Here is a 72,089-nt window from a genome sequence, read left to right as displayed (position 1 = left end):
CTGTAAAAGTAAAATGCTAGTTATGGATGTTTATTTTCCTTTTATGTTGAGGCAGGAGACAAGAGCTTAGAATAGGAATATATAAATTCTTGTGAAGGCTTTTAATAATGAATAATTAGCAGCAAATATATTTCTACTTTTATATCTACCTATCTAGCTATTTATCATCTATCTACATCAATATATACGTACACTATCATTGTGATGTCTGAATGTCAGAATAAAAAGTATTGTCTTATTCGGTAACTTGCTAGCTAGTTTATATGTTTCTTCACTGTTAAAGTTATGAATTAGCATGGTAAACATCAGCTTAGCTTATCAAGTTGCCCCTCTTTTATTGTTTTGTTACAGCCAGTGGGTTAAAGGGTACTTGTACTTTTAGTGCTTTTTGTATATATTTTCAAAAGGTCTTTTTGACAATTTATATTACTCTCAGTATATGTTGTTATTTGACTGAAACAAGTTTTGTTTTGCCTTTTATGCCTGTATTCTGTATTGCCACTGCTCCTCTTCTGGCTTTTTATTATTTATTTTCATATAAGGTTTAAGGATCTTCTTGCTTGTATTGTCTTTGAACCAAGTGTCTCAGATATCAAGCTGAGTAGCTCAGATTAGAGGTGTGAGTCACTACTACCGGCCTAGGAAGATTTCTTTTTAGTGAATTTTGAAAGACGTGTGTATGTGTGTGTGTGTGTGTGTGTGTGTGTGTGTGTGTGTGTGTGTGTGTGTGTGTGTGTGTGTGTGTGCGTGCGTGCATGTGTCCGTGTGCGCGTGTGTGTGTTGGCCCTAAGGGGTCTGGGCACTATTCTTGAGCTCTTTTTGCTTGGGGCTAGTGCTCTACCACTTGAGCCAGAACTCTTATTTCTGACATTTTGGTGATTGATTAGAGATGAAAATCTCATGGACTTTCCTGCCCAGGCTGGCTTCAGTACTCAAATCCTCCTATGTAGCCAGGGTTACAGTTGTAGACACTGGTACCCAGCTAATTTTTTTTTGTTTTTTATAATATTTTTATTATCTTCAAGTAGTTGTACAAAGGGTTTATCTGTCAAAATACCAGTTTATAAGTACAAAGTATCTTGCTCAATATCAATCCTATCATCATTCTACCACCTCCCTCCTACTAACCCAAGCCATTTCTTCAACTTTCCTAGTTTCATAGGATATGCATTGAATATTATGACTGCATACTGCCATTACCATCTACTCTTCATTCGTTTACACTCCTCCCCTTTACTTTCCCCTCTTATCTTTCAATTGCCAGCTTCATTTTGTTGGGCTACAACTCTGCATCTGAAAACTTAAAAATATCTTTATAACTTCTATTAACTAACAAATGTGTTCCAGATTATTTTTTATAAATAAGTTCTCCTAGTTTTTGTTGGTGATATATATTTTATGCCAAATTTAGTCCATCTTTTTTTTTCTTTTTTCTGATATTTACATTTTGCTTTAAAGTTCCTCCCTAACTCCACAGTTAGAAAACATAATCTCTGTTTCCTCCATATACATTCCTAATTTTATGTAAATAACATATCAATTGATTTATATTTAAGCTCTGAAATACTGATGTAATGGCACTACATTTCCTATTATTTTCATTGAGATAATAATTGTTTTATTTTTTTGTGCTAGTACTGGGGTTTGAACTCAGGACCTTGCTTTTCTTACTTGGCTTTTTGTTAAAGGCTTGAGGTCTACCTCTTGTCTCACACCTTCATTTGTGGCTATTTTCTGCCTAATTGGTGATGAGGTTCTCATGAACTTTTCTGCCATGAGATCGTCTTTTCTTTTCTGAGATCCTGTGACCACAGCTTCCTGGGTACTTGGAGCTAAAGTTGGGAGACACCAGTTTCTGCCTAGCAGCTACATATTATAAACATTATTTTTCCTTTACTTGAAAAGCCCATGTTTGTCAAACAGAAGATGTGATTCTGGGTTTTGTACTATTTCATTTGTTTTGTCTGATTTTGGCAGTAGTACTAGGTTGACTAATTTCTGTCCCCTTATGTGGTAAGGCGGGTTTTTTTTTTTAAATCTTCAATTCAAAAATCTCTCAGATAAATTTACTCTCAGTAAAGGTTAAAAACTTTTGTCAATTTTCTTCTACTTTTAAAAGTTTGATAGAAATTTCATTATACAGAAAAAATTAATTTCACAGCTTTTCATTTGGAATGTGGTCTTCTAGTTAGTAATATATTTTATAGCATTTGGGTATGTTTTATATATACAAACACACACACAAACATATATATGTTTTTCATTTTGCTATATAGAAAGAGAATTTTACCTTATTTTAGAGCTACCTACATACTCTCAATATAAATAAAGCAATAGATTTTTTTTTACATTTACTAAGTATTACTCATTTTCTCAACTTGCTTGTTAATGTGTTTTATGATTGGAAGGATCTTGGTTTATATTTGAAAGTATAAAGCACATGCCATGGGAACTAGAGAGGGAACAGTGGAGAAAATAAGTGGCTTCAAAGTGAAGCTTGAATCTTTAAACTTCAGAATCTGGGCTTTCACCAATTCTTCCACAAACGTAGACAAAATCACAGTAGTAGGAAACTAATGAGTGAACCAAAATGGTAACTTATTAGTATACCATGAAGGTAATTTATTTTTGTAGATAGGAAGGATTTTATGGCTCCATTAAAGGTGCATAAATTCTTGGGTTTGCTATATTTGGGAAACACTATTAATAACGAAAAATTTCCTTGATGAGCAGGCAGATGAATTGTTTGAGAATTTGTCAGTTGGAGTCATATTGCAATTGATAATTTTCTCATATATTACCTAAAGAACAAAAAATGATCATTGTACTACCTTCCTGTCAAGTATTGTAATGGTTATGTTATGCTTTAGCAATTTTCCTGTTCTGAGCTAGTACTGGATTTATATGCCCCAAATTGGTATTCTGGGCCAGTGGTTTCCTGCTAGATTATGATGTTTATCTTTTTCTGGTCATTTTTCTTTTTGTTTGAGGGAGAGAACAAGTTCTGAGGTGTGAACTCAGTGCCTGTACACCATCCTTGAGGTTTTTGAACTTTTATTTGCTTGACTAGTGCACTAACATTTGAGCCACAGCTACAATTCCAGGTTTTTGGTAATGAAATGGAAATAAAACTTTCACAGACTGTCTAACGTAGGTTGAGTTTGAACCATGGTCCTCACATCTCAGTTTCCTGAAAAGCTAAATTTGTATGCTTGAACCACCAGTGCCTTGTTTCATGATGTCTTTCTTTAGAAGTATTCTTGTTACTGAGAAAGTATTAATTTTTTGAACTTTAGAATGTATAAGAAAGTAAGAAAAACAGAATTGGTAACAAAGTTGAGGTCAGTCATTTTTTGGGAAAATTACGTTAGTGAATACAGAAACTGACGGATAATAGATAAACTTAGCAGTGGAGACAGGGATAACTTATAGAAGGGAAGGAATTATTTTTGCACGTGTATACTACTTCACTTCACCTTCCTTTTGCTGGCCACTACTAATACTGTGTTTTTGAGAAATCATTAATGACAGCCAGAGATATCTCTAGGTAATAAAAAAGTCCTAGACATTTTTTCATGATAAGTTGATTAAAGACAAAGAAATTTTCCCTATCTATGTCACATTAGAATATGTTGCTGTGTTCCTAAACCAAATTGGAGTTTAAGCCTTTCAATTAAAAATTTAAAGCATAACTGCTCACCAATTTAATAACCAAACATCATCTCATTACAGCTTTGCTTTATACATCATGTATTGTAAACATTTCCCAGAAATAGTCTTTAACTTGGTAGAACCTCTACAAGTGTACCATATTTAAGTTCTATACAAATCAAGAAAACAAGCAGATAGACAAGGTTGGCCCATATAATTTTGCATTATAAGTAAGCTTATAGGAGATACATAGTATAAATGGGATCATTTTTCTTGGTCTTGTTTGAATATTTTCAGTTCTTTATATAATACTTCATGGCTTACATCTTTGCTGTTTTTGTGTCATATTGAGGACTATTTATGTGCTGTTGCTATCTTTTGATGGCATTACTTGGACATTATGAATAGGAAGGAAGTTTAGAGGGTGCCTTCTTAGAATGAAAATATAAATGTAAGCCATCTTTCTAGAGATGGTGTTTTGCTTCCTTTTCTTAAATATCTTTAAAGCTTCTCCAATGCATTTGGTGTACAAATTTCACCAGGGAATAGCTGGCCAATTTTATCCAAGTGCAGAAGATGAGAGCCTCAAAAAATGATTACTGAGTTACTAAAAAGTCCAAAATATATGGCTAATTTTTATCTGAATTTGTAAGAATCAAAAATAAGAAAATCAAGAACTGATATGATCAAGAAGGGGATGAAGAAGAGGTGAAAGTGGGAAAAATCAGAGAAGGGAAAAATTGTGGAGGACTTCATTTCTCAATTGAGAAGTAAAGACCTGGAAAAAAAATCACTGAATTTTGGAATCAAGCATTTACAAATGGCCTGAATTCAAGGAACAGTTTCAGCAGAGCAAGTAAAACAGCAGACTGATGTCAGTCCATAAGAGTGTGAGGAGGGGAGGGACACTCTGTGAGGGACAGGTCCAGCTTATCTATTGTATAATATTTTTAGTTAGATAACCTGTGCCTAAATCCACATTTTAATATTTATTAACTTTGGTTCTGAAAAATAGATCTGCAACACTTTCCTTATATATACAGAAGAACTAATAACATTTACCATTTCAGGAGGATGTAAATGTTATAAAGCATATAGACAGCACAAACTGGGCCCTGGTAGCTCATGTCTGTAATCTTAGGAACGCATGCATTCTGAGGCTCACAGCTCAAAGCCAGCCTTTCTGAACAGTTTGTTGAGAATCTATCTCCAATTAACTAGAAATAACTAGGAAAAAAAGAAATAAGCAAAATAAGTAGATAAACAAAACTTGCTTGGAGGGTTAGCTCATGTGTTTGAGTGCTATTTTTAAGAAAAAAACAAAAGCCAAGTGAGAACTTGAAACTTCCCTTAAAGCTTTGGTAGCGACAACAAGAGTAAGGGAGAGAGAAACAGAGGAGATAGAAGATAAGAGAGAAAGGTAAAAGAAAGGAGAGTAAAAAAGAAGGAAAGAAGGAAAGAAACCCATAAAGCAGTGTTTTGACACAATATTTATTACTGTTTAAAAAGAAGTTGGAGGTGGTTAATATACATGTATACACACACACACATATATATGCATATATATATATATATATATATATATATATATATATATCCATGTATGTATGTGTAATGTCTTGAAGAGAAGGAAGTGGGTGAAGAAAAGAAAATATTCGATATAAGATAATATTGTAAGTAGAAAGGGCCATATGTTTGCAAGAAGAGAAAGAGTGGTTAATGATGAAAGAAAGAGGGTGTTTACCAGTTTGCTTTTTCAAGAAGAGTATTCCAGCACTTTCTAGATTGTTGTTCAGAGTAAATATTCAGAGGTACTTATTTGCTGAAGGAATTGGGAATGAGTCTTTAGAAATTGGAATTTCCATTAAGCAGGAAGCCAATTATAAACAGCCAAGTTCCATGGGTCAGACTGATAACAGTTCTTTACAGGGTAGATGTGTGTCCAGATGCTCATTGAAACAGCTCTTTGGTCAGAGAAAAGTTACAGATATCGCTGCAAGGAGGCTTTGTGAATTGAGACCAATAACATTGATTCAGGAATGAGGGTCTAGAGAAGAGGGGTCCAGGAGAACAGAGCTTAATGAGTGACATTGTAGCCCAGGTTAGAACTGATTCAAATAATGTCCCAAAAGAAATATGTTCAAAGAGACTAAGGAATAGATATAGCAGAAGTAATGGTTATTTAGGTTATTTATTGCATCTTCATAGAGTTCACACATGAACTTTCATCACTTGAGATACATTTGCTTCCTGACTATTTGCCAAACCTTTACTAAAAAAATAAATTTTGTATATTATCTCCTAATAAAAAACTGAAGTGGCCAGGTGCTGGTGGGTCACACCTATAATCCTAGCTACTCAGGAGGCTAAAATCTGAGGATCATGGTTCAAAGCCAGCCCAAGCAGGAAAGTCCCTGGGACTCTTATCTCTCGAAGACTGGAAGTGGCACTGTGGCTCAAGTGGTAGAGTGTTGAGGAGACAATGCCCAAGCCCAGACTTCAAGCCCCATGTTCAACAAAAAAAAATAAAATCTGAAGTGTAGCCTGGCACTAGTGGTGCACTCATGAAAAGTCCTCAAAACCTGGAAGTAGAGATGTGGCTCAAAGTGGTAGACCACTATCCTCGAACTAAAGAGCTTAGTGACAGCGGCAAGGCTGAGACCAATCTTCATGACATCAATGACAAAGACTAACAACAATCCAAAGACAAAACTAAAACCACAAACAAAAAAACCCACTAAGTGTACACAGAAGTCATTTTCCAAGCGACACAAATACATGAAGTTTCATGTGCTTTCGTTTAAAGTGTTGTGCTTTGTGAATAATGTTTAGATCTATGAGGTTTTTTTTAAACTTGGCATATTTAAAAAATATTTTGATAATTATGATTTACAGAATGGTTACCGTTTCATAAGGCAATTAATGAGTCCATTTCTTTAGGACAAGGTCACCCCTTCCTTTGCTCCCTCCCAATTTTCCCAAGCCACTTTTTAAAACTATATATTCCAACTCCTAGGACATCATTTATTGTAAAATTATTCACTGTGTCAAAATCCTCTGACAGAATTCTTCAGTGCAAAGAAAATCGGGTCTAGAAGTTTTTAGGAGGACTTAAAAACTTTTTAAAAAATTAATTATATATTGAAGATTTTTATACATACAAATATTTTTGGGGGTCCAGTCGAGGGGCCTGAACTCTGGGCCTATGCACTGTCCCTCAACTCTTCAGCTCAAGGCTAGTGCTCTACCACTTGAGCCACAGTGCCACATTTGGTTTTTTTCTGCGTATGTGGTGCTGAGGAATCGAACCCATGTCTCTGGATAGGAATTCCATTCATGTACTGAAAAGGAGTTGAGAGAATGAACATTCTTGTTTTGTTCTCAATTTTAGAGAAACTGGTTTTAGTTTTGTACCATTTAGTATAATGTTCATGGTAGTTTTGTCATAGATAGCTTGCTCTGTGTTCAGGTTTATTACTCCTATTCATAGCTTTTGCAGTGCTTTGATCATATAAAGTGGACATCCTTTTTTTCTTATTTTTAGAAAAAAATGGTTTTACATTTTCACTATTTAGTATAATGTTGGCTGTAGGTTGTCACAGACAGACGTTTTTATGTTCAGGTATGTATTTTCTTTTTCTAGCTTCAACAGAGCTTTTATCATAAAGAGGTGTATTGGATTTTGTTAAAGATTTTTTTGGCAAATATTGCGATATTCATGTGATTCTTGTCTTTAGTTCAGTGTGTATGCCTTGTGAAATTTATGAATTTCTTATAAGTTTTTCCAATTTATTTGGGTATAGGTTTTTGAAAACTCTAATATTTATATAGTCTTTAGTATTTCTTTGATATTTGTTGTCATTTCTTTTTTAATATCTCATTTTGTTCATTTGGGTCTCTAATTTTTTATAGTCATACTAGATTAAAGTTGGTAATCTTATTTTTTTCAAAGAGCCAGCAATTTTTAGCTTACTGAATGTCCTAGGATATATCTTTTGGAAAAAGTCCAATATGTATTGGGGTGTTACTAAAAGAAATGTTTTATATATTAAATGTTATACTAACATTTAGTTCTGAGATTTCCTTGCTTAAGTTTTATTTGGTTAACGCATCTTTTATAAAGAGTGCAGCATGAAATTATCTTTATTATGTATTATCTATCAGCACTTGTAAGTCCATGGGTGAGTGTTTAATGAATTTGGGTGTGGCACTGTTACATGCATATATGTAGACCACTCAAATTACTTCTTACTAATATGAGGCAACTTAATGATATTCAGTGGTAGAGTGCTTGCCTCGAATGCATAAGGCCCTGAGTTTGATTCTTTAGCACCACATAAGCAGAAAAAAGCCAGAAGTGGTGCTGCGGTTCAAGTGGTAGAGCACTAGCCTTGAGCTAAAGAGCTGAGGGATAGTGCCAAGGCCCAGAGTTCAGCTCCCAGGACTGACAAAATAAAAAGGATGATTTCTCCTACCTTTTCACAGGATGAGTTTGCTTCGAAGGTCTTTTTCTGCCCTTTCACTCTGAATTTGTGGTTATCTTGGATGGTGAGATGTTAATTATAATCACCAAACAGTGGAAAGAAAGTAATGTTTGTACACACAGATAAATTCGGGCCGTGTTATACTAATGTTCAAGGCAATAGAAGTTATGAAAAACAAAAAAAATAGGAACATATAAAAGAAACAGGTAAACACTCTAATAGGGCAAACAGCATAAAGAACAAAAAATATATCACCTATAAACAGCATAAAACAACAAAAAAATTGTGCTCATATTCTAGTTACTAGTATGTATTTGAGTATTCTTTATTTGTGGAAAGATTATTTTATTGATTTGGTCTTCTGGGTGTTTTTAAATTTTCTTGAAGTTCATGAGCTTCTATTTCTCATTGTTTGAGAAGAAACTTAAATATATTTACTATGCTTTTATTTATCTGTTCTTCTCCTTCCTTAAAATTGATTAGGGATTTTGGTCTTTGAATCCAGTCCTAAAGTTCTTGCAATAATTTTTTCACAACTCTTGGATTTGTGTGTGTGTGAGTGTGTGTGTGTGTAGGTGTGTGTGTTTACTATCTCTCTCTCTTTTATATCTACTCTATAGTCAAGCTCAGGAAGTTTGGTCTTTAATATCATCTGTTCTGCTGGTGAAATATTCTACATGTTTTTCTCTGTCTGTCTTCAGTTTGATTGCTTTTCAGGATTATGTTTAATGTCCCGTAATGACTTCTTAACTTAGTTTAGCTGTGGCTTTTTAAAATTTATTTTAGTTGCATGGTCCCGTTCCCTTTGAACTCACTTCTTTGTAATCACTTGGATTTCCTTTAGCAGTTTATCTGCTTTCTCAATGGAATTCTTTATTTCTCTCTTTGTATTTCCAGCTTTCTCATATTTCTTGTATTTCTTTGTTAGGTCTTTTTAAAATGTTTTTTTTTTAATTGTGAAAAGACTGTACAGAGGGGTTACAGTCCCATGAGTAAGGTAATGAGTACATTTCCTATCATTGTTAGCTCCTCCTATGTTTTGCCCATACCATCCCTTCCCTCCCACCTCCCCAACTCCTCCCCCACTGCTTCCCCATCCAACCCCTGACCCACCGAAGTTGTAAAGTTTGTTTTCAACATAGTGCCTTGTACATCTCATTGTTACAATGCGTCGACCTGTGTCCTTATTTCAGCATTTTATTATTTCCCTTCCCCTCCCCAAATTAGAAAAATGTATATACAAGATGCTGAGAACCGGAAACAAATACAGTGAAAACAGGGGTTATACCGTGGGGGAAGAACATACCAAAGAAACAAAAGAAAATCACATAGTACATTATAAATATGTGATATGTTATGTGGGGAACTGGGTTATAACTTTATTTGGCAGTGATAACTTCTGGGACCCACTAAGTCAGTGCAGTTTTGTGTTGTGTGAATTTTTAGCAGCCCTGTCTCTGGCTCTGTAGATCTTAGTGAGTGCTGTGGGTTGGGTAGGGGAGTGTGATTCACTTGCCTTGAATATTAGCATGGCTTTTTTCTTGGATATACCTGATGGTATAATTATTGTTGTAGCATGGAGATTCTCCTTGGGTACAGCATACAGTTCTTTTATTTACTGATCTTCTGTTGTTCTCAGTGAATGGCTGTTACTGTCTGTGCCATGGATTTTCTCATACCTCCAAATGCTGTTTTGCTGTTTTTGTTTGCTTTTGCAAATGTGGAAGATGTGTGGGACACACCAGGAGATTTAAAAGAAAAAAAAAAAAAACACTTGGGCTTGGAAGGTGGCTCAGTGGTAGAACGCTTGCCTTGCATGCATGAGGCCCTGGGTTTGATTCCTCAGCAACACATAAGCAGGGGGAAAAAAGCCAGAAGTGGTGTTGTGGCTCAAGTGGTAGAGTGCTAGTCTTGATCTCAAGAGCTGAGGGACAGTGCCCAGGCCCAGAGTTCAGGCCCCATGACCTAACCCCCCCCCCAAAAAAAAAACAAAACAAAAAAAACAAAAACAAAAAAAAACACCTGGATTTATGCAGGTGCAGCAGAACTCTAACCATGTCAGTATCTGTTTGTGTAAAGAGTTTTACTTGGATGGTTTTATTCTCCACTTTTTGGAAGCATAAAATTCAAATATTGATGTCTACTAGACTCTGTTTATCCTTTGTATGGAATCTTGGGTTAAACTGAACATCCCTGCTAAATTTCTGTACCTCCTCTTGTTTTAAGGAAACTCCTATTTTTTCCTTAATTGATTATTTCAAAAATTTTTATATTTCATATTTCACCCTCAATATTAGTGTTACATAGAATATGACTTTTGGAAGCTTTTCCTTCAGTTGAAACCTACATGACTATGAGGGTGAAAGAAAATTTAAAAGAAATATAAAATACTGGATTGTTATTGTGGAGGTTAGATAAGATATTGACTGAGAAAAGAGACATGTTTTATCATATAATGAAAGATTATAATATAAGAATAAAATAAATTGAAGAACATCAAGAGGATACACAAGTTTGGAGGAGGTGTGTATTCAGTTTACTGGCTATAAACAATGTGTTATAAGTGAAACCATCAACATATCCTTAGGTACCCATCCGGTAGTGTATTTTGGGAGATGCAGAAACTGATGCTGTATAGGGGAATGGATTTGTTTTCTCCACCTATTAAAGAATTAAAAGGCAAGATATAATTTAAGGTAAACAGAGTAAGTTTATTTGACAGTACAAGGAAAGGCATGAAATGAAAGTAAGGAGATTATCTGTCTGTAGGGGAGATTGCAGTAAAGTCCTCTCAGAGGACTTTTTTTTTCTACTATTTCCTTTTGTTATCTTTAAGTAATTGTACAAACGACTTGCCATTTAACATAGTAGTTTATGGATATAATATATCTTCCTCAGTTATCCCTTTCAACATTCTCATCCATTACTCCCCTATCCACCCCATTCTTCACTTTTCTTAATTGTGTAGAATATACATTGGATTCTTTTTTAAAAAAATTGGTTGTGTCCTAAATAGTTGTACAAAGAAGTTGTCAATCAGCAAACAGTTTGTGAATAAAGTATGTCTTGATCAGGGCCACCTCTTTCAACCATCACTTCCTCACTTTTAATTTTTTAGGATATATATTGATTTTTTTTGCAGAGAGTGGTTTTTATAATATTGAGTTCCTCCCTTTTCTCCACTCTCTGTATTTGGTAGATTGGTTAATGGCTTATACATGTGTGTTTTGTGTCTGCACTTGTTTAGTGGGAACACAGCATTTGAGCAGTAACTCACAGCTTTTATGGGAATAAGTATTTTATCAGGAGCTGGTAGAACTAGGGGAATAAAACTCCATGCTGGGACACATGGTATCTGTAACTATGTTATGGCCCTTACTTTCTATACTTACCTTCGTTTCTCAGTCCTTCTTTGATGGGAACCTGTAAGTGTCATTAAGAAACAGGCACAATGACTTTCTGCTGAGAGATGTCAGAGGGGTTAAGATAGTCTAGGATCTTCCAAGAAGTGTCTTTTAGGTAGACAGCATGTGGTTTGTGTGCTGTTCAAATGGACCACAGTAAAACTGCTAGACCAGTTTATATTTAACTATTTTTAATGGCTACTTGTAGGTTGACGGACTCCAATCTAGATGAAACAAACCCATGAAGTAGGTAAAGAATATAGGGACAAAGTCCTAGCAGAATTTTTATACTAAACAGGGATCCTAGGGAAGACAGCAATGGAGAGAATCAGAATCGGGTGTGTTCTCAAATATGCCATTCTTAATAGTTTACTCTCTAATTTGAGATGCCTTTTGAATTAATGTGGATATTAGATTAGACCTGTAACAATCTCTTACTCTTTAACAAAAGTGTTCCTTTAGTATGGAATAAACCTTTTCCCCATTGAATATATTAAAGGTATTCTATTTTGTGAAATCACAGTTATTAGGGAGTCAATCTGTCCTTATAAGTTTACAAACATTTGGGTTATGATTCTGGAACTAGGCCCGATGTATTTCAAATTAGATATCCTTCTAAAATGGTGCACATGTTCCTACATGTGCTGAAACCTAGCTTTAGATATAGGAGGTGAGGGATTGGGAAGGTGGCTCTGTGGTAGAGTGCTTGCCTTGCATGCATGAGGCCCTGGGTTCAATTCCTCAGCACGACATAAGCAGAAGAAACCAGAAGTGGCACTGTGGCTCAAGTGGTAGAGGAGTAGCCTTGAACTGAAATGCTGAGGGACAGTGCTCAGTCCTAGAGTTCAGGCCCCACAACCGACAAAATAAAAAAAAAGGAAATAGGAAGTGACATAAATGTAAAAGTGTGTATTTCCAGTCAGTTGGGGGGTTGACAGGCTTTAGCATCAGGTAATAATGCTTACTATCTTTTTTTTTGGTCATGGAGCTTGAAACTCTTGAGCTCTGCAGCTCAAGGCAAGCATTCTACCATGTGAGCCACAGTGCCACTTCCAGTTTTCTGGTGGTTTACTGGAGAAAGAGTCTCACGGATATTCCTTTCCAGGCTTGCTTTGAACTGCAATCTTCAGATCTCAGCCTCCTAAGTAGCTAGGATTACAGGTGTGAGCCACAAGCTCTCAGCTAGCATGCATTTTATTAAAGAGCAAGGACAAGCCAGTGCCTGGAACTTTTTTTTCACCTCTTGAGTTTAGTAGTTTCAAAGAGGCAATTAAGCTTGACTCCATTTGGAAATTAACAGCATCCATTCTTATTTGAGCATTTTTTTCCCATAATATCTTTGTACGGTCCCTTCTAAAATACGATAAACTTTGTCTTAGTAGATCTGTCCTTTTTGCTGGTGTGATGTTCCAGTTAGTGTTTTTTATATTGCTGAGATAAAATATTCCAGCTGATGTGATCCCATGTTGGATGTGAGAGACTGACAGGTCAAATGAGAGAGAGAGAGTTTGCCAAAAATCTATACTCATCAAATTTAAGCAAAGGAGGTATCAATAGAAATAGCATCCAAGCAGATCTTACCTAATACACTTTAAGTTAAAAATGTTAAGCTTTGACAAGTACTTGTGATATTGTGGGAAACCCAAAAAGAGAACTAGGACACCAGGGCTTTTCAAGAAGCAAGTTTTATTGGTGTTCCAGAGGCCCAAGCTGACTTGTGCCCAAATGCTGAGGCTTGGAACAAAGGATACTTGGCTAAATTAAATGCTTTTGTAAGCCAGTTACTGAAGAAAGACAGCATTATCTATTGTGATTATCAAAGAACAGAAGGGCTAGCAATGGAAAATTTCTAACTCACAAATGCAGCAAATAAGTCCTGACGGAGTGAGTTGGTAGTGTTAAGTGGTGGGTAGCTCTAGCAGGACAAAAGACAATTTATAATAGTGGCTAGTCTTGACAAGGTAAAACTTTTTCCCTGTCCCTTAGACTTTCTATACCCTATTACATTTCTTTCTTCGTGCCTCAACCTAACCAGTATCAAAGTTCATCATCCTGATTTAGAGGCTTGTATTTTCGTAGCTTCATTACATGGGTTATTGTCTTTTTAAAATGACCTTCATAATGGTTTTTGATAGATCACACTATCAAGAGAACTGAGCAGGGTAATAATATACCTGCTCCCAAGACAAGGATCTTTGCCTGTATCAGGTTATTTAATCTATCCAAGGCAGAGAACTACCCTCCATGCCGATAATTTGGATTACATACTTTCTGAATTGGGATGTATTCATGGGCAGTCTTCATCATCCTGTCTGTGATTTTTTATAACCTTTACCTTATTACTAATTTGTAAATAATAGTTACTTCAGTTGAATTTCTTACCTACACCTCCTCAAAGGCAAGTAAATAGTATAATGCTAAGGGGTTTTGATATACTACCTTGCCTGCTTTGTTTTGCTATTTTTTTTGCCTATGTGTTATGGGCTTGTAGTTATAATCACAGTTTCCATGTGGAGCCAAATAATGTGATTCAGCATACAAATCAGGGCATAATAGTCCCACAACTGTTCTGCCCAAGAGGCAGAACCATAATACTGAAAGATGTGCTCATTATATTTTGTTTTAATTTTATGGGAACCCCACTTTTGTTCTTTTACTCTTTGTTTATATATGAGAACTTCCAACTTCTTACACTGTCTGACGGAATCAAGTAGAAGGACAGCCTGATTGTGAATAGTATGCAAGAAATCAGCTGCTGAGTCACAGTATGTAAGAGTGCATCCCTTGGGTGTTCACCTGGGTGCCACCTGGAGGTTGGGGAAATTGACTAGAGGGTGAGATTGCGGTTTTCTGTGTGATTTGGAATTCTCCATAATTGAGTCTTTTGGGCAGTGTTATAAAACTTTTGTCTTACCCAATTAAACCTCACACTGAATTAGTGAACTTGCCTTTTGCGGAAGAGGTACAATAATTTCTGATAATAGAAGTTTTTAAATCAGACACTTTTTCCTGGTTGGGGCAAGTGATTATTAAAGGAGTGCTATGATCCAGCTCTTTTTCTGTCCATGGCCAATAGTCTTCCAGGTTGGTATCCTCACAAAAATAGCATATAGTGACCTTCAGTCTGGTTATAGACTTAGCTAGTTAGAAGAACAGTTCTTTAACCTTTATACAGATAAGAAACTCACACCACAATTTTTCATATAATGACAGAAAGATTTTGTATTAGGAATTCACATGGGTGATTGTGAGAAGTTTGAAATATAGTAAGGTCATTATACCTTTACGTGTGTGTGTGTGTGTGTGTGTGTGTGTGTGTGTGTGTGTGTGTGTGTGTGTGTGTGTGTGTGTGTGTGTTTGTGCTGGTCCTGAGGCTGGAACTCAGGGCCTGGGCACTGCCCCTGAGCTCTCAAGGCTAGCACTCTACCTGTTGAGCCACAGTTCTATTGCCAGCATTTTTTTGGTGGTTAATTGGAGATGAATCTCAAGGACTCTCAAAGCCCACATTGACTTTGACTTGAGATCTGAGGATCTCAGCCTTCTGAGTAGCTGTGATTACAGACCTGAGCTGCAGGCTCCTCATATTAGGTCTGTACCCCCCAACCTTAAAAAAAATCAGTTTGAATGCCAATTGAGTTTCCTGTCCCCTGCTTGGGTGAAATTTTCACGTGCTTAGTGTGCAGTCAGAAGTTCCTTTTTTTTTTTTTCTGGTAAAGGGCAGTAGTTTTGTTTTCCCTGGCAATTTGTCCATTTCCTATAATTTTAGTATGGGCAGAAGATACCTTCTTAGTATGCACAGCCGAGCTAAGAACTAGTATGCTCTTCATACATATATTTTCATCTAGCTTATAGGTAATTTTTCAGGTTAGGCATGTGAGAAGTCCCAAACAGCAATGTTTTTAGATATTGTACCCAGGCTTGTTTGGGTCACTAAAAGAATTATGGACATTTAATCATTGTTCTTGAGGTTGGTAGTTAGGGTTGAAACAGGTATGTTGATTATTGTGGGAGCATAGTGAATAGTTAGTACGGTTGTAGGTGAAGCCCTCTATGGACTGTGCTTGCAAAAAAAGTAGCAAAAAGGGAGAGTTGTTCCCTGTCATGTAGTCTTTCTTTTGCTACTACAGGAAGAGCCATCCCTCTGTGGTACTGACTGAAAATGCATCAGAGGATTAAATCTTCCATGGGAAATAACTTGAGTAACCATGGTTAAAGTTTGAAAGCAGCAAGAGACTAAACTATCAAGTTATATCTATTGCATACAGCATTTTAGTATATTAAGACTGACATCACTGTAGGTGCTGCTAAGCTTATGTCATTACAATTAGGAATGCATGGGTACATGTTTGCTTGCTGTAGTGTCATTAAATTAGGGAGTACCAGCTTGGTATACTGTCTTCTTCAGCATTGTATCTTAGAAGTCTTTAGCAGAACAGAAATACATGGACAGTCACAATTAGCATTATAGTGTTACATACTTAGTTATATAATGACCATTTAAAAGACCTTGAAATAGAAACTTAGATGAGTCCTGATTTAATTAATCCTCAATATTTTAAGTGGTCAAATGATTGACACTAGTCAACAAAAATATAGAATTACTTACCGGACAGATCACATTCTTTATTTTAATATATCAACATCTACATATAAAATTACAAATAAATAACTTCACATGGGGAGAAAAATAGGAATAAATGCTAGGTAACACAAAAGATAGCAAACCAAAAAGATTCATACACATACATAGCCTATGTCTTGAGGTTCAACATCCTTCCATAGATAGCTATAAAAATCAGAATATGAGAGGCCATTGTGATTTAGAAAAAGGTAAAATGCATTGTTGGAAAGGTTAGAAGATTTAGAATGAAGAAACAAGATTTAATTATGCAATAGAAGATAAATTATTATATTGGAGTAAGCATTCAAGAGAAGACAATAAAAAAACAAATTGGGAGCTGTGGATTCAGTTCACTAGCTTTAAACATAGTGTTATAGTTTTACTACAAAATGTCTACCAGAGATAGGTTCCTATCTGGTAGCATTATATTTTGAGATGTTATCTAAGGGAACAGATTATTCCCCTCCATATATTATAGAATTGAGATAAACTGAGTAAGTTTATTTGAAAATGAAAGGAAAGGTATGAATGGAAAATAGAGCCTTTTCATCCAAAGAGGGGACTCAGAGGAGGCCAGTGGAGTCCTCTCAGAGAGCGGCTTTTATATTACTGGGTTTCTCTTTTATTTCCTCTTCTTAGCTTTGTACAGATTTGTTGAAGGCTTGTAGATAGCCTGTCCCTACTTTGTCACTGGTTGTGTGTTCACCCAGGGCATCATGAGAAGCATTTAAGCAGGAGCTCACAGTATTATGGAAAAAAGAAATACTATGGGAATAAGAAGTACCATAACTGGATGCATTACCTGCCACTATGTTACACTCTTCACCTTTTATCCTTAAATTCCTGTTTCCCTTGGTCGCTAATCCTCCCTCTCTGATGGAAAACTTAACTTGCTCTTAAGGAATAGGGACAATGAATGACTGTTTCAGGCTACTTTCTGTTGTGAGGGGAGAGTGGAGTAAGGCAGTCTGAGACCTTCCAGGAAGAAGGGTCTTTTAGGCATATAGCATGCAGTATATGTGTTGTTCCTATGGACTAGAGTAAAATTGTGAAGGACAGTTTCTATGAAGCTACTTTTTTATGACAATTTGCCACTTGGTGGACTTCTGATCTAGAAGAATCAAATTTGACAATCAGATAGGTAATAGAGGTGACAAATGTTGTCAGAATTACTGAACAAAGCGAGGATGTCAAGAAAGGTAGTATTCAAGACAACCTGTACCAGGAATCTCCACTGAGAGCCATCCTTATGTAGCTTATTTAAGTTGACAGGCCTTGTGAATTATTGTTTATTGGTTTGAACTCCATCGGTTCTGACATCCCAAGCCTTTCCCCTGTGTTCCCCTTTCTATATTTAAAAACTTCTTTGTTTTGTGAATCACAACTGCTAGGGAGTCAATCTGTTCCAGTAGATTTATAATGGTTTAGAATAAGTCATTGGCTATCTAGCAACACATTGTAGGCTAGAGCCAAAGGAAAAAAAAATTTTTTACTAGAGGTTTGATGTTATTTCAAGTTGAAAGCATATATAGGGCAAGGAGAATCTGGGTTTTTCCTGGAGCTGTAGAAATAGTAAGTAACAGAAAGGCAAGGGCACAAGTTCCCTCTCCTGGGAGCATAGATAAGCATAAAGATCAGGTGGCAGTGCTTATGAATTCTTGTTCTTGACAATCAACCTTAGTTAACTCTGAAAGGGCTATTACAAGTGACTCCATGTAAAATCTTAGAGCATCCCTTCTTACCTGAACAGTTGTGTTTTCAGCTGACTCTGTGTGGTCGGTATATACCAGGACAAGTTTTATTTCTGAGGTACTGTCCGAGTTAGTGTTTTTGTTCATTGTTTTGATGAGATATTCCAGTTAGTGTAATCCATTGTTGGAGCAAGAATTCACACAGGTAAATTGCGAAGGAGTCTGTGTCAAGAAAATTGGCCAAATTTCAGTAACAGTGAGTTAATAGAATTAACTTTCAAGCCAAAATTACCTTGAACACATTAAGTTTGAAAAGCTAATTTTGACAAATAATTCCTTGTAAGAAACATTCCTATGTAGTCCTGACTGCAAATATGAATAAGACTTAATCTGCAATAGCAAAAGATACAAGAGTAGCTGTGGCTAAAATTTAAAAGAGCAAAAGAATACAAAGTTTAATTATTTTCATTGTATATAGTATTTTAGAATATTCATTCTGATTGACATCATTTTAGTTGCCAGTAAATATTTGGAGTACAATTAGGGATACATGCACAAAGTTTGATTTGTGTGGTATAATTTAAAGGGTATCTGCTTGGTATCCTGTCTTTGCCAGTTTTGTATCCTACAAAAGTTTCCTACTTGGAGAACTGAAATATAGAGACAGCAACAATTAACATTATAGTTTTATATACTTAGTTGTAAGCTGACAACTAAAAGGCCTCGAGATAGACAGACACTTGATTGAATTTTACATAAGACAGTTTTCAGGTTGTCAGTAGCTTGACACACTAATTAATAGTACAGAGGGAATTACTTTGATAAGTAATGTTTTCTGTCAGTTTTACAATATTCTTAAGACATACCACCATTATAGACAAGAATTGGTGGCTAGTTTAGCTTCATTATATTAACCTTGATTTATATATAATCATTTAAATTACAACCAATCTAATCACATGCAAAAATTTTGTAAGTTCTATCTAATCTCTATTTGGAAACATACTCAGACCTTCTATTATTATCTATTATTATCAGACCTTCTATTATTATTAACATTTGGATATATCTTTTAATTTTGTTAGATAACTAGTTAAGATAAATTTCTCTCTTTTCAAGTTTTTTCCTTATACAAAATTAGCAGTCCTTTTAAAAGCATATCCTCTATATGTACTCTTCACTGTCATGTCATGTTAGTAGTTTAAAATGTCTTTGAAACAACCTTTAAATTATACTATATTGCTATTGAAAATAAAATGCTCTGTATCTAGAAAGAAAAGTAATCTTATACTGGTATTTTTAATGCAAAAGTTATTGTTAAAATCTCTATACGCTGTCAAAAACCAAATCTCAAAACCTTGTTTGACACTTGAGTTTAAAATTGTACCCTTTATCCCCTATCTCCCCATTATTAATTTCTGAAAGACTGTACTTTGATTAAACCTGATTAAGATATGATGTCCAACTCTTCTAATAGCATTGTGTATTAAAAATAAGCCATTTAAAAATGCTTACATACATGTGTACTTGAATTATGCATAAATATTTGGCTCAAAAATGAAAAACGGTCAAAGTATTTGTTTTCTATTAATTCTAGTGACAAAGGCTTTACACACTGCTTGATTGGTGAAAACACAAAAATAAATGTGTGTAAATATTAGTTTAGGATATTATTAGAAAAACTCTTTAATCATAAAATAATTACTATTTAAAAAATTAAGGTCTGAGAATGGAATCAAGATAAGAGCCTCTCTAAAATTAGAGAGAAAACGCCTTTTGAGGAACAAGATTAGACAGATTTGTTTGTGCTTTAACTGGTATCACAAAGATGGAGTGAATACCTTTCTGGGAACATTGAACCACAAAGTTTGTCCAGAGTTAGAGAAAGAAAACATGGTTAATTTTTTTTAAAAAAGAGGATCCACTAGAGACTTAACCATCAAAAACCTCTCTCTAGGAAAAGATCTTAAGTCACTTTTTGAGTTTTGATTGACAGGCTAGTACCATAAGGTGGATGAGCGAAACCACATGTCCTGTGCTAAAAGGACAAAGGACAAGAAACTATATTTTACACCATAAAGGTTCAGAAAAGAGCTGGACATCATTGTACATCGTCTGGAAAAAGGTCATATGTAACTATGAGAGAAATCCTAAAAACAAATGCTGTTAACCATGAATAGAATATTATTAAAAGGACTGATTTGATAAAGAACTGAGCCTTTATATTAGAATATTAAATTGATCTTTGAGCATTCTCTAGGTGAGCCTTAATCTGCCTAAGATCTTGTCAAGAGTGTATGTGGTATACTCAAATCTGATTTTTGTGCTCATTCAGACTTTGTTTCCTCAGGATTGGAAGGGAAGTATATTCTAACTTAGGCCATGGCCTTTAAGAAGAGATTATTTTTCAAAGCAAGAAAGCCAGTGCTGCCAGGACCTTCCTTCTGGGGGGGTCTTCTTTTAATTTTTTTCAGGCTTTAAGGGATATTATGGCCAATCCTCAGCAAAAGGTTTTATTTTATGCTCTGGAAATCTTAACTTTCCCAGTGTTTCATGTTATATTTGCTTCTTTTTTTCTTTATTTGCCTAGCAAATGTTTTTCCTTCTCTCAAAATTTTTGGTATTGTGTCATAATTAGAAGAAGCAATTGACCAAGGGATATCTTCTTAAGGTATATCTTGCCTGACCCAATTCCTGTGTTCCCTTTTCTGTGATTCCTGGCCACTGTGATGTGAATTCCTTTAACTTACCATTTATTTCCCTGGTTGATTAATTAACATCTCCAAAATTAGGAACCAATATAATATTTTTCCATCTTAAGTGATTGTATGATGCATTTGGTCACAGTGAAGAGACAAGTAGTTAATATAGAAAATTGGTAGCAAAAGTGGGGTTGTTGCTGCAGGTCTAACTGATGATATGCTTCAGAAATCTTTGGAATTGTTTTGCAGAAGGTATTTTAAATAGTTTTGAGTGGTTAGCTAGAGTCTCCTCTATATTGCTGCCAGCCAAACTTAGTGGGTAAATCTGTTAGAATCTAAACAAATCAGACTACAGATAGAAATGTGGATAGTAAAAACTCATTTGTTTCATATGTAAAAAGGACACTATTAGAAATTGTATTTTAACATCATCTTAAACAATAGTTTCCTTTTTCCACCTGCCCAAACACTTACTGCCTACTGTATTGATAGTCAGGCAGATCTGGACACTATAAGATTATGATAAAGACCTTGGTGTTAATTTTAACAATAATCAAATTGATGAGATTCTGGGAAACTTTGAAAGTGTGGATGAAATACAGTTTGGGATGTGAAATGGCCAACAGATTTTGGGAGCAAAAATTTTGGGGTAGTGTATTACAATGAATATAAATGGTTAATCACATACTCATATGTTAAGAGTTTTGAAACCCTGAAATTCAGTCCCCCTAACTCAACAAAATTGTACTAGTAATGAGATCTGGGTTTCATAAATAAAAAAATAAATGTGTACTAATTATTTCCAGGCAAAATGTGGACCCATGGGCTGTCCCCAAGCACAGTCTAGTGGGTTGTGAGTTAAAGGACATTTTTAAAATAGAATATCCTTTTACTTTTGTGAACGTTTTAGAATTTTATTGATCATTTCACATTAATTTCAGTCCTCACACATTTGTACAACAAACTTCATTATTAACATGTTTATTTATGTGTAATTTTGATCATAGTGACCTTATTTTGTGATATGAAGGCTAAACAATCTTTATAGTTTAATTATTTGTTGTACCGAGTGTTCTTTTACTTCCAAGTTCAGTAAAATAAGGAGTTTTAAAGACAATCTTGAATTCTTTCATATGAAGGATGGGACAGGGAGATGAGGAAAATTATATTTTTAAGAATTAGGAAAGAACAATATAACAGTTTGCTAAAATTATAGCAGTGACCATATAAAGATGAATTTTACTGTATGATCTGTGAGTTAATATTAGCAATTAAGTTTGGGGAAATAAGAGCTTTGTATTGTCAATATCTTGACTATCATGTAACCTCAGTCATGCTTGGAAATTTAAGTTATTCCAAAGTTAATGGATGTAGCTTTTTTTTTTTTTTTTTTTTGGTCAATCGTGGGGCCTGAACGCAGGCCTGAGCACTGTACCTCAGCTCTTCAACTCAAGGCTACTACTCTACCACTTGAACCTCAATGCCACTTCCAGAATTTTTATTTTTGGGTCCGGTCGTGGGGCCTGAACTCTGGGCCTGGGCGCTGTCCCTCAGCTCTTTAGCTCAAGGCTAGCGCTCTACAACTTGAGCCACACTGCCACTTACAGCATTTTTCTTTTTGCTTATGTGGTGCTGAGGAATTGAACCCAGGCCCCCAGGCATGCAAGGCAAGTGCTCTACCACTGAGCCACCTTCCCAGCCCCACTTCCAGCATTTTCTGTGGTACTGTGGAATCAAACCCAGGGCCTCATGCATGCAAGCCAAGCACTCTACAACTGAACCACCTTCCCAGCCCCTGATACAGCTTTTGAATATGTTTGTTACCTGATAGGTTCTGACATTGTGGAAAGAGCCATTGATGTTTCTGACATCATTTGCTCAGAATAGATTGGTGAACTAAGAATTTTATCCATGTAGAATTAATTCAACTGTTCAAAAAAAATTAAAACAATTGGCCATGCCAGATGATTTATGATATATTACAAGCCTTTAAATTATTATCACAACTCTCTACACAACACCAGATCATATTTAGGAGAAACTTACACCCAAATCAGGTCCTATACTCTTCACATTTACTACTAAGTCTCAACAGAGAAAACACTATGAGGCACAACCTAAAACCAAGGCAAACTGGACCTTAAATAACTACATGTGAAATCAAATTCAGGAAAATAGAGATAATTTTCAGAGAAAAAGTTCCTTTCTTAGAGTAATCAACAAAGAAATATGCAAAATGAGAGCTATAGAAACATGAAAAAAATTTCAAAAGCCAAATGAGATGCAGTTCAGAAATAGCTTCATAATGTCAGTGAATAATAGGCCTGACATATAATTCGCAATAGAAATTCAGAAGAAAAAATAAGCACACACATATTTTTAGTGTACAGTATCCCTGATAAAAGCCATAGTATCACTAAGAAAATCCATAGTCCAACAAAAATAGGAAAATTTGCTGTAATAGTGACCCAATATCATCGAAGGTAGAAATATATATTAAATTTGTACTAATAGTATTACAAAAGATGGCCAATAAAATATGTAAAATTGTTTAATGTAGATTAGCAAAAATATAGTACCTATCACATTTCCTACTCCTGTGAAATTATTTATATATAGATTATGGGAGCCCTTGGAAAAATAAATACCTGGAAGTGTAACACATTAAAAAAAGTTTTGCAAACTAATAGATGATAAATATTAACAGAACAGTGGAGAAAACTAAACAAGGCAGTAAACTCCCATGTGTCTTTCTTCATATAGAATAATTCATTCATATTTTTTTTAATGCTAGAAAGTAATACTTAACACTGACATTGTAGAAAGATCCATCAATGCTTCTCACATGGTTTGTTCAGGATAGATTGGTATAATTAGAATTCCATTTTATTGTACAATAAGTTTAATTAAACAATTGTCAAAAAATTGGGAAGTGCTTTGTAATACTTATAGTGAATCAAATTTCCATATGATAAACAATATTACTTATAATACTCCCACTAGCTATTTAACAATAGCGTATTCAATAGTATTCTTCCAAAACTAATTCATCTTATCATAGATAGATAATATAATAATGAGCAAGACAGGGAAATATTAGCAGCATAAAAATGCACGTTATCGAGGAATTTAGAAAGTGAATGTGAATTATTGAGGGAATGAAAATCTGACAAGATACCACTTGCAAATTTTTAGTAGTTACATGGTCATCATATTTCAGAGACACACCAAAGACAGTGACTGACAAATCTATGGCAATAGAGGCACTATATCTAACCAGGAAACAAAAGCCAGACAAACTACTACATATAAAACTGCAAAGAAGTCACAGTACTTCACAGGGAGAGCAAAATAACAATATGCAGTAAGGACATATATCTTTTCCTTCCAAACAGAACTCTACATTATGCAACACTTGTGGCTCAATTGAAATTAGATATCATGATGACACAAGATTATGGCCCCAGGTCATTAAGGACCAAGAAAATAATTTCTTCCAGAAGGGTTACACAGAAGACAATTTCCACATACATCAAAACGTACATATTTTTGAAAAATATATTTGGCTAGCTTTGAGTTATTAAACAATATGGATGCTGAGTGTTGATGCTTCATGCTTATAGTCTTAGCAACTCAAGTTGATGAGATTTGAGGATCTAGGTTCAAAGCCACCCCAGGGCAGGAAGGACCATTAGACATGTATCTGCAATTAATTGCCTGAAAACTGGAAGTGTAGCTGTGGCTCAATGTGGTAGAGCCCTAGCCTTGGAAAATGCTCAAGGATAGTGCCCATGCCCTGAGCTGAAACCCCATGCTGATCAAGATAAAAACAACGAGACTTATTACCATATGATGTATGGTACCTTTGCTGCAGTACATAGAGCTGTGTCCTGAAGAGTTCGCTGGTATCCAGATTGATCAAAACCTGGTTAGCTAAAAAGCTGGGCACTAGTGGCTCATGCTTGTAATCCTAGCTACTGAGGAGGCTGAGATCTGAGAATCTTGGTTTGAAGCCAACATGGGCAGACAAATCCCAGAGACTCTTATCTCCAATTTACCAGCAAAATGTCAAAAGTAAAGGCATGATTCAAGTGGTAAAATGCCAAGTGTGAGTTCAAGCTCATATACTGACAAAGAAGTGTCTGCCTGGAAATGGTGGACACAAAGATGGGATGCTAGCTTGAAAGGGCCAGCCAGGGCTCCTCATAGAGGAGAAGATACACAAGATGAAGAGAGACTTGCCAGAAATTGTTCCGAGGGCAGAATATATCCACCCCAAAACTGGGAAATGGGGTCCTGCCTGGTCGAAGATCCCCCATCATGGCTGATTGAGCTGTATCAGCCAGGAGTGGGACTTGCCAGAATTCGTTCTGAGGGCAGAACAACTCCACCCCTAAACTGGGAAATGGGGTCCTGCCTGGTCAAATAACCTCCCTAATCCCTGTTTGAGATGGGTTAGCCCCCATGGCCCAAGGAAAGCAGCATGCCCCAAACCTCAGAACGGCACATGCCTCATGGAGTAAGGCACCTCACTGTCTGCACGACATGCAGAAATCATTGCTGTGGTACTTGCACTCAGTATGTAATTGAGCAACAGGCGGTATGTATTTACAGGCTGTCACAGATGGTGAAGCCTTGTGATCACACAAATGGACACATAATGTTTATGAAATCAGTGGCAAAGATCTTTAGAGTTAGAAGAATTTAGAATTAGAAGAAGCTCACAATATGTAGCATAATTATCAAATTCAAATTGGCCTAACAAATTTATAATTCAGAAAATAACTACAGCAACCAGTTAGTTATATTAACACAAAATATTAAGGTAGAGAGCCAAATATTAAAACCTACAGTGACACAAATAATCACAGATATACACTTTCATCTAGAACACACAAAAAGGGTAAGATGGCACAAGTAAAATTCCTAAGCTGCCAAGTATTAAAATACAAAGGAAAGAAAGCAAAGGGACAATGAATAAGGACCATAAGGTAAGATCACACCATAGGAGATTTCAACTATACATAGTACGTATGAGCACCTGTGGAGGACAGTAAGAATAAGAAGAGTAGCTGGCATAAGATCAGAAGTAAGGATGTGAGGAAGTCAAAATCTTACTGATAAAATTGAAATTTAAATAGAATAAAGTCATAAAAAACATAACATAATAGGTGTACACATCGAATTCAATAATAAAATAGTATAATAGATATAAAATATGTATGTCATATATAGAAAACATTGTATAGAATAAAATTTCAAAAGAAGAACTTTACATACAAATCAGGTACATTTAATTATTAGTAACATGTATAGAAAGCTTTAATATTTTATTTATAAGAGAATTAGAGTAATTATCAGAATTTCCAGCTTTACAGATAAACTTTCTTCAGGCCTATTTTAATCTGAATTAGAAATAATCATTAAAGGAAGCCCACACTACTTTTTTTTATTGTTGATCAAGGCAACATTTTACTTGATTAAACCTTTGAGGAGAAGTTTAAAACTGAATATTTTGTAGTTATATAAAAATATAATCCATTTTTTGAGTTTCTGGAAGTAAATTATGAATAAAAACAGATCGTGCCTACTCCTAATGGTCTCTCAGAAATTGCATCCTTTGCCTGGGAAGATACACAAACAGAAAGCTAACATTCACCTTCAAATACATTTTGTTTTCTCTAAGTCATGACTTTTTGAGGCATGAATCAAGCAGTACAATGCCAAGTGTGAGGTTCAAGCCCACGTACTGACAAAGAAATGTCTGTGTGGAAATAGTAGACACAAAGATGGGATGCTAGCTTGAAAGGGACAACCAGGGCTCCTCATAGAGATGATACAGAAGATGGAGAAAGACTTGTTGGAAATTGTTCTGAGGGCAGAACATATCCACCCCAAACAGGGAAATGGGGTCCTGCCTGATCAAAGAACCTCCATCATGACTGGTTGAGCTGAATCTGCCCCATGCTAGACTTGGCAGAATTTGTTAACAATTACTAGGTCATTGGGAACACACTTTTTAGTTTCCCATATAAGAATTTTATGGGCTGAGCTCTGGCGGCTCCTGTAATCCTAGCTACTTAGCAGCTGAGGATCATGGTTCAAAGCCACGCCAGGGAAGAAAGTCCATGAGATTCTTATCTCCAATTAACCACTAGAAAACTGGAAGTGGAGCTGTGGCTCAAAGTGGTAGAGTACTAGCCTTGAGCAAAAAGAGCTCAGAGACAGCACCTAGGCCTCATGTTCAAGCCCCACGACCGACCAAAAAAAGCAATTCGTGGAAGAAGTTATCTTCTTCAGAGTTGTATAAATATAAGAAAATGAAAAATCCACTTTTGGGTTTGTTTGTTTTGAACCCAGGGTCTTAGGCATGCTGGGTAAGGGATATATTACTGAGTTTCCCAGCCTCAGATTTAGTTGTAACTACAAGTGTTTGGTAACTGTCTCCTAATCATTATTGCAGGAGTAGGTCCAACATGAGTCCATATATAGCCCTTTTCTGGTCTGGTGGAGACAGTGGGAAATGGTGGTGACCTTGACTTGAAATACTCAGACGGTGCATGACAAACAAATTCCAAGTATTCCATCTTCCTGGGAAGGTCTTCCTCTGGCCATATGATATGAGACAAAGGATCAAACTGATCTGTGGGGTTAGAGAGAGTGGGAATGAGCTACATCAGTGCTGCGCTCTTCTCTCAATACTGGTCGTAGATAAAACCCCTGATCTGAGCATAGTAGAGCTTTCCATGTTGATTATCAATCACAGAAACATCATCACCATTTTGGTAATATACTCCGTTGTAGAACATTGATTTTGCAGTGATGATGGTGGAAACAGATTCAGGAGCTCTGATGGGATTTTTTAATTTAAAAATATGTCTTCAATCTTTACTAGCCATACAACCGACAAGGGTCTCATATCTAAAATATACTTGGAACTCAAAAAATTAAATCCCCAAACAACAAATTCTCAAATAAACAACTGCCCAATAACTAAGTGGGCTAAAGACATAAAGAGAAACTTCTCTGAACAAGAAAGAAGGATGGCCAATATACACATGAAGAAATGCTCAACATCACTAGCCATAAAAGAAATGCAAATCAAAACAACATTGAGATACCACCTCACTCCAGTTAGAATGGCAAAAATCAAGAACTCTAACAACAACAGATGCTGGAGGGGATGTGGACAGAAGGGAACCTTACTTCATTGTTGGTGGGAATGTAAACTTGTTCAACCACTTTGGAAAGCAGTATGGAGGTTCTTCAAAAGACTTCACATAGAGCTCCCCTATGACCAAGCAATCCCACTTTTGGGCATTTACCCAAATGTTTACAAACAAGACCACACTAAAGCTACCAGCACAACCATGTTTATTGCAGCATTATTTACCATAGTTAAGATATGGAACCAACCCAGATGCCCTTCAGTAGATGAATGGATCAAGAAAATGTGGTATATATACACAATGAATTCTATGCCTCCATCAGAAAGAATGGCATTGCCCCATTTGTTAGGAAATGGAAAAACTTGGAAAAAATTATATTAAGGGAAGTAAGCCAGGCCAAAAGAAACACAGGTCCCATGGTTTTCCTTATTTTCAATATCTAGTGTATGTATGAGTCAAGCCAAAAAGGTCAGATAATGTGATGGTAGGAAAATGAACCCTTAGATATGTATTTTAATGTTTTTTTCTTCTTTCATGCATGTGTTTCTAACGCATTTATAAGATTATTTCTTTTTTGCTTTGTATGTCCCTCCCCCACATTATTACCCCCACTTTCATTATATTATATTTGATGTCAGTATAACTTGTGGAGGAGATGGGGAAAAACAAGTCGTTTAAGGATTCAGGTGGACCTGTTGCAACAATGAGAAGTACAAATTTTCATGTCAATAACGAGCTTTACAATGTCCTTGGGGGATAATGGGGGAAGGATTGGGTGGGGGAGAGCGGGGAGGTTGGGAAAGGAAGTGAAGGGTAAACAAAGGAGGAGGCTGCAATGCTTGTTAAGAAATGTATGCATTATCCTGCCCATGTAATTGTAACCCCTCTGTACAGTATGTTCACAAATAAAATAAAATAAAATAAAAATAAAAATATGTCTTCACCCTTTTCCTTTAGTGGAAACTTTCTTTCTGGCAGCTTTTTAAATAAATGAATAAATAGAAATAATCAGAAACAAAATAATACAGTACCTTATATGGTGCTTCTCAATGAAAATAGATTAATTCAGTAAGTCTTGGTGGTCCAAGAGGTGAAAATAGCTATGGAGCAGCATTATCAAAATGAGCATTGAAACAAAAAATAGTCAATGATTTCAACCCAAATGACTAGATTCACAAATGAAGTAATCTTTGGCCATACTGAAATCCACTGCCCTCTGGATTACTGTAGCTATAATAGCAAGCAGCAGTGTCACATCCTGAACAGAATTCAGTAAGATTAGCATCTGCAGTTTTTAGTACAACTCTAGCATTCATGTTTGTCTGAACACTAAGCTGTGATAAAATTGTGATGAGCTATCAGCTTTGTGATGTCATATGCACACAAATTTATGCCAGTATAACTATCACATGTTAATAGTCTTATTCTCTAAGGCATCTTATTGCCCCACTGTTACTATTGAACCTGTACCTAAAATGCAGTCACTAACTCTTCAGTGACTAACAAAATGAAATGTAGCATAGATAGAAAGCACCTTTGCCATATGGTTCCCGCATGGATGGAATCTGGTAGATAAACCACATCACAGTTGGCAAAAATTTCTCCATAAAAGTTGAGTGTATGACATGTGATTCACATTGTGTTCAAAGTAGAAAAAATTACTTGACACCAGAAAACTTGGACGAAATTGGACAAAAGTCCAATTCATATAAATTAGAATGAAAAGAAATTGGCTTCTGTATAAACATACATATGTTTATACATATACAGTGAGAAATAGAAACATGGCAACCTCATACCCTAGGTCAGTTATTGCATGTGTGGCATACAAAATTTAATTGGCATATAAAGATATACAATCCATGGAGCCATAGCAGAAAAATGAGTTTGGAGAAATATATACAATTATAAGCAGTTTTGGTATCTTAGAGTAAATATGAGCTCATGGTGGAAAAATGTTATTTTTTCCATTCTAGTCCTCTTAAGGCATGAATAAAATAATTAAGAAATTTAAGATATTAAAAACATAGCAGCTAATAATGCTTGATATGAAATGTATTCATTACCATCTTCATGTAACTGTAACTCCTCTGTTCAGTATTTTTACAATCAAAAACCAAAAAAATGAACAAAGAAACAATAAAAGAAATTAGCATGCCATTGAAAATGTTGAATAAATACAGAGGATTTTATGTAAGGGGATTCAGTATCTAGGTACAGATGACAGGTAGCACCTAAGCTACCTATCTCCCTCATAATCCAGAAAATGTTGCTGGCTGGAATCTCAAAAATGAACTCTGTGCTCTTTGCAAAGAACTAATTCCCTGTCACATAATCTTCAGTGAGACTCAGGGAGGGAAGGGAGGATACAATTCTCAATCACTGTGATGATAACGAATTGATACCCTTCCATTCCTCGTTTTTCCAAAGTGCTTGTTATATTTATTCTTGAACTTGAGTCTTGATTTCTGAGTTCTAATCCTAGCTCTAGAAAATGTGTCCTGCTTTCATGCAGCAGGTATAGAGCAAATGGTAATGGAATAGATTAATTTATATATTCCATTAACAAATGCCTTGCTACCTCTTTAACTGAAGTTTTCTTTTGGTTAAGTCATGTGAGTCCAAGGATGTAATTGTGCTGTATCTTTACTGAGGTTGTTTATGAAGAAGATGACCATTTGGATTTTTAGTCACTAGAAGCAGGAAAGGGATTATATTTATAAAGGCAATAGGTGAATTGAAAGTGAATAGATGTACTTTGTGGTAGAAGATGAAGTGAACTTTTTGAGTGAGCTGTTGGAGGAGTTTATTTTCCTTCAGTCGCTGGAAAACTTCTTGCTAACCAGTAGATAATATTGGTTATTTAATAATATTAGTTTATTAATCTTATATGTTGAGGTAGGAAGCAAGAAATGAGAATGAGAAATACTGGCAGCAACTTTTAATATCTTAGAATAGTACTTTTAAGTTAAGATAAGTATTACTTTATCTTACCAAGCTGCCTTAATTTTAATGTTTGCTACACTGAGTAAAAGGCCAACTGATTAAAGAACATTTGTGCATTTAGTACTTTTTATACATATTTTCAATGGGCCTTCTAGAAAATTTATGACAATTTATATTACTCTCAGTAATACATGAATTTATTTCATTTGATTAAAAATATGTTTTATTTTGTCTTTTGTGCCAGTACTGGGGAGGAAACTCAGGGCCTTACTGGTGCTTTGTAGTTTATTGTCCTCTACAAATTGAGCTATAAACTCTACTTGTAGCTTTTTGGTGTATAATTAGAAATGAGAGTCTTAAGGACATTCTTGCTTGGGCTGTCTTTGAGCTAAGACCCTCAGCCTTCTGAGATGCTATGATTAAAAGTGTGAGCCACTACTGTAGAATAGAAAGATTTCATTTTAGCGAGTTTTGAAAAACAACTAAAAAAAGTTGTAGTATTCATTTTGCTGCCTGCACACTTGTATGTAAAGGCTTTAAAACCTTTTAAAAAGTTTATGATATTAACTATCAAATGTATTGCAAATTAATTTTTATAAACCATAAACATATCTGTTGGGTTTTTGTCCATCTCATGGAAGATGGACAGGGTCCGAGGAAAGGTAAGTGGGCCACTTGCCCATTCCCCAGCCTCCCTTAGCCTCAGAGACAGACAGATGCAGCAGGGAGTCAAGTCAAGCAGGAATTTATTATCACACAACAAACATTTTTAAAGCAAAAAATCCTGCATGGCATAAAAGGGGAGGAAAAGGAACTAACCAATCACTGTAGAGGTCACCCTATCATGCATATAAAAATGATTTTTTCAAATATTTTTTGGTATTTTCTTACTTTTTATTTTTGTGTTTTGCTTTTAGATTTTTCCCTGACACCACAGTTAGAAAACTTGATGTCTGTTTTCTTCAAATGTTTTCATGACTTCATTTAAACTATATATGAATTTATTTATATTTTAGCTATGAAATACAGATTTAAATGTAGTATCTTTCCTATCATTGCCAGCAACATACTAGTTATTTGTTGGGGTGTGCTTTATGTTAGAACTGGAGCTCAATGCAGGATCTCATTTCCTCTTTGTTCAAATCTGGAGTTCTACCACTTGCATCACAACTTCAGTTTTTTGCTGTGCAATTGGAGTAAGAGGTCTGATTGACCTTCTGACTGCCTTTGAACTGCAGTCCTCATATCTCTATCTCCTGAGTTATTAGGATTGCATGGGTGAACCTCCAGTAGCTGGCTAGCAGTTAGGTATTGTTATTAGCATTATTTTCTCTCTAGTTGAAACCACATATTTTAAAAAATAGGAAAATTGATTGAGGGCTTTGCCTCATTTCACTTATTTTCTCTTTATTTTGGTTTATTTTTCCTACCACTGAGTTTACGGATCCCTAGGTTGGATAACTTGTTAAAAATTGATAAAAATCAAAAGTCTTGCTGACTTCTTATTCCCTCTCCTGGTCCAGAGAACTGTTAGCATTCTTCCCCCTCTATGTACTTTTCTACTTTGACTTTCTTCTGTGTGGTTTCTTGGTTATATGCCAAATTTTATCTTCCCTTATTCCCCTTGAGAATCTGTTGCTATGTTATGTGTCCCTGAGTTATTACTTTTATTTTTTCTTTGAGTTGATCACATACAAACTTTTTTATTCTTATGTTTGTTTGGTTTTGTTTTCCCACAGAATTTTATTATTTTAGCACAGGCTGTCCATAAACACTCAATTGTTCTGCCTTAGCACCCAGCATGTTGAAAATAAGAAGCATTTGTCACCATGCATAGTGGTTTCTTATTTGTATTTTTTATTTTCATGCTTGTTGTGTACTTATTTACCAATTTTTGTACATATCATACTATTGTGTTGGAATCAAGGACTTTTTAAAATACAGGATATGACATTTTTAGAACTTTAGTGTTGTTTGAATTCATTTTATGTGTGTGTGTGTGTCATGGATCATCTCTTAAATATATGTACAACTCTTCTTACTTTTATTGTCATTACATCACTCAATATTCAATTTACTTTAACTCAAGTACATGAAATTTGTTCATGATTTCTCCTGTACCCTGTAACACTAATAGAATCTATCCTGTACCCTTGACTTTTGAAAAAAAATAAGTAATTAGTATAAATATATGAATTTTCCTGAGCGACTTCCTGTTCTAGAAGGTTATAATTCACAGAGTAGGAGTAATTCAGAGATGAAGGGGAAGTTCTGTTGGAATAATTGGAAGTATTTTACAATATTGGTTGGGAAGTATTGAGAGTAGGTATTTACAGCACAGGTTAGTGGGGAGATGAAATGAGTTATTCAGGGGAGGGGAAAGGTATCTAATGTGGTATTGACCCCGTATTGTGAAACTGTGGAGAAAAGAATAAATGCATACACAGATGTTTAGGTGCAAACTTCAGCAATAAGGAGTCTGAGGAATGACAAGGAAAAAAGCGAAAGGATAATAGAAGAAGAGAAAGAAGTACATTAGCCAATAGGACATTCAGAAACAGGAAATAGAAGGCTGAAATAAAAAACACAGCAAAGGAAATAGAACAGAAAAACAAATGATCATTATTTGAGCAGATTATTAGGAGGTAGTTTGTTATTGATAAAAATTAGGGAATGGAGGTGGGAGATACATGAGTAATATATATTACTGTATACAGGGATTGAAACTCAGATATGATAGCAATAATTGTTGGGAAATATGGTTCTGATAAGATGATTTCCATTAAAGAAGTGTGAAAAAGAAAAAAAAGGGGGAAAAGTTTGGTGATATGAAGCTCAAGGATTAAATGGAGAAGGTTGATTGGTAAGATTCTTATCTCTAAAACCACCAGAAAACCAGAAGTAGAGCTGTGGCTCAAAGTAGTAGAGCATCATCCATGAACAAAAGAGGTCAGAGACAGTGCCGAAGCCCAGAGTTTAAAACCTGTGACTGCAAAAAAAAAAAAAAAAAAAAAAAAAAAAAGAAAGAAACAAAAAGAAAGGAAGAAAGGAATAATTGGTGGCTATTATATTTCAGATACAATCATTTCCCTTAAGAAGAGCAAGGAAGAAAAAATGGGGAAAAGTGTGGTAAGATTGAAAGGTGAATCACCTCCTTCTGATTTACAACTTGGAGAAACCAGAGATAATCTTATACAGATTAATAGCTAATAGGCTTACAAAGAGTAATTTTAAGAATCTTTAGCTGTAGCTTTCCTTGTTAAACCAGACTCTAGAAGATAGTGTACTGTCGTTCTCCAAAATACTTTTCCTATAGTAGTTGCTGTCAGTGGTCTTTTCAGGCTGTTGTAAGATGGCTGCCCATTCTCCTCTTTAGGTTTCTGGGATCCCTTAACATTTTACACAGTTGGGATCTACAGCCCAATTTGAAAGAGGATTAACTTGTAGAAACTATGGTTCAGATGTGATGGTTTCCATTTTAAAAAGAAAAAGAGAAAGAAAACAGAGAGGGAGGGTGCAATATGGAAGTCAAGAATAATACATAGATGGTTGATTGGTGTGATTGATAAGTCTGGCAACGAACAAATAGACCACCCAATACGTTTGAACCAATAAAGTGTCAATGACTGATTGTCTTTCATACAGCAATTGTGAAGTCTTAGTTGATTTTATAATGTCTTCTCTGTACATTGCAACATGTTTAGTTTTGTTACCCTAAGAAGTCCTCTTAAGTGGACCGCTTAAAAATATTTGCTTTCTCAGAACCAATTGCCATGTTTTGAGACAAGCAGCTGTTTGTCATAGAACTTAAGGTTTTATTTTGGTTGATAATGAGGCCTCAACTGACATAGGAGAACAGGCGTGTGTATGAATACAGTTACCCAGTGCTTTACTCTCAGCTAAATCTGTTAACTAATGAATGAATAAATAGCACTCTGTGGTAGCCATTGTGTTATATTTATTTTGATGGCAGAAGATGATATAATCATACTGAGTGGAACAACTGAAGAACCTTTCAAGAAGAGAGTAGCAAGTTTCCAGGTTTAGTAATTCTCTGTAGCCTATGGTTGGAGGTGATCACACAAAGTAGAGAAACATGATTCAGGAAAACTAGGTAAGGGAAAGCAAGAGAACAATTTTATTCCTTTGACTTTTCTTATTAATCAGTTATCAAAGAATTTAAAAGGAGTAATAATTTATGCTATACATTTGATTTAAAAGTGTTTATATATATATATATATATATATATATATATATATATACATATATAATACACACAACATTTTCATTATCCGCTCAGAAAGCATTGGGCGGTTTGATTTCCTTGGTTATAGAAAACTGTGAAAAAAGAAACATAGATGTTCAAGAGTCTTTACTGCAAACTGACTTGTAATATTCAGGATAGATGACCAAAAATGGTATTGCTTGATCACAAGCTAGTTTTATGTTGAGTTTTTAGGAATATTTAATCTGTCTTCCTGAATATTACACTACATTCATTCCCACTAACAGTATACTAAAGCTCCTTTTTCCTCAACTCACAACCAGCATTTATTTTTTGTATACTTGATATAGGATGCTTTCACAGGGGTAAGATGAAATCGCAATATAACTTTGATTCATATTAAAATGAGAATTTTGAGCATTTCCTCATGTCTTTATTGGTAATTCTTTCTTCTTTTTGTGAGAAATTATGTGATTTCTTTGTCCACTCATTGGTTTACTGAATTTAGGACAGCTTAGTTTGGGAGTGCCTTGTCTATTGTGGATATTATGCCCTTGTCAGATGTATAGCTGATAAAGATGTTCCATTTTGAGATCTTATGCCCAGATAAGGATTCCCAAAGACCACCAAGGAACTGATTCTGATGCAAGCACACGAGAGTCATTTATTGCAAACTCCAGCCTGGACTCACAACAGGCACCTGTGGAGCAGGTCAGAGTTGAGAGCCCTGACTTCCCAGTTTAGCAAGGGTAGGGGGTTTCCAACTTAAGGGTTACATGATTGGTTGAAATTTAATGAGTGAATCTTGTAACAATCTTATTGGCTGGCTTGCATGAGCTAAGTTGTTAAGCAGCAAACTATGTTAACTATGTTATCTTAAGAAACATCTGGAGCTTTAGGTACCTTCCTGTCATCCACTGATGGCTATTGCTAGGCTGTAGCTAGGGCAGAATGTTATTAGTACATTTTGCAGTTTTTCCAGGAACCTGAGTTCATACTTTCAGTAAAAGTCCTCACAATGGATACTTTCAGTAAAGGCCTTCACAATGGATACTTTCAGTAAAGGCCTTCAAAAGTCCAGAATGGCTGTACTTTGGCTATCAGTACATTGATTTTTTTTTTCTTGATTAAATTCAAACTTTGCTGTACAGACATTTTTTGCCTTGTTACAAAATGATTTCTCAATTATCAATAAGCTGAACCCCTGGTCTGTATTCAGAAAGTTCCTTCCTAATATGCCAGTAGTTTTAGTGTTCCTCCTAACCAGTCTTGTATTTGTTTCAAGATTTTAGGTCTTAAATTGAAGTGTTTGTTCCATTTTGAGTAGACAGTGTGACAGTCAAGAGATCCAGCTTTGGTTTTTTTACATATGGATGTGTTATAAGGTGAATCATCCCAGAATGGCTGTACTTTGGCTATCAGTACATTGATTTTTTTTTTCTTGATTAAATTCAAACTTTGCTGTACAGACATTTTTTGCCTTGTTACAAAATGATTTCTCAATTATCAATAAGCTGAACCCCTGGTCTGTATTCAGAAAGTTCCTTCCTAATATGCCAGTAGTTTTAGTGTTCCTCCTAACCAGTCTTGTATTTGTTTCAAGATTTTAGGTCTTAAATTGAAGTGTTTGTTCCATTTTGAGTAGACAGTGTGACAGTCAAGAGATCCAGCTTTGGTTTTTTTACATATGGATGTGTTATAAGGTGAATCATCCCAGAAGCCACATTTTTTAATATAAAATATTGGAGTCTTTATTATACAATTAGCAGGCTACAGGCAGACCGTAGTTACAAAGGCCTGCAACACTCAACTACACAAAACAGAATTAGGAAAAACGAGAGAGAGGAAGAAAAGAACAAAAACAATACCAGCAAGCTAATTCAGCTCTGATGGAGAACAAAATTTGGGATGCCATGATGACCAGAGACAAGCCAGAAGACAGGACACAGGACAGGATCATGGAGACATGTTGGTAGAGGCAGCTAGGCTGGTCTGGGCCTAAATAGTTCCCAAGCCCAGGGCAGGGCCACAGGAAATTCCCAGTCCCAGGCAATGGACTGACAGATTCATTAACTTCTCAGCCAAGTGCTGGCTACAGCCTCCATGGTTCCAGGCATGCCCATCACCTGGGAGGTAGGTGATGGGTGGGGGCATTTCCTTCCCCCAGCAAGAAGACAAGATGCTAGGTCCTGCCACCCAACCTTGTAACCAATAAGGTGCCAGCCATATTCAAATATCCAATTTTCCTAACCCCATTGGTTAAAGATTGCCATTTTTTCCAACATGTACTTTTTACTACTTTTATCAAATCCCAGATGCATGCAAGTATATGGGTTTATTAATGCGACTTCTAGTTTATACTACTGGTCTTCAAACCTATTTTTGTGCCAGTACCAATCTTACTTGCTACTGTAGCTCGTTGTAAAGTTAAAGTTTTGGAATGTCATACCTTCGTTCATTATTGCTAATTTACCCAAAATTCCTTCTGTTGTTCTAGAACTTTCATTAGAATTTTTATATTGTCTTTATCTCAGTCAAAAATGACATTGGGATTTTTATGTATGTTGTACTGAATTTGTAGATTTCCTTTGGCAGTATGTCCATTTTCACAATACTAATTTTGCAAGTCTGAGAACTTGGAGGTATTTCCACTCCTAATCATTTCTTCAGTTTATTTCTTCAATATTTTATAAGTTTTAGTTGTAGTGGTCCTTCAGCTGTTAATATATATAATATATATATTATATATATAATATATTATATATATAATATATATATATATACCAAGTAATCTATCTATCTATATATATATATTGATTACTTGGTATTTTAATTTACTTTTTTCAGAGTATTACAAACAGCATTTCTTTCCCAATTTAATCCTCAACTTCATTTTTTTTCATATATGGGAAAGAATGGATTTTTTCTCTTTCCTTCCTTTACTTTTCCTTTCTTTTGCTGCTCATTTGCTGTAAGTATTCATTGGCTTCAGCACCTGAGAATGAGGGGTTTATCTAGGTACTTCAGAAGTAAGTTTTTATCTGTTTATGAGGATAATTTCCTTACTTCTTTCCCTCTTTGGGTTCCTTTTGTATCATTTCCTTTTATTGCTTAGGTTAGGAATTTCAGCACTTTATTGGAAATTAGTAGAGAAAATGAATATCCTGTCTTTTTCCTGATTTTAGAGGAAATATATATATATATATATATATATATATATATATATATACATTCAGATATATAAGTATATATACATATAGATATATAGGTATATCTATATGTATATATGTTTGTAAAATGTGTTTGTTAATGGAAGACTTTATGTACTCTTGTTGTAAGGTACTCTCAATTATTGGGATTCAGAGATGCCACAATTTAGAAGGTCGAATTTGGAGTATTTATTAAAAAGCCAGTGACTGCATGGTGGACTCCTGTCTGAAAGACCAGAAGCCCAAAACAGAGCTAGCACATAGTTTCTAAAGACAAGGACGTGTACTTCAGGTGAAGAACAAATCTTAACAATCTAACAAAAGTGTCATACATAAAACAAAACAAGCTAAATGAGGATATTATTCCTAATAATAGTGGTTATACAAAGGCAAAGTGAATATACTTATTCTTAATAAAATGGTTATACATAGGCAAAATAGGTGGGGATAGTTAACTCTAACAAAGTGATAATATATAGGTTAAATGATTATGTGGGGATACTTAATTTTAATAAAGTGATGATTCATAGGGAAAATAAAGGACAATCAGGACCCCAATTACCTAGATGAAGTGGTAGTTTCCTGGAGCCCATGACAGTTATGACAGTCCAAAGAGTGTCCTCTATAACCTCTAGCGTTTGGAAAGTCCCCATCTATAATTAATAGCAAGATGCCAAGATGTCAGTCAAGTTACTTAGATTCATATCCATATTTCACTCACACCAAAAAACCAGTTAACTAAAGAAGAGATTCACCTTAGATGTGAATAATAATAAAACAAAATGGGTTTTATTATTATTTTTTATTTATTTTGGATTTTGTCAGTACTGGTAAGTCCAGGATTGTTTGTTGAATTGGTGTTCCTCTATTAAGTGAATACATGTTGACCCCCATAATTTCTTCTTCATGGAACATTCATTGCATTTTTTATACGAGGTGATAATATTTTAGTCTCTTCTTACTGATTTTGACCTGCAATTGATTTCGTTATAAGTATAGTTACTCCTTAATTCCTGATGAGTTTGTTTGTAAGGTCTTTTTTCATCCATCCTCTCTGAATTTGTTCATATCTTGGATGATGAGGTATGGGTAGTATAGATGAGGAGAAGTGGCAATGAAGGGATGGAAATATATTTCAAAGAAAGGATTGTTAGGATGTGATTCAGATATGATAGCTTCAGTTTAAAAATAAACAAAATAGAGACTAAAGAAGAGAGAAATCAAATATTAAATGGATTAAATGATTGGTGAAGTTAAATGGCCTTATTATAAATCACAATTTGGAAAAACCAGAGTTGAACAATTGAGTCAATAAATAAAACACAGAAATTTTGATGTTTTGGTTCTGGCAATATTGCCCTCTGTGTGTATTATAAACTTCAATTGAAACTTTAGGTGGAGGAAAGGACCTCTGAGATTTTGCTGCTGGCTGGTGCTATGTGTCTATTCTTTGATTCAGCAGGGAGTCCCAAGCCTGTTTGGCAGAAACCAGCTTCATTCTCATTCAAATGATTCCATTTCTTCGATTTATTTGAGCTGTTTTTCTCATAGACACAGATTTCCTAGAGCGCCCTAGTGATAAAGATTCACAGCCCTCTGGTCTTTCCTCTCAGGCAGGTATTCCCAAGCCTGCAGACCTTGGATAGTGTTTTCTCAATCTGCAACTGTACCTTTTTTTCTTTGTTAAATAATATGTGACATAGTGAATCTCTTTTCAACAAGATGTGACTTTTTCTTATCTTTTGGTGTGCTCTATCTACTTCGGGCTTCTGTAGGTTGGCTAAATTCTTTGTTTTATATAATCTGTACTTCAGTGACAGGATTCATTCTATAGTTGGGCTTCAATGAGTGTATTTCCTCTGGTGGAGAGGAAGTGTTGTGGCTCTTTTGAAACTACGTTCTATTGCTAAGATGTACATGTGGATAAAGTTCCACAGGATAAAAATGAAGTTTGGGAAATTTTAAACCTGTTATTTTTGTGCAGGTAAACTGAAGTTTGGAAAAATCTTGGAAGCTGTTATTTTTGTTAACCATTAGATTCAGGTTGTTAGAGACCTGCCCTGTAATGCTGCCTCTCTTGGCAATGATTTCTCCAGGCCACTTTTGCTGAGAGGAGAGTGCAGCAAGTTTGTTTGTCATCCTCCTAGAAGGAAGGGTCTTTTAGGCAGATAGCATATAGTTTGTGTGTTGTCCTTTTGGAATACATTAAAACTACAAAGGACAATTTATATTAAGTTTCTTTTAATGGCAATTTGTAGCTTGATAGGCTCCAATCTCAAGCTTAACAATCAGCTTGAAACTAGAGGGGCCAAATACCAGAATTATTGTATTAGATAGAGGTCTCAGGAAAGGTAATAGTCAAGGCAACCCAAACCAGGTATCTCTCCTGAGACCCATGTTGAGGATCTTACTGTCTAAGTTGATATGTGTTGTGGGGATTATTCTAGATGTTAGTTTGAACAAGATTTGTTCTGACATCCCTTTGACATGCCCTTTGCCTATATCCACATATCTGTAATTGAGAATTTTTAAAAATGAAATCATAGCTGCTAGGAAGTCAGTTTGTTACTGTAGATCTATAAACATTTGGACTAAGAAATTAGCTACAAATTATTGTTGACTAGATCACATGAAAAATGTCTTCTATTTCTTAATCTAGGCTTCATGGTATTTCAAGTTGTTAGCACCGTATATGGAAAGGAATATCTCAGGTTTTTTTTTTTTTTTTTTTTTTTTTGTGGAGCCTTATTAATAGCTGGTGACAGAAAGACAAGGAATTCTATGCCTCCATCAGAAAGAATGACATTGCCCCATTTGTTAGGAAATGGAAAGGCTTGGAAAAAATTATATTAAGTGAAGTAAGCCAGGCCCAAAGAAACATAGGTCCCATGGTTTCCCTTATTTGCAATATTTAATATATGTGTGAGTGAAGCAGAAAAGATTAGATAATGTGATGTTAGGTAAATGAACCCTATGATATATATTCAAATTTTCTTTCTTTCATGCGATTGTTTCTAACGCATTTATAAGATTATTGCTTTGTTGCTTTGTATGTCCCTCCCCCAGAGTATAACCCCTGCTTTTACTGTATTTGATGTCGGTATAATTTGTGGAGGGGAAGGGGAAAAACAAATCGTTTAAATATTGATACAGGTAGACCCATTGCAACAAGGAGATTTGCAAGTCGTTATGTCGAAAACAAGCTTTACAACTTTGGTGAGAGGGGTGGGAATGGGGAGGATTGGGGGGGGATGGGAAGGAATAGGAACGGGAAACCAAGGAGGAGGCTTGATAAGAAATGTACTCATTATCTTTCCCATGTAATTGTAACCCCTCTGTACAGTGTTTTCACAATAAAAATATATTACATACAAAAAAAAAAAAAAAAAGAAAGGCAAGGGTACAAATTCCCATCTTGTTGGGGCATCAGCATCAGGTACTATGCTTATAAATATTTTTCTCGACCTTTAGTTAATTTTGAAATTACAAGCACAAGTGATTTCACTTGGAGTATCACTTCTTACCTGAGCAGTTATTTCTTTCAAGTGGCTCTGTGTTGGCCTTTGATAAACTTTGTTCCCTTGATAAACTTTGTCCCATGATAAACTTTGATCTTTCTTGTTGCTGAGAAAGTATCCAGAAAGTGATTTTGTTCAGTGCTGTGATGAGATATCTCAGTTCATGTAATATTCTACATTTCAGTCAGAATACTAACAGGCCAGGAAGGAGGGAATCTGTCAATAAAACTGGCCAAATTGCAGCAACAGTATGATAAATAGAAATGACTCCCAAACAGGGATTACCTTGAACCCATTAAGTTTGAAAAGCTATCACTGCAATAGGGACTCATGGACAAAAGCTTGATTGGTGTGGTATAATTAATTTAAGGGTACCTGCTTGGTGTCCTATCTTTGTCAGCTTTGTATCCTAAAATGGGTTCATATAGAGGAACTAAAATATAAAGACAGCAACAATTAACAATATTTTTGGTTTTGTTTTGTGGGCGCTGTCCCTCAGCTCTTCAACTCAACGCTAGCGCTCTATCACTTGAACCATAGCGCCCCTTCTGGCTTTTTTTTCTTTTTTCTTTTGTGGTGCTGAGGAATCGAACCCAGGGCCTCGAGCATGCAAGGCAAGTGCTCTACCACGGAGCCACCTTCCCAGCCCCATAACAACAGTTTTTACATACTTAGTTGTATGATGATCAATAAAAGATCCTGAGATAGATGTCACTTGATTGAATATTGACTTAGGATACAGTTTTTCAAGTAGTCAAAAGATTGATATCACTCAATAGTACACAAGAAATTACTTTGATAATATTTTCTAAGTCACTTTGGAATATTTGTAAGAACTCATTTGCTTCATAATAATATGACCTAAGTAAGACCCGTGGACAATTATTTGAATTATAGCCAATCTAATCACATGTAATTATTTTGTAAGTTCTATCTATCTATTTACCTATATTTGAAAACATACTCTCCTACCCTTTATTATCTCCTTGAACTTTCTGAGGTTTGTCTTAATTCTTTTAGTAACCTTACTCTTTCGTGATTTTTTTCTTTTTTCTTTTTGTCAGTCATGGTGCCTGAACTCTGGGCCTGGGCACTGTCCCTCAGCTCTTCAGCTCCAGGGTCACACTCTACCACTTGAGCACAGTGCCACTTCCCAGGATTTTTTTCTTATACAAAATCATGAAACCTTTTCCAAAAATTTTCTCCATCATATGTCTTCATCTCCTCTTCACGATCTTTTTCTTTCTTTAGTTTGTATTCTTAAAACTTTATACTTTGTAAAGCTGGTATTTTAAAACTTTTGAACTCAGATGACAGTTTTTTTGTTTTTGTTTTGTTTTATTTTTTGTCGGTCGTGGGGCTTGAACTCTGGGCCTAAGTGCTGTCCCTCAGCTCTTCAGCTCAAAGCGAGCACTATACCACTTGAGCTACAGTGACACTTCCGGTTTTCTGGCGGTTTATTGGTGATAAGAGTTTCAGAAACTTTTGTACTCAGGATGGATTTGAACTGTGATCCTCAGATCTCAGCCTCCTGAGTAGCTAGTATTACAGGCATGAGCCACTGGCTCCTGGATCAGATGACAGTTTTAGAGAAAATAAAATAACCCTATATCTAGAATGAAAAGCAATATTACTGGTATGTTTATTGTAAAAGTTAGAAAACATATTTATCAAAATCCATAAACTATCACTAACCAAATCTCAAAACTTTATTTGATACTTGAACTTAAAATTGTCCCCTATTTTCCCCTTGGTTTGGCCAGACTTATGTTTTGTTGTTGTTGTTTTGAGTTGTTTGGCTTGAATACAGGGGCAGGGTGCTGTCTCTGAGCTCTTTTGCTCAAGGCAGCACTCTACCACTTTGAGCCACAGAACCACTTCTGGTTTTCTGGTGGTTAATTGGAAATAAGAGTTATGGGGACTTTCTAGCCCAGGCTAGCTTCAAACTGTGATCTTCAGATCTCAGTCTCCTGAATAATTAGGATAATAGGTGTGAGCAACCAGTGCCCAGAGTTAGTTTTAAAAGGTCAGTATTTTTATTAGACCTGATTGAGATATGGTGTCCAACCTTTAAATTGATAATGACCTTTATGATAAGGCCATTTCATATTAAAATATAAGTGTGCATAGTAAGTGTGGGTCTAACTGCATTAAGCATGCATAAATGTTGAGCTCCAAATTGGAGCTGTCCATAACAACTAGTCAATTGCTTTCTATAATTCTGGTGGCAAAGAAAGCCTTTTTCACAGTTACTGCCTGATTGACCAGTGTACAAGAATGATACATGTAAATATTAGTTGAGAGTATTATTAGATAGACCTTTTGGTCATCAAAAGATGATTACTATTTTTTTTTAAAATTTAGGCCTGAGCATGGAAGATAAAGGACTATTCTTTAGAGAAAGGGTTCTTTGGAATTAGGGAGAATTAGCTTGTTGAATACCCAAGATATGACTGATTTGCCTGTGCTTTAACTTTTGTCAATCCATGGAACCACAAAGTCTGTCCACAGTTAGAGCAATAGAACATGATTAATTTCTCAGAAAGATGGATACATGGCCTCTGTGGACACTTAACCATGAAGAAAATATCTCTAGGGAAAGATTATAATCATTTTCTGATTTTTTTTAATGACAGAGAGTATGTGGTACACTGAAATAGGATTCTTTTCTTCATTCAGACATTGTTTCCTCGGGTAGAAAGGGAAGTATACTCTGGTTTAGGCCTTGGTCTTTCAGAAGAGAATGAAGGAGGTGGGGGTAACACAATTCAAAAGAACATGTGCACATTACCTGAGTAACTGTAACTCCTCTGTACATCATATTTACAATAACGTATTCACTTACTTACTTACTTACTTGTTTACTTATTTATTTATTAGTCAGCTTGAACTAGGGTTGGGTGCTGTCCCTGTACTTTTCACATCAAGGCAAGTGCGCTACCCCTGAGTCACAGCACCATTTCCGGTTTTCTAGTGGTTTATTGGATATAAGAGTCTCACGAACTTTTCTGCCCAGGCTGGCATTGAACCTCGAGCCTCAGATCTCAGCCTCCCAAGTAGCTAGGATTACAGGAGTAAGCTACAGGCTTCTGGCTAACAACATTTTAAAAAAGGAGTTTTTGAAGGAGACGGGGATGTTGGTTCCTTATGTGTTCATTAAACCACTGCATTCAAGGTGTCTGAGCTTTTGCCCCAACAATGAAATTAACAGTGTTCTGGTTTAGAAGAAGAAGGAGGAAGGAAGAGGCGGGAGGAGAAGGGAGGAGGAGGAGCGGGAAGAGGAGCGGGAAGAGGAGGGTGAGGAGGACGACATACACAATATTATTTTCAGGCAAGAAAGTCCCACTAGTGGTTTGTTATTTTCCCCCAGGGGATATGTGGCCAACCTTAAGTATAAAAGATTTTTATTTTATGCTCTGGAAATCTTTGTTTCAAGGGGCCCCATAGGTAGCCATCAGGAAACATGGGAGAGCACACATGTTATCCCCTACCATGTCAATTCACAACTTTAAAAAAAAACTTTTACCTAACAGGTTTTTCTCTCCCTCAAAATTGTTTCTTGTGGGTCATAGCTAGAAGTAGTTCACCAAGAAATATCTTCTTAAGGTATACTATGCCTAACCCATTTTTGTATTCCCTTTTCTTTGATTCCTGGCCACTGTGGTATGAATTGCTTTACTATATCATTCTTTTCCATAGATGTTAAATGAAAATTGGAAGCCAATATAATTTGTTTCTTAAGTGGTTTTATGATGCGTTTTGTAACAGTGAATAGAGAAGTAGTTAATGAAGGAAGTTGGTGTCCAAAATATAGTTGTTGTGTTGTTGTAGTGATTCTTGATGATGTAGTTGAGAAGTCTTTGGAATTGTTTTACAGAAAGTATTTTGAATAGTTTTGAGATGTTGGCTAGAGATGCACTAAAATAATGTCCCCAGAGATTAATGGGCAAATCTGTTGGGATTGAAGGAAATCAGCCTACAGACAGAAATATGGACACGGTTCAAATGGAAGAAGGATTGTATTGGAAATTGCTCTAGAAGACTATCTTCAGCTGTATTTTTCTGGTTGTACCTGCCCAAACACTTAGAGGCCACTGTATTCATAGTCTAGGGAAATTTGGATACTACAAAAGTCTGTTAAAGGCTTTGGTGTTAATTTTAACAATGATAAAACAAATGAAATTTTCGTAAATTTGGAAGTGTGTATGAAATACAGTTTGTGATATGAAATGGCCAAGAGATATTGGAAACCAAGGATAGCACATTGCAGTTAATGTAGTTAACTCACAGGCTCATATGTTTCAATCTTTGATACCCAGAAATTTATTCCCCTGAACTAAATGCGTCTAGTAATAATGGAAACAAATTTGTAATTTTTAAATGTTTTTACGAAAAAATTAAAATTTAACATACCATTTATGTATTAATCATCTTGCTCTGGGTTACCCTTATTTTGTAATGTGCAAGCCAGGCAGGCATTATTATCTACGGTTTAATTCCTTGTTGTGCTATATGTTCTTTTATTGCAAAGATCAGTAAAATAAGGATTTTTTTCTGGGAGTTTTAAAGACAATCCTGAAGTCGTTCACATGGAGCATTGTGTGTGGGATGAGGTGAAGGGGAGGATTAGAGTAGGGGCAGAGAAAGTATGAGAAAGAGAGGAGAGAGAAGAGAAGAGAGAAAAAAAGAAAAATTATCTTCTTAAAACTTACAGAATTGGGGCTGGGAAGGTGGCTCAGTGGTAGAGCGCTTGCCTTACATGCATGAGGCCCTGAGTTCGATTCCTCAGCACCACATAAGCAGGAAAAAAAAGCCAAAAGTGGCACTGTGGCTCACAAGTAGTAGAGCGCTAGCCTTGAGCTGAAGAACTGAGGGGCAGCGCCCAGAACAGAGTTCAGGCACCATGACCAGACCCAAAAAACAAACAAACAAAAAAAAAACTTACAGAATTTAACCCTAAGATATGTATTCAAATGTTTCTTCTTTCATGTGATTGTTTCAAACACATTTATAAGATTATTTCTTTGTTGCTTTGTATGTCCCTCCTCCACAGTATAACCCCTGCTTCCACTGTATTTGATGTCGGTATAATTTGTGGAGGGGAAGGGGAAAAACAAATCATTTAAATAGGGATACAGGTGGACTCCTTGCAACAATGAGATGTACAAGTCGTTATGTCGAAAAATGAACTTTACAATTTTGGTGCAGGTGGGCGGCGGAGCGGGGAGGATTGGGGGCGAGGGGAGGATGGGAAGGGATGGGAAGGGGAAACAAAGGAGGAGGCTACAACGCTTGATAAGAAATGTACTCATTATTTTGCCCATGTAATTGTAACCCCTATGTACAGTATTTTCACAATAAAAAAACTTACAGAATTAAAGCATAATAGATTGCTATTGAGATAAAATTACAGTGTGACCAAATTCAGTTATCTGTTCCTGATTCTGGAATTCTTCCTGGATTCTTCTTTTTTCCACTTGAAAAGTATGGGTCTTCTCTTAGTTATTCTAGTGTTTGCAAGTAGCTTTAAGCCTGTGCCTAGTCTTGACTCACTGTTGTCTCTATGAGCTTTTTTGCTCAACACAAGTGCCCTACCACTTCTACTACTTGAAACCACATTGCACTTCCAGATTTTTGATGGTTACAGTCTTTCTACTCTGGGCTGACTGTGAACTATAATCTTCAGATCTAAGATTCTTGGAATGCCAGCTAGGTTTACAAACATGAGCCATCATCACCTTGCTTCATGATGTCTTTCTTTAGAAGCATTCTTCTTATGGAGAAAACTAAACTTTTTCAGAATGTCAAGAATTTTCTTTTATGCCAACATAAGATTTTGAGTTTTTAAAATTTTCACAAGATAGTCTTAACTTTCTTCTTTCTATTTTTATTAAGCACAGTAAAGTATACCCTACTGGAAACTTGTCATTCATACTTCCTAGAATCATTGTAAGGAAAACTTAAGAACAGATAAAATCAGAAGGGTTATAAGTGAAGGTGAAAATGAGATAAGTCAGAGAATGTAGAAATTGTTCAGGGCAACATTTGTGAATTCAGTAATGGCCAAAAGACCATTCCAGTGAGAACCTCACAAAATCCACTAGATTTTGGAATGAAGCATTTATGAATACCCTTCAAGGCTCAGCGTGTGAAAAGAACAGAAAAATTGTATCAGCCCATAAGAGGTTGTGGTAGATAATTAGCACAAGCTGGGCCCTGGTAAATGATGTCTGTCATTCTATGAGGCCTTGAGATGGAGACTGGAGGAACAGAACTCAAAGCAGGCCTGTTCAGAAAAATGCATAAGAATCTATCTCCAATAATCTAAAAACTAAGGAAGAACAAAAAAGGAACTTGACTGGTGGTATAGTTTGTGTTTTTAGTTCTAGCTCAAAAAGCAATAAGAGAATTTGGGAGCTTCAAGTATACCTTGGAAGTGATAAGAGAGAGAGATGGGAGAAGGGAAGAGAGAGAAGATAGAAGATGTAGGAAAGAGTAGAGAGAAGAGAAGACAGAGGTAGAAGAGAGAAGAGATGAGAGAACAGAAGGAAAGAATAATAAGAAAATAATAAGAGGAAGAAAATGGCCTTCACAAAGCACATAAAAATGCAACAATAATTATTATTGGGAAAATAAATTGGGGGTGATATATGTATTACTTTTTTATTTTAATTTAATATGACATTTTTAGTGGAGGAAAAGAATGAATGAAAAATAGGAAAAGGTTGATACAGGCTAATTATTGTAGGCATAAAATGAAACATGGTTGCAACAGGAGAAAAAATAGTGGCGAATGATGAAACAGAAACTGTTCATCAGTGTGCTTTTTCAGGAAGAGTATAAGGAAGTTGAAGTGATTTCTTGATGATTGTTTCAAGTGAAAATACAGAAGAAAATTTGTGTGCTGAAAGAATTGGAATTGTAGGAATATTTAGGAATGTACCTGTTATGGAAACTTAGTTTATGAGCAGAGATTCAGCTAAATAGCAAACTCTGTGGTCCAGACTGATAGCAGTTTAATTTTAGGGTTCCTATGCTCATTGATAAAGCTTCTTAGTCAGAGAAAAGGTACAGATATGGCTGCAGGAGGCTTCCATGAGTTGAGACCAACAACAAAGTTCAGGAGTGAGGGTCAACTGAAGAAGGGTCCAGGAGTGTGGGGATTGGGTGAAGTGAGGTGGAAGTGGCAGGGGCCTTGGTCTATAAGATTATACCCTGTGCTGAAAAACATGTGCAACACTCATCTCTGATTAACCAGCAAAACCTAAAAAGCTGAAATTGGAGGTACTTGCATAGTTCATGAACCACAAGAATCATAACAATAAATATGTTAGTAGAAGTGGAGGCCTGTATTTATTACATTCCAATTTTAATTTAATATAGATGTTGGCGGAGCGAAACATGATTTAAGAACTTAATAAAGACCAGGACCGACCAAAAAAAAAAGAAAAAGAAAAAGAAAAAAGAAAAGAAAAGAGTTCCAGCCAGGCACTGGTGGTTCCTACTACTGGTGGTAGTCCTGGCTACTCAGGAGGCTGAGATCTGAAGATTGCTGTTCAAAGCCAGCCTGGGCAAGGAAAGCGTGTCAGGCTCAAGTGGTAGAGTGTTTGGCTTGAGCTGACAAGCTGAAGGACAACTCCCAGGCTCAGAGTTCAAGCCCCACAAGTGACAAAAAAGGAGGAGGACTTCAGGAGAGCAGAGCTGAACTATGAAGTCCAGGCTGGTAATGAGCTAAATAATAATACTGGCCAAAGACAAGGAATGGATAGCTAAGAACAGGTAGATATTGTAAGGTATATCTACTGCATCTTTATTGAGTTCACATACTATAATTTGCATGAAGTTTGAAAGACATAAGCTTCTTGAATGAGGCTTTCTACTTTCAATAGGAAAAGAAATAAACTTTGTGTCTTTTCACTTCTGGTAAAAAGTGGAGTGTATCAGAGGTCAATCCATTTTGTGAGCCAAATGCCTTTCAAAGAAGTCAGGAAATTAAGCTATTTTTAAATGTGTCTAATCTTATAGAACCATATGGAACTAAAGCTGCACATATGGAAAACTAGATACACAAAACAATGGTTCTTTCCAATGAGAAATATTTTTGTAATTATTTTTTATACATGATTATGTGGATAAGAATGTTAGTTCCTATTGCTTCTGTAACAGACCACCAGAAAGTTACTGGTTCAAAACCACAAAAAAGGCAGCAACGTATCTTCACAAAAAATTATGAGTATAATGCATATTGATCAATGACAACTATTTCATTGTTCTCCCTTATGTTTCCCTACCCATCCATACTCTCAGGTGACATAGTTCAGTCTTTTACTTACTTCACATCGAATATAAGCCTCTATTTGTTTACACTTCTTCCCTGTTCCTCCACAGCCAAATCATTTGACAGCTTCCTGATAAAAGGCTTCTGATAACTTACACTCTTGTATCTATTTATCTAGATTTGCACTCAGTGCTGAATTCCACATTAGGATTCTGCTTTTTCTTTGGCTCAAATTGTAGCTATGGAAATGTTTCTGAGACTGGTGTGAATTTAAAATGAAGATATACTTGTTTTATGATTTTATCATGTGTTTAATGAATAATTTTATGATTGGTTTTGAATATCAAAAATGTGTTTCAAGCTGAGTGCTAATGAGTTGTGCCTGTAATCCTAGCCTGGGCAATAAAGTCTCCAAGACTTTATCTCATTAACTACCAGATAACCTGAAGTAGAGTTGAAAGGGTCAAACTAGTAAAGCGCTAGACTTAATCAAAAGAGCTTAGGGACAGCAGCCAAGCCCTGAGTTCAAGCTCCAAGATGGACAAAAAGAAAAGAGAGAGAGATGTGAGATGTGTTTCAAGTTGGGTGCTGGGGGCTCATGACTCTAATCCTAGCTACATAAAATACTCATGCTGAGATCTGAGGATTGCAGTTAGCAGCCAGCCTAGCCTTAAGCAAAAGAAACTCGGGGGGTGGAACTAGCTGCTAAGTTCAAGCACACACATACACAAACGCGTGTGGCACGCACACAGCACACACATGCACACACACACACACACACACACACACACACACACACACACAAACACACACCACAAATTTCATCAAATGAAATTATATGATCTGATCTATACTTAGTTGAAAAAATGTAGTGTAGCTGGAGAGCTAAAATAACAGCATTTTTAGATAAATTTTAATTTAATGGGAGGTATGGTATTAGATTTAGTATTTATTTATTTATTTATTGAAGCAGAGTTTCTCTACATAGCCCAGGCTGGCCTTTTACTCATCTCCTTCCTTTATCAGCCCCCAATTAATGAGATTACCATACCTGGCTAACACTTAAGTTTTAGATTTGTAGTTCTGGTGTTGTAAGGGATATAGTAGTTTTATTTTAAAAACAAAATATATTTAGGTGCCAGTCAAATTTAATTGATAGGTATTATGCTTGCAAGGAATTATTTTTTGGTTACTGTTAACCAAACTATTGATGTAGATAGGTGGTCAGCAGAAGATTTAAACTACTCTCTGTCATTCTCTCTGTCTCTCTTCTCTTTGTCTCTCTCTCTCATCTCACTCATATTTCATGATAGTTGTTTACTTTACAAAATCTAGACAAAATTTCTCTTCTCCTATCCATGATGGAAAAATTTTAAAAACACTAAAAATTATTGTTCATTTTTAAAACTTTTTTCAATCATGAGACATTAAGCCCCAGTGTTGGGCTTAAACTCAAGGCTTGGGCATTGTCCTTGACCTTCTTTAGCTCAAGGCTAGTGCTCTACCACATAAGCCACAGCTCCATTTCCAGCTCTTGGGGGTTTAGTTTATTGGAGATAAGAGTCTCATGAACTTTCCTGCCCAGGCTTCCTTGCAACTGAAATTCTCAGATCTTAGCCTCCTGAGTAGGTGGGTCATAAGCATAAGCTACAAGTGCATGGAAGCATTTTTAAATAATCTTTAAGTAGTGTACAAAGGAGCTGCTATTCAACAAAGATGTTGAATACAATGCATCTTGATCAGTATTACCCCTGTCATCATTCTCCCCATCCTTCCCAATGCCATCCCTTCTGTTTTCTTAATTTTGTATATGCTTTGAATTTTATGACTGAATTCTCCCCCTTGATGGAAATTTTACAGTAGAATTGGATTTGGTATATTAAGAATTGAGAAATTTTAATAAAGAATATATGATGAAAAACTCACTATACTCTTTCTTAGAAACAATTATGGTACCAAAAATGTAAAAAGTTACAACTTTCTAAATCTTCAGTTTTGTTAGTAGACTTTGCTCTTTTCCCAGCCTTTAAACAGTTGAAGGAAAGAAACTTCTATTTAGTATTTAAAACTGCATGACTTTTATATCCCAGCTGTAGAAAGGTGGCTCCTTAGCATTTCTTGAATATTTTTTTAACATGGTCAATGAAGATACATCGATTACACTTTCTCTGGAATGTGACTACTATTTCTTCTTTTAGCCTTACTTACAAAACCTGTAAGATTGAGTTATTTTTACTTTCATGATGGACAGGAAATTTTGAGAAAATACCTGTTGGGGTTTTCTTAGACATGCTTCATCCATTAGTCATGTTTGAAGCAGGGTGACAAGCCTTCATCCTACAAATTAAAGATGTGGAGAGAGGAGGTAGCAGTGGGATCATGATCTGATTGAAGAACCTTACTGACAGCCTCTTTCTTTCTTGTGATACTGAGAAGTGAGCTATTGGCTGCTCAGGACCCTTTCAAAAGTGGAGTTTGTTCTTCATTTTATTCTTTTGTAAAAAAAAAAAAAAGGTAGTTTCTCATCAGGAAGAGGTTAGAAGTTTAATAAAAGCCAAATATTTACTGTGTGCCAAAAAATATTGTGCCATTATGCCAGCTAGCATACTGGATGGAGATGTCAGAAAACATAACTAAGTACAGACCTGCAATCCCAGATTCGTATGAGTTGGAAATAGAAGAATTGTGATTTGGGGCTATTCTGGCCATAAAAATTTAGTGAGATTCTTTCTCATTAACAAGCCAAATATGGTACACAATATGGTACACCAAGAACAAGCCAAATATTGTACACATCTTAACCCAGCCATTCAGGATTGCAATTTCATGTCACCTGGGTGAAGGCATGGGACCTTATCTGAAAGTTTAAAGAAAAAAGCACTGAGTTCTGGCTCAAGTGTTAGACTGCCTGCCTGGCAGGCACAAGTCTTTGAATTAAAACATAACCAATACAAGAGAGTGAGCCATACAAAAAAACAAACCAAGTTTGATTTAAAGTAATAAGATGGCATAGTAAGTCTCCAAAGCATTTTAGCAAAGCCCATATGATCAATGAATAATTACAATTACTCTAAAACCTCCCCATTACACAGTCTCTCTTAATCTACAATATCCAAGAGCCAAACAAGTAAAATTGCCCATAGGAAACATTCTTTGTCCCAAAAGCAGACAAAACATTTTCTAGCATTTTGAAGAGTGACTATATAATCACATATTAAGTATATACAATAGGCCAGATTTCATTTTCTGGGTTAGAAAATAAAACATATCTATGCCAAAAGCCTGTAGAAATAAACAATGCATACCTTGAGTTAATGTGAATACTTTGTATACATTACATTTTTAATATTCTTTAAATTAATGATGGGCAGTGTAATTGGGAAAGTAAATTGGGACATAGTTTTCATGTTTTTATCACTTTAAAAATGGTAAATACTCTCAAATTTAATTCAGATTTCTTTAGTTTGCATTGGTGTTTGCTTAATTTGTGTAATCAAGGTCTTAAACAAGTGATTGTGAAAAGGAAAGCAATTTATAATCTATATATGAACATTTCTCTCAGTATAGTGATGAAGTTCTTTTAAGGAAGAATTGGCTGTCTCTACATTTGTTTACATATGTGCTATTTCTGTCAGAAAAGAAGTTTAAAGGACTGGGAGAGGGTAATCCACTAACAAGATAGAAACTGTATAGATTTCTTGGTATAAGTCAATACCTAGATTAATCTAAATCTTGCATTTGTTTGGTAACACTTGAAAATCTTTTTGTTTTTTGAAAGTTGGCTTTAATATTTAGCTTGAATTGGTGTTGAATTCACAATCCTCCTGACAAGATGTGGTTTCATTAAAATTTTGATCAAGAGAGTAAAAATGTAATTCAAAGGTAGATATATATAATATATATATATATATAGATAGATAGATAGATAGATAGATTATATATATATAGATATATATATAATCATATATAAAAGCATATATGTATGCCATACATAAGCAACTAGTTTCATTATAGAAGTATGCAAGTTCTGAAGATTCAGAGCAGTAAGAACTCACAGGGCTGGTGGGAAAGTAAATGGTATAGGCACTTGGAAAAACATTTGGAATTGTATTAATATAGGCATATCCTATGATTCAGGTAATTTATTTTCAGGTTTATACCTGACAGAAATGTGTATGCTTCTGTACCAAGAGAAATACACAAGAATATCTCTCCAAAGCAAAGATAATGCACAAAATGCTTGTCAATAATAGGCCCGTACAATAGAATATGGTACAGTAATGTGCACAAGTGAACTACAACCAAATGGATGAGGTCTGATAAACATGTTGCATGGAATAAGCCAGATAAGCAAAAACATCCTATGTGTTTCCATTTATGTAATTTTTAATGAGACAAAACTAAAATACACTGCTTTAAAGTGTGTGCTTAAGACATTGGGTGCTGGTGGCTTGAGACTGTAATTCCAGCTACTCAGGAAGCTGAGATTTTAGGATTGATGTTCAAAGCTATCCTGTGTAAGAAAGTCGATGAGACTCTTACCTCAATTAACAACCAAAATTTCAGAAGTAATCTGTGGCTCAAGTGACAGAACACCAGCCTTGTATGATAAGAGGTAAGGAATAGTGCTTAGGGCCCGTGTTAAAGTCCCAGTATTGGCAAAAAATGCAAATATGTATGTATAAGTGACAAAAGTAGAAAAGAAAATGAGAAAATGTTGTCATAATAGTTAGGTGAATAATCATTTTTGTCAAGGGGCATAGCCTACATTTTTAAAAATTAGGCATGACATGTTTTTTACTTATAAGAAATGTTTTACTTTGTAGTGACTACATGGGAAATTTTCTTTATAATATATGCTTGAGCTAAACTTTTTCATTGTGTGTATGTTCCTATATGTGAGCTATAGGTTATATTTACAGAGAAGATAGTGGGACAAAACCATATGGTGACCTAGGACAAGACACTTGTCCTCAACATTTAACTTGGTATATAGCTTAAATAAGTAAACTGTTAAGTGTAGCTAACTACAGTTAATAAATAAGTGTTCAAATGTTAAGTTAAATAAACTGCTCATAGCTTAAATAATACATTCACAGGGCTGTAGTGATCAAATATTTTGAAGGCCTACTTAACTGTAGAAACTTTTCAGTTCCTTGGAGAGTTCATATTTGTATAAGACATTCATTGTTATCAGAAGGCTTTGACTTAAAACTCTGCCTTGAGGGAAGCGCTTTTGAAAGCCAAACATTTTGTAAAGGAACCATGCTTTATAAGTATGCATCACAGAAATAGGACAGTTGTTTATGCCTAGTAAAAATAAAAGAAATTCAGAGCCCTGTCCAAGCCAACTCCTCTGGACTGGACCAGGCAGCCTCACAGAGCTCTGTCCAAGCCAGTGCCAACAGTACTAGACTGCACCAGCCTCACAGAGCCCTGTCCAAGCCAGTGCCACTTGGACCGTCCTGGGCCAGGATCACCCAGCCCTGTCCAAACCAGTATCACCTGGACCTTACCGGGCCAGACTCACTGAGCTCTGTCCAAGCCATCATTGCCTGGACCGGTACGGGCCAGGCTCACAGAGCCCTGTCCAAGCCAGGGTCACCTGGACCAGCCCCGGGACAGCTTCTTGAGCCCTGTCCAAGCCAGCGCCACCTGGACCGATGTGGGCCAGCCTCAAAAAGCCCTGTCCAAGCCAGCTCCTCCTAGACTGGCCCAGGCCAAACTCACAGAGTCTTGTCCAAGCCAGCTGCTCTTGGAACCAAACGGGCCAGCCTCATAGAGCTCTGTCCAAGCCAGCGCCACCTGGTCCAGCCTGCACCAGACTCAAGGAGCCCGGTCCAAGCCAGCAACACCTGGAGTGGCTCAGGCCAGGCTCACAGAGCCCTGTCCAATCCAGCTCCTCCATGACTGGCCTGTGCCAGACCGGGCCAGGCTCACAGATCCCTATCAAAGCCAGCTCCTCCTAGCCTGGCCCGGTCCAGGCTCACAGAGCCTTGTCCAAGACAGCTCCTCCTGGACCAGACCAGACCAGCCTCACAGAGCCTTGTCCAAGCCAGCACCACGTGCACTGGCCTGTGCCAGGCTCACAGAGCCTTGTCCAAGCCAGCTCCTCAATGACTGGACTGGTCCAGCCTCACAGAGCCTTGTCCAAGGCAGCTCCTCCCAGACTGGCCCTGTAAAGCCTCACAGAGCTTTGTCCAAGCCAGCACAGCCTGAACCGGTCCGGGGCCGGCTCACAAAGTCCTGTCCAAGCCAGCACTGCCTGGACTGGACCAGGCCAGGCTCACAGAGTCCTGTCCAAGCCAGCACCACCTGGAATGGACCGAGCCAGCCTCACAGAGCCCTGTCCAAGCAAGTGCCAACTGGACCAGACTGCACCAGCCTCAAAGAGCCCTGTCCAAGCCAGCGCTACATGGACTGGCCTGTGCCAGGTTCACAGATCCCTGTCCAAGCCAGCGCTGCCTGGACTGACCAGAGCCAGGCTCACAGAGCCCTGTCCAAGCCAGGGCCGCCTGGACCAGCCTCAGGACAGCCTTTCGAACCCTGTCCAAGACTGCACCACCTGGACTGGTGGGGGCCAGCCTCAATGAGCCCTGTCCAAGCCAGCTCCTCCTAGACTGCGTTGGGCCAGCCTCACAGAGTCTTGTCCAAGCCAGCTGCTCTTATACCCGAAGGGGCCAGCTTCCCAGAGCCTGTACAAGCCAGTGCCACCTGGACGAGGCTGCACCACACTCACAGAGCCCTGTCCAAGCCAACGCCTCCTAAACTGACACAGGACAGGCTCACAGAGCCCTGTCCAAGCTAGCTCCTATTCAACTAGCCTGTACAGGATCACAGAGCCCTGTCCAAGCCAGCACTGCCTGGACTGGACTGGGCCTACCTCACAGAGCCCTGTCCAAGCCATCTCCTCCTGGACCGGACCAGGCCAGCCTCACAGAGCACTGTCCAAGCCAGGGTCAACAGGACCATACTGGGCCAGACTCACTGAGCCCTGTCCAAGCCAGCACTGCATGGACCAATGCGGGCCAGGCTCACAGAGCCCTGTCCAAGCCAGCTCCAACTGAAGCAGCCCAGGCCAGGCTCATAGAGTCCTGCCCAATCCAGCACTGCCTGGACAGGCCCAATCAGCCTCACAGATCCCTGTCCAAGCCAGATTCTCCTAGACTGGAATGGACCAACCTCACAGAGACTTGTTTAAGCCAGCTGCTCCTAGACCTGGCCCTGTCCACGGCAGCCCCAACTGGACTGGCCAGGGCCAGCTTCACAGAGCCCTGTCCAAGCCAGCTCTGCCTGAAGTGGCCAAGGACAGGCTCACAAAGCCCTGTCCAAGCCAGCTCCTACTAGACCGGCCTGCACCAGCCTCACAGAGCCAGCGCTAACTGGACCGACGCAGGCCAGGCTCACAGAGCCCTGTCCATGTCAGTACTGCCTGGACTGGCGCGGGACAGTCAATGTCCTGTCCAAGCCAGCCACACCTGCACCAGCCTGGGCCAGCCTCACAGAGCCCTGTCCAAGCCAGCTCCTCCTAGACTGGCCGGGGCCAACCTCACAGAGTCTTGTCCAAGCCAGCTGCTCCTTGACCGGCCTGAGACAGGCTCACAGAGCCCTGTCAAAGCCAGGGTCAACTAGACTAGACTGCACCAGCCTCACAGAGCCCTGTCCAAGCCCGCACTGCCTGGACCAGACTGGGGACAGCCTTTCAATCCCTGTCTCAGCCAGAGCCTCCTGGACAGATGGGGGCCAGCCTCAAAGATCCCTGTCCAAGCCAGCTCCTCCTAGACTGGGCTGGGCCAGCCTCACAGAGCCCTGTCCACGCCAGCTCTTCCTGGACCAGCCCGTGGCCAGATGCAAAAGCCCTGTCCAAGCCAGCACCACTTGGACCAGCACAGGCCAGGTACACAGAATCCTGTCCAAGACAGCAGCACCTGGGCTGGCGTGGGCCAAGCTAACAGAGTACTGTCCAAGCCAGTGCCACATGGATTGGCCCGGGCCACCATCACAGAGCCCTGTGCAAGCCAGCTCCTGCTAGACTGGAACGGACCAACCTCACAGAGACTTGTCTAAGCCAGCTCCTCCTGGACCAGACCGGACCAGTCTAACAGGGCCCTGTCTAAGGCAGCCCCATATGGACTGGCCTGGACCAGGCTCACAGAGTCTTGTACAAGCCAGGGCCACCTGGACCAGCCTGGGCCAGCTAAGAGAGCCCTGTCCAAGGCAGCTCCTCCTAGACCAGACCTGGCCAGCCTCACAGAGCCTGAGCCAAACCAGCGCCACCAGGACTAGCCTGCACTAGCCTCGCAGAACCATGTCCAAGACAGCGCTGCCTGGACCGGCCCCAGCCAGGTTCACAAAGCCCTGTCCGTGCCAGGGCTGCCTAGACAGGACTGGGCCAGCCTCATGAGCCCTGTCCAAGCCAGTGGCACCTGGACCGGTGTGGGCCAGACTCACAGAACCCTGTCCAAGCCAGCACCCCCTGGTCTGGCTTGAGCCAGGCTAACAGAGCCCTGTCCAAGCCAGCTCCTCTTCGACTGGCCTGTGCCAGGCTCACAGGGCCCTGTCCAAGAAAGCGCCACCTGGACCAGACCAGGCCAACCTCACAGAGCCCTGTCCAAGCAAGCTCCTCCTTGAACAGCCCGGGGTCAGCTTCACAAGCCCTGTCCAATCCAGTGGCACTTGGACCGGCACAGGCCAGGTTCACAGATTCTTATCCAAGACAGCACCGCCTGTTCCAGTCCGGGCCAGGCTATGAGTCCTGTCCAAGGCAGCACCACCTGAACAACTTGATCCATAGCTCCATTTCCATGCTTCTGGTGATTAATTGGCGATAAGAATCTTACAGGCTCCCCTTCTATTAATGATTTTAAATCATATTACTATCTCAGCAATCTAAATCGCTTGTATTACAGGAGTAATTTACTGGAAACCAACCAAGAATAAATTTTAAGGGTGAATTTTGCGTCATTAGAGTTAGATCCAACACATGCTCTAGTTCCAATGGCCCACTCTATCGTATCTTCAAATAAAGACAGGTCATGACCACGTAGTGCATACAGAGAAAATTTTCCTACTTTCACCTCAAGTTGAAGACCTGGAAAAATCCAAATGTTCACAATGTCATACTCTGCCTCTAACTTACTTTTCTCATGCAAAAATTTCTTGATCTCCCACAGGATTGTAAAATTGGATATTCAGCAGAAAGGGTGTAGCTAAAAGAGTTATACCATCTTACATTGAAGTACATCCTAGAGAAAATCTGATTGTGTTTAATTTCAGATTCATAATTTGAAAATAGCAGAGATCTCTAATGAATTGTCATGTAAGAAATTCTAGGGAGGGCTGGAAATGTGGCTCAGTGGTGAAGTACTTGCCTTGCATGCCTGAGGCCCTGGGTTCGATTCCTCAACACCACATATGCAAAAAGAAAAAAGCCGGAAGTAGCTCTGTGGCTCAAGTGGTAGAGTGTTAGCCTTGAACTGAAGAGCTGAGGGACAGCGCCAAGGCCCAGAGTTCAGGGTCCACAACCAGAAAGAAAGAAAGAAAGAAAGAAAGAAAGAAAGAAAGAAAGAAAGAAAGAAAGAAAGAAAGAAAGAAAGAAAGAAAGAAAGAAAGGAAAGAAAGAAAGAAAGAAAGGAAGGAAGGAAGGAAGGAAGGAAGGAAGGAAGAAAGAAAGAAAGAAAGAAAGAAAGAAAGAAAGAAAGAAAGAAAGAAAGAAAGAAGGAAAGAAAGAAAGAAAGAAATTCTAGGGAGTCCTTATCTTGGTGTACATTTCACCTAACATCAACTTGTCTGACCATTTCTGCTTGACTCAGACATATACTAGTTATTGAAAATAAGGGAAATCATGGGACCTATGTTTCTATGGGCCTGGCTTACTTCACTTAATATAATTTTTTCCAAGTCTTTCCATTTCCTAACAAATGGGGCAATGTCATTTCTTCGGATGGAGGCATAGAATTCCATCGTGTATATATACCACATTTTCTTGATCCATTTATCTACTGAGGGGCATCTGGGTTGTTTTTACTTTCTTGCTATTGTTTCTAACATATTTATAATGTGATTTCTTTTTGGGGGGAGTCTGGTCTTGGGGCCTGAACTCTGGGCCTGGGCGGTGTCCCTCAGCTCTTTAGCTCAAGGCTAGCACTCTACAACTTGAGCCTCAAAGACACTTCCGGCTTTATTCTTTTTGCTTATGTGGTGCTGAGGAATCAAACCCAGGGCCTCATGCATGCAAGGCAAGCACTCTATCACTGAGCAACTTTCCAAGCTCCCCTTATGAGATAATTTCTTTGTTGCTTTGTATGTCCCTCCCCCACGGTATAACCCCTGTTTTCACTGTATTTGATGTTGGTATAATTTTTGGAGAGGAAGAGAAAAAACAAATTGTCTAAATAGGGATACAGGTGGACCCATTGTAACAATGAAATGTACAAAATGTTATGTAGAAAAAAGAACTTTAAAACTTTGGTGGGGTGGTAAGATGATCAGGAGGAATGGTAAGGGGAAAAAGGAGGAGGCAACAATGCTTGAAAAGAAATGTACTCTTTTCCTTTCTCATGTAATTGTTAACTTCTCTGTATGGTATTTTCACAATAAAAAACTTATTAATAAAATAAAAAATTCTTGGGAGAATAATCAAAATAATCTTTTGAATTCCTGGTCACTCAGCCAAGAAGTAAAAAGATTCTCTTCAAGAAAAGCCAATTCCATGTAAAGAATCATGACTGAGACCATTCACAGCTGTACTTTTCCACAATAACTAATTTATGTATGTCTACAGTGTGAGATTTGTAAAATTTTAATACATATAATAGAACGAATCTAGATCACTTTTGAAAAATATGGATCATTAGTTTTAGCAGGTTGTCTTTGGTTTTTACTTATGAAACTCATAAGGAAAGGGTGAGTTACTACTTTTCAAAACATTAGCTATGGGCATGTTGAGCTTATTTGTAGCTAAAAGGAATTATGGAAAGGTTGAATACATTTTGTCTTTGTTAAAGTTCTGTTTTTACTTGAGCACATGAACCCATGTCTAGAGTATCTCAGAGAAATTTAAATAAGTATAATTTGTTAGGTTTTGGAAAAATACCCTAAGTTTTTTTTAATTTTATACACTAAGAAACCTCTCTAGGAAGTGACTTTCCTGTCAGTTTGTATTATCCATAACAGAAGGCCTTACATTTACAGGGAAAGGAATGCTCCCTTTTATGTTTCCCATTGTTTGTACTCTGTTTGATAAAGAATCATATCCTGTAGAGCCTGGATCACAGCATGAACAGCATTGTATATATTGTAACTGTGTCCACACATAGTTGTGTCAAAGGAGTTATCAGGAGGACATTTCTCAAACATTAGAAATTCAGGCTTAGAATCTGCACAATCAGAACAGAAACCATATCCCAGAAAGGAAAAAAAAATTCTGGGTATCTGGAAGGAATAACTGCCTTAAGAAAATCTCTGAATCCAGAAATATCTGGGTGATGGTGCAAAAAAAATGAGGTCCATGCAATGAACCTAGCATGAAACACTTCCTTCTCATTGTTAAATCCCAATGTGAGTTCATAATGCAAACTTTGCATTGTATTAAAAATTGTTCAAAACACACCATTAAATATTGCAGGAATTCATTATTTCCATATATGATGAGGATATTTGATGAAGATGTGTTAATGTAGTTACAACATTCTATGATTTTGAAAATATATAAAATGTCAGAGTTTGGGAATTCTATCTATCTCAAAGGTTATAAAAATTCATTTCTTAGTCAACTCTTCTTTCAATTCAGGAAGAATCCACAAACCATTCTCATCTTGTACAATAGTCGCACCCAGCTGAAGTGACGCAATAATGAGACCGGCGCAGTGGCTATTGGTGTCTCCTTTTAAGCAATATGATAGAGAACAGGAAACATATTATTGTTGTTCAGGGCATGATAAAAAGTTCCAAAATAAGCTAAAGGGAATGAATTTTGGATGGCTACAAAAATGAGAAAATTTCCATCCATCATAATCACAATCATAATGTATATTATATAACTATTTGAAGTATGTGGAACATAGGTTTTTCTTGTAAGTTTCAAAAATGTAAAAATTAAGATGTTTTGTTGTATTTGGTTTGAGTTTCTTTATTTCTTTTGTTTTCTTTTGTTTTTGTGCCTGTCCTGGCACTTCAAATCAAGATCTGAGTGCTTTTCAAGAACCTCTTTGGGCTGAAGGTTAGCCCTGTACAACTTGAGCCACAGCACTATTTCCAGCCTTTTCTGAGTAGTTTGCTAGAGATAAGAGTCTCATGAACTTTTCTGCCATGGCTGCCTTAAACCACAATCCTCAGTTCTCAGCCTCTTGAGTAACTAGGATTACTGGCACCTGGAATAATTTTTTAAACAGTTGTACAATGTATCAATTGGTTTGTACAATGCCTCTCAGAATTTGTCGCAGTTTCCATCAACTCTTCTAATCTATAAAACGGCACCCATCCCCTTACTTTCCTAGTTTCATTTCCACATATGCACATTGAATCTTACGTTGTATTTTCCTAGACATTTACTCCCTATTCCTTTACCTCTTTCCACATCTCCTTTAACACCCTGCTGAGACAAGATATGCTTCATCTTTGTACTGTTCACATTTGATTGTGTTAGTTGTTCAAAGAGGTTACACCATAAAATTTTACCACCATATGAACTACACTTTAGGAAGATGGATATGTGTTTAATTTTTCATATTTCATGTTCATATCTTAGAGCTAATATTATATATGAAAGGACACGCACTCCATTTCTCTTTCTGAGAGTGACTTACTTCATTCAACATACCTTGCACATGAGCATGAATGTTTATTTGTGTGGGTATCTGTGTGTGTGTGTGTGTGTGTGTGTGTGTGTGTGTGTGTGTGTGTGTGTGTTAGTTCAGGTTTCAAACTCAGAGCCTCATTCAATTTTTTTGCCTTTTCCCTCAAGGTTAGCAATTTACCACTTCAACTATTGATTATTCCTGCATTTTGCTGGTTAATTATAGATAATTCTCCTGAGTAGCTAGTATTAATAGGTATGAACCATCCAGTTCATCATATTATCAAAAACTCTAAAGTCATTTACAACTTCCCAATTTTTAAAGGAAATTATTGATAAGGCATAAAACTCCAAATAATCTGCTGTACTGTGCTGTAACTTTTCCATTTTGTTTTCCAAGCCAATTAGATTATAGATATCTCATTATCTTTGAATGCATATTCTTTGATATTATAGACTTTGAAATGTTTGTAAATAAACCCTTTTCCTTTCTTTTCTTTATTTTGCTGTCATTTATGCAGCATTTATTATTTATACCTGGAAGAAACATTACATACTTGTGTTTTTTGTTTTCCATTTCATAACAAGATAATGAAGAGTTGGTCTAAAGAATTTCTTTTTTTGGGGGGCGGTGGGGGTCCGGTCATGGAGCCTGAACTCTGGGCCTGGGCGCTGTCCCTCAACTTTTCAGCTCAAGGCTAGCACTCTAGCATTAGAGCCACAGCGCCACTTCAGGCTTTTTTCTTTTTGCTTATGTGGTCCTGAGGAATCGAAACCAGGGCCTCAGGCATGCAAGGCAAACGCTATAACACTGAGCCATCTTCACAGCCCGGTCTAAAGAATTTCTAAGTCAAACACAGCTGACTTAGATCTAAATGCCTTTGAAACATAAAGAAAACTTTATGAGCATAGGGAGTTTTAAGCTCATGATTTGGTTGTGATAGCAATTTAACTCACTTCAGAGAAAACAAAAGTAAGCATTGAGTCATGAAACATCAATCAATTATTTTTAGCATGCTTCTTAATTTTTCTGCCCTCTGTTTTCTTGTCTTCTGTTCCTGAGTCTTGAATAGGTAACCATTTGAGAGGATGTCGTCAATAGATGGGCCATGGAGGAATTGTCACCAAACACAAAAAAGCAAATCTAGCTGTAATTATAGACTGCCCACCTGAACCGTTTGGTCATGTACACCTAGATAAATCCAACTATTGCTGAAAAATGAATAATTCTGATCAGCTGCTAGCTTCTTCCTTTTGTAATCATCATTGTAGCCCTGCTCCAGCCCGCAAGGGCTGTGGAGGTGGTCAAGCTCAGGTATCACTCACTCGTGAATGGTTCACTGGCAAGGAAACTGGCCAGGAGTTGAGGCTCTGGTCCAATAAATTGTTTTAAGCCACGCTTTTGAGGCTTAATGGCTGTGATGTGTGCTGCCTCTCCATAGCAGTGCTGTTTTCTCAGCCTCCTTTCATTCTTTTCTAACACTTGAAAGGGCACCAAGTTAGACATTTTAAAATATCACTTCACTCATCCCACTTACACCTATGGAAACCTGTAGAGGTCCAGTAGTATCCCAGTCTGGGCAACTTTTAATCCCGATAGTCATGTAAATAATGCTACAGTCTTACATTCTTCCATACAAGAGTAATTAGAGATCTTGTACTTCCTAACAAGGCAAATGAAGGGAATCTTTAAATGCTGTGCAGCTTCCATATCGAACCTCATAGATATCAAATCCCAGAATCAAGTTATGTAAAAGATTATACTTTATTTTTAATCTCTTGACTAGCAAAAATCAAGCCAAAAACAAATTGTAATTCTTGAAAATAAACCTGCATAATGAGCACTGAAATTTAGGAATATTTCAAACTTAAGATTTTGATGGATTAAATGCTTACTTCTCTGCCAATGAATATATTAAAACATTACCCCCAATAAGGATGGAATGCAAATAGTGTACCTATGTTTGTAAATAGGAATAGGTAAGGACATGAAGGAAATTTGTCATGAATGAGATTCAGAAACTTAAGCTGTGAAGGAGCTTGCTTTATCTCCATTTCCCTATGTAACACAGCACAAACCAGTCTCTTAAATATGGAAGATACTTTCTTTAGACATCAAGTATTCAGTTCTCTTTATTTCAGGGTAAAAATTTCCATGTGTGTGAAAAAAATTTGTTTTGCCTGGCACCATTGTTTCACACTTGTAATTCTAGCTACTCAGGAGGAGTAGGAAAGTCCCCTGGGATATTAATCTCCAATTAACCACTCACAAGCCAGAAGTGATGCCGTGTTTCTAGTGATAGCTAGCTTTGAATACAAAGAGGCTCATGGACAACAGCCAGGCCCTGAGTTCAAGCCAGGGTATTGAAAAAGAAAAGAAAAGTAAAGAAAAGAAAAGCATGTGTTTTCGTCACCCAGTTTCGGTTATGTGGTTACATGGGAGCTCAGGCTAAGTAACAAATTTTCAATTTAAGAACATTGTTTTCAGAAGCAAAGTATCATTTAAGGATGATTTTATAGCAAGCTCTGCTCACAGACCCAACATAGTAACCAACATTTCCTGCAATATCAACCAGAACAAGAATTCAAGTATCAGGTGAGGGAATTTTATTTTCATTCATGTAACACAAACAAAAGGAAACATTCAACCCTAAGGAATTCATTCTGAACAGAGGAACATCCAACCTAGGGGATGAGGAAAGAATTGTGAGCAAACTCTACATTGAAATCCCAATTCCAAGGCCACTATAATAAAAGGTAGTAATCATTATTATCTTCACAATATTTTTAATTTGAGAAAGTGCATAGGCAAGCAAACAGAAGAGTAGAGAGGATTAAAGTACATTTCTTTCTCTTCTGTCATGTTTATGCATGCATTGGTAGGTATGTATGTATGTGTGCACATTCTAAGGGAATTAATATAAGGAAGTCAAAATGAATTGTTCAAAGAAAACATTAGAGGCAACATGAAAATTCAAATGAGAATATTAACTTTTTCAACATATAGTGTATATATAAAGTTAAATTTTCTCAATTTATGCCTGTCAGATTAGTTATGTCTTTTAAACAGAAGAAATTAGGTATGTTGAAGAAAATCTAATCAAATATGTAAATATGGAGGACTAAATTAAAACCAAGAATGAGGTCATGTGACCAAGTTTTTTTCAAAAGCTGATAAAGTATATATAAGAGTATTAGTGTTTTGTGGATTCAGTAAATGTTTGAGGGTGCCAACAAGTTAAGATTTTTATTCTAAGAAGTAATGACAGAATTTAAAATTCCTACATACACAAGGATAAAAAAATATGATACCAAGATACTTAAAAATAAAAGGTTAATCAAGTTTTTGACAATGACATCTACACATCTACAGCAAGCTATGTATGATCGCTGTCAAAAGTGAATTTTGTATGGACGATTCTCTAGACTAGAAAAGAAATGGAACTAACACTTAGGTGTGCCTCTGTTTCTCTACCAGATGGCAGGGAGTCCTTTTTGAAAAAAATGCATTCTATCCACCAAGGTTATTTTACCTTGCAAAGATATCTTTCACAAGTGAAGGATAAGGGACAAATACACAAAGATATTTCCAGACAGGTGCAGTTAAGAGAATACATCTTCACTGTACCTATTCTACAAAAAATACTGAAGTAAGCCTGGCACCAGTGGCTCACACTTGTAATCCGAACTATTCAGGAAGCTGAGTTCTTGGTTCAAAGCCAGCCTGGGCAGGAAAGTCCATGAGACTCTTATCTCCAATAAACCACTCAGAAAACTGGAAGTGTTACTGTGACTCAAGTAGTAGAGCACTAGCCTTGAGTTGAAGAGCTGAAGGGCAGCGCAAAGGCCCAGAAGTCAAGCCCCACAACTGACAAAGAAAAAAAAAACTGAAGTAAGTCTTTTAGTCCAAAATATACACACATTAATAAACAAGGAAAATACAAAGAATGTATAAAAATTACTGATAAGACAGTAAACTGGTAATGGCAGAATTTGAAATTCTGGGTCAGTCCAGGGCCTGGTACTGGGAATTTTCTTGACCCAGCCCCCTGACTATATTTAGGTGTGGACCAGCTCAGGTGCCATTACACCATGTCATGGATCTCCATGTTCATGTCCTGTCTTCTGTTTCCTGTCTGTTCTCCAGTCACCATGGCATCCCAATTCAGCTCTCCATTGGAGCTGAATGGGTTTGTTAGTATTGTTTTGTCCTGTTTCCCCCTGGTCTGTTTCCTGAGTTATGTGTATTTGATGGCTGCAGGTCTTTGTAATTGGCCACATGCACACCACTAGCACTCCAATAAAGACTCCTTTGTCACTGTGCTCACTCTGCCTCCTTGGCCAAGATTATTTCAACTACAGAGTGTTCCTGGCAAAAGAGTACCCAGAAGGAAATGCAAATAGGAAAGGAACAACAAAACTTTCATTCCCTAATCTCGATCCTAACACAGGTAGGAGATGTGACTTCTTGGCCATGGAAGAAACTTCTGCCCTTGCCCATCAAGCAATTGTCTATCTCCTGGTCTGTGTACATATTTCCTATTACTAGCAGATAGCCTTGTGTGTGCCCTGGGCTACACTACATATCAGGGACACAACCAATGCTGAGCTTGGAAAAATCCCCCAGCAGATGAATCTGAGTGGTTGCCTGGCTCTGTTCCTGTGCTTGACTGTTGACAGCTACTGGGAGTGAAAAAGGTCTCATCTCTCTACTTTAATGTTTAATCTTTCAGTATTTGTCCTAACTTGTGTACTTGTAACACCTCTGTGAATCACCTTTATAGTATCACTAAAAACATTTTCAAAGGAAACTCATCCTAGACAAAGTAAGAGGACACAAGAATAAGAGGAATCTCTGACCCATCGTTCCCTGTCTTGTCCTTCACCATATAAACTAATATGTGATATTAGATAGGGGCAGCAAGACAAATGATGAGGCTTCTCCTTACTCAGCCCATAAGCTTCTTCTGACAGAACTAGTGTTGGATTGGTTTCAGATAATAAATAAAGTCAGAAAATCTGCTTTGGCTATCAAACAGGTACTGTGGATGATTAGTGCACTACATTAATTGCACAGTTTCAGCCTGCCAGCCAAGACAAGGTGCTACAGCTGGCTCTGGCTTTAGCTCTTGAACTCATGCTAGTGTTCCCACTAGAGTGGGCACCAGAAAGAGTCTAAAATTTCTTTTTGTCTGCATGAGAATATGAATACCTCAGTTGACTGGACATCAAAATGAGTGTGAAGATGTCACTGATCATGGTTTTCCCACTAGGATAAGTGTCAGTGTCAGTGATGGAGCTAAATCCAGCTCTATCTTTGCATTGAGAGTGTATACTGTGTTGTGGATAGGGCTACATAAGGTGACATGGTGCTAACATTATGGCTATTTCCTGAGTCTTTGAAAAGACAAAGAAAAGACTCATAATACTCAATCTGCAACCTTTCATAGAGAAAACTCTTCAAAATCACTCTTTTGGATTTCAGGCTCTTAGTTACTCCTGGATCAACAACAGTGTTGAAGCCTCTTCCTAGTGGTGCCCTGCATCATCCATGCCCAAATATCCTGGCCAGCTCCAGAATCTGAACCATCATGCTTGGCTTTGTAGGGCTCTTGGAACTCCATCTGGACTAGTAGAAGGTGGACACAGCATTTCAGGTCTGACTTAGGCTTATAGAATATCAGGTGAGTAAGGAGATTTTGGAGCAGGTATACTGTGGGGATTGTTAGGCCTCTGAGTATTCAATCCAGCTATGCATCAAAGATGGAGCCGATGACACTTAAGGGAGATAGGAGAGAACCTGACACCAAAAGAAGGCCTCATTCTCCCTCATCACCCTATGGTTGCTGGCATCAGTGATTGTTGCTATCAGTTCAAAGACTAGCACAACAAAATCTAAGTCCCTTTTCTGCCTTGTCAGTGACATTATAGGAAACCCAAATAGGTACTAAGGATAACATCTAAGGAGGAATTAAGGGATAAAAAGGAGTCATCAGCTCTAACTTTGTATGAATGTTCCATGCCCTCCTTTCACTGTCATGAGAATAGGTTGTGAAAGGGCTCATCTCTGAGCCATGGGCTAAAATGGAGCTTAGAAACAACACACCATCCTGTATCTTCTTCCTCCTGTAGACAAAGCCCATACCTCAAGCAAAGGTAAAGATGCTCCTCAAATCAAGAAGTAAAAGGGGCTGATGAAAATACAAAAATAGGTGTTCAGCCGGGTGCTGGTGGCTCACGCCTGTAATCTTAGCTACTCAGGAGGCTGAGATCTGAGGATCGCGGTTCAAAGCCAGCCCGGGCAGGAGAGACTGTGAGACTCCTATCTCCAATAAACCACCAGAAAACCGGAAGTGGCACTGTGGCTCAACTGGTAGAGCACTCTTCTTGAGCTGAAGAGCTGAGGGACAGCGCCCAGGCCCAGAGTTCAAATCTCATGACTGACCAAAACAAAAAAACAAACAAAAAACAAAAAACAAAAATAGGTGTTCAACATCCTTGGCACAAAGGAAACGTAAAGCCAAAAGAGGTTGAATTTTATCACATTCCAGTGACAATGTCTATCATCAAGAGCACAAATAAGAAATACTAGCAAAATGAAATAAATCGAACACTTATACACAATTCATGAGAATGTCATTTCATGGAAATATATGTAGTTTCCTCAAGAAACTATAAAAAATTGAGGATATGAATCAATACCACTCCCTTGTGAAACTGAAGTTCATTGCATGCATACATGTATATGTATAAATAAACCTTCTAGGGAGCTAACATATGCTACTAAGAATTAAAGATTAAATGATATAGTTTCTATAATGACTATACAAGTGAAGGGCCAGTGGAAACCTCATTAGAAAGTTTTTCCTTCTCCAATTTTAAAGTACATTTGCTGATTTGCTTATACTGTAATGCACATTTTCTTTTTTTGTAAAGGCAGTCTAATAATTGTTTATAGTTCTCATCTGGCTCTGCTCATCTCTAAGTCCCAACAACGGCATTACAAAGTAAGTTCAGGCAGAACCTTGGAAAAGACTGTATTTATGTACATGGAAAGGACAGCAGTAAACCTTGCAGAAAAACTCCATATCACAGGAAAATCTTCGCTGCAAATTCTTGTCTCAATCAACACCATCTCAGCAGAGCCTGGCTCAAAAGTTGGGGCTGTTTGATCTCTGGATATCCATCATACCGTTCCCATAGTAGAATTTTAAATATGAAAAAGAAACTGAAGTGGGAGCCAGGGTGCCAGTTGTTTCCAGATGCAGGAGTGGCTTTATTTTGGGGGTGAGGTCAAAGGAATGCTGGGATTTTTCTCTAGGTCCAATGGCCTATGGCCTGCTGCCCTGAACGCTGGCACGAAGATGCGGACTGGGCAGAGAGAAATGGAAGTCAGTCTTGTGTTCTGGGGTGTGAAAATGTGCTATGCATGCAAACGTGTGTGTGTGAGAGAGGGGGGAAGAGAGATACTGGGCACAGGCTATGAGTTTTCCTTGTACTCCATGCCTCTGCTCCCATACTCTCTCTCTCACAGCAGCCTAGTACTTTGTACCTATGTCTCTGTTGCTACTGATCCATAAATCAAGTGTTTCTCAAACACAATCACCGTGGTTCAAACACAAAGTTATCAGCTGCCCTGAGGTGGGTGGAGAGAGTGGTTTGCGCCAATTAGATATCCTTGGTTCTTTTCTTTTTCTTTATTAAAACAACAGCCAACCAGTAATACATATGATGGCTCATTGGTGACATGGCTTCAAATCTGTTATGCCTTTAGAGAGGTCTCCTTCCTGACCTCTGAGGCTTCAGAAGACAGAGGCCATTCTTGCATTTGTAATCTTGGCTGCTATCTGCCTTCTTGATGGGGCTCACTAGCTCTCCACCAACAGAGACTTCACATTTCCAGGGCTCCTCTCAGACCTGGGATGGCCCTCATCTGGAGGTTGAGCAGCACAACGTGGTTGGGCTAAATACCAGTGGGATTGTCCAAAAGATCCCATTCTAGCTATTGGATTTAGGGGCTGAGTTGAGAGGTATCCCACACATCGGTCAGCACCCCAGTGCCATGGATTCCCCTCCATATCCTACCCCAACACCCTGCCATGGGTGCTGGACGTGAGAATCGAAGCATGTGAACGTGACCTGGCCTAAACCCGTGCTGTGTGAGTGTCCCTTTTGTTAATAGGAATCAAGCCGCTAAATAATGCAATTGAAATGAGCGGGGTGAAAACACTCCTGACTGTCTAGCGATTGCTTTCCAACTTGTTTCTGAGGGTAAACCATTGTGTTTTGAGAGTCTGTTATTTAGCATTTTCCATTTTTGTAATTTATGATTATATATAACATAAATTGCTTTTGTATTTTTTTCTTTGTTTTGTATTTTTTTCATTTTTATTATGTTTAAGTAACGTACAATTTAAAGTCAATGTCAACTCGTGAGTATAACCCATTTTGGTGCCATCTTTTTCATTTTTTAGGAGCAATTAATTCTGGAAAATGAAATCTTATACCTTTCTATAGATTTTATATGAACAACAGATATTGTCATGAAAATTCCCATTAATTAGGACTAAATATTATTACCTCATTTTTGCTGAAATGTTATCATGATATCAGATTTTACATTATAAGTACAGATGGTTGACAAGGTATCTTACAGATTATTTATTTTCACTCCCTTCAGAAACCAAAAAGAACTCCAATTGTATCTGTTAATTTGAACTATATACTTATAGCCAATAAAGCCATACAAGGAAGGTAAAAAAATATTTTGGAAAATGTAGTCTACCACTTGAACCACAGCTCTACTGGCTTCTTTGCTGGTTAATTGAAGATAAGAGTTTCTGATTAGACTGACTTGGAATCATGATTCTCTGTTCCTAGCCTCCAGAGTAGTTATGATTATAAGCGTGAGTCACTAGCACCAGCTTTCAACCTTTCTAGCAGGGTTTTTCTCCGACAAAACTTCTCATTCCAGTTAAATTATCTTCAAAAAATTGACATTAGGAAGATAAGACAAAATTATGTGCAATCAGGTTTGAAGGAGCTGCTTGATAAATTTTCCTGGGAATCAATCCTTAATATGCACGAACCATTTCTGCTACTGTTGCATATATGTATAATAGTTGATATGAAATATATACAGCAAGGAAATAATTGGATTATACACTTAATGGATAGATGAATGAGGGAGAAATATATTTAGTTTCGAGGCAGCCAAAAATAGAAGAGGTTATTTGCATCTCAAGATGTGAATTCAAAAAATAAGGCACAACTTTTTAAATCCCAAAGGCATCCTGAGTCAGGCAGAATAAGATTTCTGGGTTTTCAATTCTATTTCATTGGTCCTGAGGTCTGTTCTTGTGCCAGTACCAAGCTGTTTTGATTACTATGGCTT

At 37.2% G+C, this 72,089-nt stretch overlaps 1 pseudogene; it reads right to left on the bottom strand.

The window, feature by feature from the left end:
* Window positions 1–26,966: 26,966 nt before the first annotated feature.
* Window positions 26,967–64,202, bottom strand: LOC138814971 (GATA zinc finger domain-containing protein 1-like; annotated as a pseudogene).
* Between the last annotated feature and the right edge of the window lie 7,887 nt (window positions 64,203–72,089).

This window comes from Dipodomys merriami, unplaced genomic scaffold (assembly GCF_024711535.1).
Source record: "Dipodomys merriami isolate MVZ:Mamm:240054 unplaced genomic scaffold, mDipMer1.0.p SCAF_1070, whole genome shotgun sequence".
Taxonomy (NCBI): domain Eukaryota; kingdom Metazoa; phylum Chordata; class Mammalia; order Rodentia; family Heteromyidae; genus Dipodomys; species Dipodomys merriami.
The sequence above is the reverse complement of the archived record's forward strand: the minus strand, read 5'-3'. Positions and strand labels throughout refer to the sequence as shown.